At 39.0% G+C, this 56,704-nt stretch overlaps 4 protein-coding genes across 4 annotated transcripts; 2 read left to right on the forward strand and 2 right to left on the reverse strand.

Moving 5' to 3' along the window:
* Positions 1–4,609: 4,609 nt before the first annotated feature.
* On the reverse strand, positions 4,610–7,394 carry LOC146461835 (F-box only protein 38-like). Its single transcript, XM_085086252.1, has one exon. It carries the CDS (start codon positions 7,341–7,343, stop codon positions 4,959–4,961), a length of 2,385 nt encoding a protein of 794 aa, XP_084942378.1. The 5' UTR covers positions 7,344–7,394; the 3' UTR covers positions 4,610–4,958.
* A 49-nt stretch (positions 7,395–7,443) lies between these two features.
* LOC146461836 (dual specificity protein phosphatase 12-like) lies at positions 7,444–14,589 on the forward strand. Its single transcript, XM_085086240.1, has 7 exons — positions 7,444–7,763; positions 9,239–9,352; positions 10,930–11,048; positions 11,471–11,570; positions 12,475–12,664; positions 13,231–13,279; positions 13,904–14,589. The coding sequence occupies exons 1-7, from the start codon at positions 7,456–7,458 to the stop codon at positions 14,017–14,019; spliced, it is 996 nt and encodes a 331-aa protein (XP_084942366.1). The 5' UTR covers positions 7,444–7,455; the 3' UTR covers positions 14,020–14,589.
* A 2,218-nt stretch (positions 14,590–16,807) lies between these two features.
* On the reverse strand, positions 16,808–23,461 carry LOC146461837 (uncharacterized). The gene is made up of 6 exons (XM_085086239.1): positions 23,254–23,461; positions 20,736–21,365; positions 20,322–20,410; positions 19,034–19,243; positions 18,733–18,802; positions 16,808–17,661 (listed from the first exon to the last, which is right to left on the reverse strand). The coding sequence occupies exons 1-6, from the start codon at positions 23,374–23,376 to the stop codon at positions 17,479–17,481; spliced, it is 1,305 nt and encodes a 434-aa protein (XP_084942365.1). The 5' UTR covers positions 23,377–23,461; the 3' UTR covers positions 16,808–17,478.
* A 93-nt stretch (positions 23,462–23,554) lies between these two features.
* On the forward strand, positions 23,555–55,947 carry LOC146461838 (endoplasmic reticulum transmembrane helix translocase-like). The gene is made up of 29 exons (XM_085086258.1): positions 23,555–23,824; positions 25,146–25,235; positions 25,807–26,000; positions 27,282–27,453; positions 28,305–28,361; positions 28,811–28,880; positions 29,388–29,497; positions 31,343–31,472; positions 32,023–32,078; positions 32,757–32,883; positions 33,520–33,657; positions 33,747–33,867; positions 34,808–34,962; positions 35,367–35,542; positions 36,519–36,629; positions 37,248–37,373; positions 38,788–38,902; positions 39,542–39,654; positions 40,169–40,267; positions 41,788–41,884; positions 42,398–42,489; positions 43,234–43,389; positions 43,685–43,802; positions 44,934–45,069; positions 46,254–46,314; positions 46,645–46,787; positions 47,456–47,567; positions 53,687–53,830; positions 54,448–55,947. Exons 1-29 carry the CDS (start codon positions 23,567–23,569, stop codon positions 54,553–54,555), a joined length of 3,585 nt encoding a protein of 1,194 aa, XP_084942384.1. The 5' UTR covers positions 23,555–23,566; the 3' UTR covers positions 54,556–55,947.
* Positions 55,948–56,704: the final 757 nt, after the last annotated feature.

Here is a 56,704-nt window from a genome sequence, read left to right on the forward strand (position 1 = left end):
GCCGACCCTAAAGGAAAACTCTTCCAAGAGAGATATTTTTGGGCCAAAAACTCATCTGTCTATCATCTGTTTTGCAGTTATCCGAAAGAGACGTCAGAAGCGAGACAAGATTATAACCAATTTTAAGTCTTGCCTTCGAGCGGTTGGAAGAGATACGTTCGAATTCGTTAAGAGACATGGTTGCGCTAATCCAGATACAAATTGGGATTTAACATGCACAGGATTCCAGAACCGGGTCCTTTATGCATATGTTACATGTAATAATCAGGCGCCAGTCAAATTGTACTGGAACTGCAAAAATGTGCATAGAAGTTCTTGGAGTCCAATCTGTTGTGACTTCGTATGCCCTACCTGAGAGCTGCAAATGTTCGTTGCCAGCGGAACATCTATCTCCAGTTGAGATTTGTTAAGATTTTGAATGTTTCTACTCGTTTAGTTTTCCTTGCAAAATTTTATTTTGATTTGAAATCCACGTAAAAGTTAAGTACAGAGTTACCTAGAATATTTCAATTTTGCCACTTCTTGGTATTTTCTCTTTAGGACGGACTGGGAGGAGGTTTAGGGGCAATGTTTTCTGCCTTATGTTTTATTCGTAATTACAGTCAAACCTATATTAAACACAGAAATTTCAACCCTCCCGTTTTCGGCGATCTTTTCTGGCCTCCCGTTTTCGCTTAATGTTCTCCCGTTTTTTGTTAACTTACCTCTGGCATAGGGAGATAATGTTTCCCCCCTTCACTAGTCTCTTTAGCACGATCCTTTGTCGTTTTTCTATGGGATCTTGGGCTTCTTAAATTACCTTTGGGGCATCCTAGCACACAGTATACTGATTCAGATGATAAAGGTTATATTGAATGTGGAAAAATAGTTATCGGGAATCCTGTCCAAGAAATGTCGAAAATTTATAACATTTATTACACAGTTTCCACAGTTTTGCTTTCGCTAGAAATGGCTGATTTTAAATTGATTTTCAAGGCACAGTCGACTCCCGATAACTCGAACCTTCAAGGGAAATTGAAAAAGGTTCGAGTTATCGGGAGTTCGAGTTATCGAGGGTAAAATTATATAGAAAATGACCTGAAAGGAAAGGAAAATTGGTTCGAGTTAGCGGGAGGTTCGAGTTAGCGAGGGTTCGAGTTATCGGGAGTCGACTGCAGATTGAAAAATTAGTTTAGTCGACTCAAATAAAACAATGTCGTTGATAGCTCAAGTATAGAGTACATAAAACTATTGAGTCAGAGACAGTTTAGGCTATTATAAAGCAAAATTGTCACTAACTTCAAGTGTAAAGAAAATAATTGATCGTGCGTTATGTTACCAAGCTATGTAATCATTGTAATGGTGCGTATAACTGGAGTTATATCTTCATGTGTATTTTATTTAACTCTTTATGAAATAAATAACTGAAATATCCTTTGCTGGCCTTGTGTTTCTCCTTTTTAGTTTTTTTAACAACACTTAAACCTAGCTCCATAAGACCCTCTGCCCAGCTGATACCTCTTACCTCATTATTAGTAGAGATCCGTGTGCATACATTTTGATGACTGATACCACTTGTACAAATGGTGAACTGAAGTTCAATTTTAGTCCGTGGTTGTTGTTTAAACTCGAGCTATATACAACCTTACAGCAGCAGGCAACTTTGACATGATTACGGATATCAAAGAACTACCATACTGCGATTTTTGGAGCTACATGTACTATATAATGATCAACAAACGTTTTGTCATAGAGCATTTAGTTCAGTTATGGAACTTAAATATCCACCAGCAATGTTAAACAATCCTTAAAGGGGGAGTGTCACCTATTTGTAATTTCACTTTTCATGTAATAGCTGCCAAGAAACCTTTTTTGTATTAATGGCAGTGTTAGCATAATATGGTTTAGTTCTTTTACGAATTACCTGCTACTATACAAAAACTAGAATGAATTATCTGTGGCTGCGGATGGTTAAGATGGAAATAGAATGCAACGTAAAAAATTTGGCCAATTATGTAAAGTTCTTCAGGACTGTGTATTTTGGAGAAATCGCTGATAAAACTGATTATAGTTTGTTCTTCCCAGAAGAAATCACTTAATATTTTCCTAAAGCTTGAAGCTAAGAGCAATATGGTGTTACAGGAAGCGGGGTACCTTGTCAAATTATTGATCAGTTTTGACCAAAACGCTGCATGAGAAATCTTTTCAACAGTGCCTTTCGCTTTTAAACAATGTTTTATTAGTTAGTTAGTTAGTTAGTTAGTTAGTTAGTTAGTTAGTTAGTTAGTTAGTTAGTTAGTTAGTTAGTTAGTTAGTTAGTTCGTTCGTTCGTTCGTTCGTTCGTTCAGTGGCAATTTTGATATGAAACGTTGTTTAGAGTCAGCAATTGTTGAGTTTATCAATGACTTCACTCTCACTGATGTTCTATATTTGTGGCAAAAGTAAAGAAATATAGCGTTTGATTGCTCATAAGAACACTAAAGTAGTATTCAACAGAGAGTTGCATGCTTTGTTTGTTCTTGTTCCTTCGTGTTTTTAAAGCAAGCTGCTTTATAACCGAGTTCATTTGTTGAAAGTTTGTGCTATTTAAATGTATTCATCTATTTTTAGCAAATGTAATCAGTGGAAAGATATCTAGTGAAATCGTAGTCAAACATTAACTCCGATATATCACTTTCCGATGCGATATTTTTACGGTGTCAAAATTTGGGGGTGCCTAAAGCCAATTTGTGGCCAAGAACACAATTTTTACACTGTTTCAGATGTAAGTTATCTCGCACAATAAATTTAGAAAATATATATGAAGGTCACATTTGGTTGTGATGTACGACGTCCAAGCCGCACCCTATCAAAGTCATAACTTCCGTCATCATACATCTGATGGAACAGCTCTAATTTTAAATTTGTAAGCACCTCCACGTTGTCTGTTTTTCGACCATTTTAGCTTTTTGTGTCAGACAGAACGAGAGATCTGAATTCAAAAGAAAGAAATTAGGCAAAAGCAAATGAACTCATGAAAACTGAAGAAGTGACCTTTGAGTTCAAGATAATTTGAAGTGATAACGACGGTTAAACACAGTGCTCTGTTCAGTAAGTACATAAAGATGACGAGAACAGGCATCCTGCATGATACCTGGAAGGAAGAGGCACTCCAGAAATTCAAATGGCGTGGACTGTTGAGGAAGGCCACGTCAGCCGTAGAAGAGCAGCGCCAGCAAGAATATCAGCGTTTACATGACCGATCACACTCGGCAGCCACTCTAGGCATTTTTCAATGCAGTAATTGTCAGCGTTACCGCAGATCCCACGCAGGTCTGACCGCCCACATGAGAGCCTGTTTGAGACAGGCCTCAACTCAAACACAAGACAGTCATCTTCGGCAACGAAGGACAGCCATTATAATTAATAAAAGTATCAAATGCTACGGGGGTCCCCCCCCCCCCCCTCTGGGTACAGGCCCCAAACATGAGTAGTCATGAGTAGTGCTCCTCTTCTGTGAAGTAGTAAAAGACCCTATACAAAAATGGCTGACAATTAACGTCTAATATTCTTTTGTTTGCATTCAAATTAGCCCAACTAACCTCGTTCTTGAGTTTAAAAATCAAAAGAATATTTTACCATGAAGGAGGCTAGTAGGGCTAACTTAAATGCAGACTAAAGAATAATAAAATGTCAGCTATTTTTGCATAACGTCTTTAAACAGATCTAAACAAGTAAAATGGTTCCATCAAGAGCCACAAGACAACCACACTCACAATGATTCATTACTCATGAAACACTATAAAATGTCCACTTAATTTTCGATCTGTTTATTGATCTACGGTTAGAAAGCCTCCACTTTTTAACAAGTTTCAAGGTGGAGGTAGGATTGTAAGGATCACATCAGAACAACAGGTCAAGTGATAATTATTAATAATAAACAGGCACAATTATCACCAGAACTACTAAGCTACTCTTTCAATACATGTGAATGCTGATAAAGTGAAGGAAATGGCAAAATTACTTTTGAACTTATAAGGGGAGCTTTGAGTTGAGTCTTTGGCAATTTACATAACATTCCAAACTAATGTTGCATAGTTGTCAAAAGTTGACATCAGTTGCTTGTGAACAGGGAAAAAGGCATGATTGTTGACATTTTACAGAATTGGTTATGAGGTACATCTCCTTTCCTCTTTGACACTATGATTATTTAGAGAGGAAATGGAGTTTGAATTTTTCTGATGGTTGAAGTGCACCGTTTGGACCTAAAAAAAAATGGTGTTTAAGACACACGCCTCATCCAAGATTGCACTGTACAAACCTTGTCTACAAAAATTCTTGGACAAGTTCCAGTGCACGGAAGATGACAAAAGTATGAGGATGCATTAAAGGTTATAATGAATCAAAAATTCGAATAAAAGAATTGAGCCTGGGTTTCTAAGGATGATGAACTGGGTACTACTTCATACATCTACCATAATTATTTGATTAACTGCCCACCTTCAAATAAGCGGCCACCTCGAATAAGCGCCCACCCTGAAAGCCCAAAAAGTAAATAAGTGTCCACCCTGAAAGCCCAAAAAGTAAATAAGCGCCCACCCTGAAAGCCCAAAAAGTAAATAAGTGTCCACCCTCGAATAAGCGCCCACCCCCTCCCAACAAAAAACTTTTCTGAACTAGCCCAGTGTGAAGTAAAAGGAGCATCAGTAGTGTTCCAAAATTGGTTTTAGACACAGTAGTCAATGAACTTTCATATCGTTTATGTTTGATTCTGCACTTTGTTTTGTCTTGTTGAAGCGAAATACTTGTTTTTCTTTTTTTTTTTGTTCTCTAAAAATGTCCTTGATTGCTGAAAATGTTGGGGAAATAATAAGCACCTACCCTGAAATAATTTCCCGCCCTCATGGGCCCAAACTTAAATAAGCACCCAGGGTGGTTAATCAAATAAAAATGGTAAATGACTCTGCATTATGCTACAATTTTCTCTACTACATTAACACCTAGACACCCTGCTCATAAACATGTCTCACATCAACAGTGTTCAAATAAAGAACCAAAATATGTCTGTGAAGTCTTTTCTCTGCTGAAAAACTCTCAGAAATCTCTTCTTTCAAGACGTTAAGACACAGGCTCATGGGAAGATTATTCTTTAACCTTGGAAGCTGTTCCGTCTTTGAGGAACCAAAGTATTGCAGCAGACATGAACTCTCCTTGGAAGTAGAAAGCTTCTGAAACCACGGAACATCCATGATGATCTCAACAGGCCCACTGGAAAGGTCTCTATGGATGCGATAAATGTCTCTGCCCCAGGGAAAGTGATCAGACCTCTCTGATGTGAAGTCAGCTTGTTGGAATCCAAAGTTATCAATAAGTTCACTGTTGATAGCAGTGACAGTATCAACCCAGCTATAAATAGAAAGCTTGGTCACTATGCCAACAGAGTTTCTGTGATCATGCACTATGCACAGATGATAATCAAGTGTTGATGAGAATAACTGCCGCTCGAGTTCAACTGGGTCAAACGATTCTGTGGGACGCAGTGAGACAATACGACTGGCATTTGCCGGTAGATTGCAAACTTTATCCACAACACTCTTCATACTCAATGCAGGACACCATGAGAAACTCACTCGATTCAACAAGCAATTCTGAAACTCGACTTGAGACAGGTTCCTGCATGATGAACAGGAAAGGGTGCAGAGGCTTGGACAATTAACAACTGACAATTTGATGATTCCACATTTGTGCAAGGAAACACTTTTTACCATTTGTGAAGAGACAACAAGTTTCGTTTCTTTATCCACATTCTCTTCTTCAGCTTCATCGAGTTTCTTGAACATATGTTCAATATGAAGGTATTCAATGGTTGGCAGCTGGCAAATAAATTGAGAAACATGCTCCACGGACAAATTCTTACACTTGGACAGAGTCAAATCACGCAATGCCATGCAAGTTAAATTTGGAGTGCACCAGAGAGATGCATTTCTCAGGTTAGGGCAATTGCAGACTGCTAAGTAGCGTACCCGAGGGAAGACTTGTAACGCTAATTTCATTCCTCTATCAGAAAGAGCGGGTGACTGTTCTCTTTCTATTGACAAGCCATATTCAATTAGCTCCTCTTCTGTGTAGCGCCCTTTCTCAGGAAACTCATCCACATACCCCAGATGAAGGCATTCAAATCTTGGATATTCGGCATGGGCCATCAGTAATGCAGAGAACACGGCATCCTTGGTAAGTGATGGCTGAATGATCAACTCTTCCAATCTGAAGGCTGACACAAGTACTAAGTACCCCAGATCAACTTCCAGAGCATCGTAACAAGATGCAAGAGACACTCTAGTAAGATATCGGAAGCTACCCAGTCGCCAGTTGTCTTCCACTACATGACGAAATATACCCCCAGGAAATGGCACGCGGACCAGTTCAAGACGCTCCAAGTGTGCTGCTCTTCCTAATGCACTGAAAAGAGGAAAGCACGTGATTGGACTAAATGATCCCGTCTCAATATCACCCATGCAGTTCTTCATGATAAAATGCTCTAACATGGGACAGGAAAAATCTTTGAATGGATCGGAATCTGTGAATTTGACCCAGCGCAACTGAAGAAAACTCAATGTCCCTATTGTGGGTAATGATGGCACGGTTACACCGGTCAGAATTAACTGAGATAACCTGACACCTCTCGGAATCGACAAATGGTTCTTTGGTAAAATTGGAAAGTCTCCCCCTCGGTTCCGAAAACCCCCGACAATTTCCAAATTTGGATTGATTGCCAACATGGCGTCCAATATTTGAATGTTGGATGTGCCGATTGATTTTAGCTTGGCGCAGAAAGTTAACGCAGCGGTGATGCCATCCACACTTAAGGTATCTGCATGTCTTTGCTGGCGTTTAGCTATCGATCTTGGGTGTATTCCGAGCACAGTTTTAACCTCTGGGCATCGTTTGAGCAAACGTGAAAAAATTCCATCTGTTACGAGCGAAGACATTTCACCATACCACTTGCCTTCCGTAAAGTCGACAGCTTTTCTTGTTCTCAGGTGAATTGTAGCCGCATTTGATAACTTCTTGGACGTTGTCTCAAGCAACAAAATATCCCTAAGTGCCAAAGAAGACATTATCTTGACCAAGATTTCCAGAGACAAGTGCTCAAATGAGGCAGTACAAAGCATAAGGTTTTTACGGCTTTCTAACACATTGCCCGATCGCAACGACTTCTTTGAAACGCCTTTATCCAGCAAATGATCCACATTAAGCTCTCCCGTCTCTTGATCCATTTCGATATTACTCTTTTGAACTGAAAATACATCTACATGTACTTCCTCTATGCCGTTCACCCCCACGTATGAAGGACGCAGAGTGTATACTTCATGTGAGAATGCCATATATGCATCAACTTCACATGATTGGCATAACGTACGACCGACGCACAGTTTCCTTGTCGTCGTTGATCGGATTATGTTTTTTACCCCCCCGAAGATTTACGACAACCCATCGATGCACTCCGAAGGTTGCGGAGAATCATGGCGGACGTACACGGGTGATATGTCTCTCATCAAAGAAAGGCTTTACATTGGTTCGAGGGGCGATGCAATTAATTTAGCTAACTCCAAGTTGCCAGAGGACAAGTTAAGGATCCTAACTGTAGACTTTGAACCTCTTGGAAGAGAAGATGGCGGCGGAATTCTCACAAAACACGTTCAATGCTTGGACGAGCCTGAGGCAGATCTCTTGAGTTTTTTCGACGAGTGTTCTGAATTTATCACGCGTGGGTTAGAGAGCAAGGAAAATGTGTTGGTGCATTGGTAAGTCATACTGTTCACGAAAATGTTTTTGGAATCTGATCAAGAAACTCCCTCCCTCGAAGGAACCTAAATCCAGGAAAATTGAAATTCTGGAATTGTGGAGCGCCGGAATAGTGGAATTATGGAATCCGCAAAGGAAAGTGGAATGCCCGGTTGCCAAGTTGTTTAGAGCCTCTCCACTTGTTCCTTGTTCCTGGATGAACCAGAAAAATATAAATGTGCAAACAGCTTTTTCCCTTGATCCATAAGAGATAGGAACAAATTGCTTGCTGGGATAAGAAAAATAGGAAAAACCCAGATTTTTAACATGCTGGTAAAGCAAATGTGTCCTTTTAAATCATTAACTTTTTATTTCATTTCCTTTTTCTTTATTAAAATTTCTTTCTTTTTTGGTGTATATAAACGGTTGTTGTTGTCACCATGCATGTAAGCTGGACACCACTGTGTGGTAAACTGACAATATGCTTCATTTTAAACAATATACCAGCACTAGTGCTATTAGCATGATGGGAAACCATTTCTAGGTATCATTGTAGTTGTTAGTATTCTCGGTTTTCACTGTCACGCCATTGAAAAAAAAAATCAAAACCATTCCATGAATGAAGTCAAGAAATTGACATGGTATAGAGGATAAATAAATAAGGCATCTGTCCAAGTGTCAGGTCTGTGCGGCATTCCGTACTCGAGTTATTTGATAAAATGTTCCACATAAATTTATAGAGCTTAGCATGGCGGCCGGAAATATGAAAAAACATCTGGAGTTCACTTAATTGCCAGAAAAGAGGTTTGTTCGCCCTTGTGAATTTTCGAATGTTTAGATTAATATTTCTCCTCAAACGTAAATTGTTTAGAATGCTGAAAATCACCCAAAGAGTCATTTTTAAGATACGGAAAAGCTCTGTCACGGCCGTCCTCCTTATGTCACGCATGATGGAAACTCGGAAATTGAAACTGTTCTTTTTTCAAAAGGAAGCACGACATCGAGCTAACAAATTGTGAACAGACATATTTTTAGGTAATCTTTCCTTGAATGAAGGTACAAATTTTGTAGGCCTCCCAGTTTTGAATTTTAGAATTTGGTGACGTCACGTTTAAACCGAGAATAAGTACCAAATTTAAGTGCTTTGCTTGACTGAAAACTATAGGTTCCATGATCGCTGTACACTTTCCATGAGAACTTACACTGGACATTTTGTCATCATTTCCAGATTTCATGGTAACAAAGTTGGGGAATTGGTTTTCTTTACTCTGTGTAATACATTAGTTACAGCTCTCTACCAGTGCACTGTTATACATTTCTAGCTACCAGCCAACCTCATTCCCATGCTCACTACTCTTTACATCCCTGGGGTGTGAAGAGAAGAAACCCTGGCTACCCTCTCCCCTCCCTCCGTTGATACCTTCCCATTCCTATCACCTTGTTACAAAATATCTTACTGTTGTTTGTTTTTAACTTTTTTTTTTTTTATCTACAGCCTGGCAGGTGTCTCCCGAAGCTCAGCTGTCATATTAGCACACCTCATGAAGACAAACCAGATATCTCTTGATGAGTCCTTGGTTTTCTTAAAAAATGTATATCCCAAAGCAAAGTAAGGATATTTCCCTTTCCATGTCAGTCAAAGGCTATCTTTATCAGCCCGCTTACATATCGTTGGTTCAATTACACGCACTAATTTACATGTTACAATCTGTTTGCTATTTTCTTTTTCTGTTGATGTTGTGTGTGGTGAAAATCGGTTTGATTAAAAAAAATCTGTAGCACTGCCACAATTGCTCCAATTTTGACCTGCTCACTAAAGCCCCATTGACACGGCAGAAAGTTTTTGGCACGGCTTGGATGAAAAAGTACGCGTACGAAAAAAATTGGTTCGGCACAGATAGACTTGATTGTGTAAATGACTTTGCCCCATCTGTGTCGGACCAAAATTCCACCTGTGCTCGGACCATGTCAAGAGGTAGTCCAAGCACGGATAAAATTGGTACGCGATCCTGAAAATCTAGCCCAGCTTGGATAAACTGCAGTGTAAACGATAAGCCAATTGCCGAACTAACTTTTCTCTGATGAGCCCTTGTGCCTTTGGTAGAGCAAGTGCAAAAAACTAAAAATACTTTATTACATAAGATCATCATAATTTATTTACTTAACATTAAAGCAATGATATTTTTTCGTTCATTCGTTTTTGCCTGTGAGCGCTCAGTGGACTGTTTGATCATTAACTTGGTCATTCAGCTATCCGTTTGCTCGCTTGGTTGTTTGTTTGCACGGGCTTCCGCTTGGTCATTTGTTTGCGTTTCTTGTTTGTTCAGTTGTTTCAGTTGTTCCTCCATATGCCCAGTTCTTCTTGCTATTCATGGGCATAAACATGTTATAAGCAATAAATTTTAACCAATAATATTTAAAGCTGTATTAAAACATTACAAAGAAGTTTCTTCATGTTTTAATACTTTTGGCTGTCCTGCTACAGAGAAAGGCTAAGACTTCTTCTTTCTCCACTGATCTGACACACAAAGAGAAAGGTCAATTTCGAAATTTCCTGCTGAAGCATATGCGGTCTTCTTATAAGAAAAAATTCTAAGAACTTTTCATTCGCCATGTTTTGACAGAGGAAGCAGCATGTACACTAGGCAAGAATCGAGTACGCTGGCTGAGATGTTGAGCCTTTTACCCGTACCAAACCTTAATTTCCTATTATGTCAAAGCACGGTAGAAAAAAGGAGGTATAAATAATATTATGAGTAATCAGTACTAATTTTCTTTGGTAGCAAATTATCCATACCACTTTCATCCAAGCTGTGCCCCAAATTTTCTGTCGTGTAAATGGGGCTTAATTGGCCCAATCAATAGGTAAATGTGAATTAGCCATGTTTTTGATACAGTAATTTGTGACTATTGGGAACTTGTGACTGTCTCTTGTGACAGGTTTAATATCTGGTTCACAACTTTGAAACGTGCCAAGCTTATGGATGTACAGCAAACCATTTTACAATAAATTTCTACCAAAAAATTGGGTTGATTCTGGGTAAAAATGTGCCTTATACCACTCTCATTATACATTAGATTTGTCTATTTTGTCAGAAGTATGTACTGCAGTTAGAATATCTTGTGAAATATTTCTGTACATGTTATACTAACATCAATGATTAATGTCATTTCCTTTTTACTCAGACCCAATTGTGGCTTTATTGAGCAACTTCAGCTGTATGAAGCCATGGATAATACAGTTGACAAAACCAATCCTGTTTATAAACAGTACAGGCTCCAACTATTGGCCAGTCAGATACAGAGTAGGTTAATCTTCTGAGATTTTTTATAAGATATGTACATGTATTTTTATGGGACCTTGAAGAAACGTACCTCAGTCTTTGATCCCAGTATTAAGAAGCCCTCCTGAGTTAGTCCTTTTAGTGTTGTTTTTTTACAATAACCTATTGTTGCAATAACAGTAGACTATTGTTAAGAAACAATATTTTAGAATACAGTCAACTCTCGCCTTGCAGATACCTTGCTATTGTGGACACCCCGATAATACAAACAGCAGCTGAATCCCTGGCAAAAAAAAATTACAGTCGTTTGACTAAATTCCCGCTGTTATGGACTCTCACTATTAAGGACACTAACTTGTGGTCCCAAGGGTGTCCGCAATAAAGGGAGTTGACTGTATTTAAAGTATAAGTAATGGTGACATTGTATTCGTTATGTTATGCAGGCCAGCAGTATGCCACCAAAGATCAGCTTTCTTTATTGATTGAAGAACTCAAAGAGGCTAGTTGCTCAAGTCACAAGAACTATAAATGCAGAAAATGCAGGTAACAAGTTAATCCACCACGTGTTGTAAGTGTTCATCACTTAGCTATAGTTTTCCTGAGTTATGTTTGTTTGCAAGTCACAAACCTTTGGCACCTTAATACTTCCATTGCTTGGATATTCTCTTCATCTCTGCTCAGCTTTCAATTAAGAATTATTTGATTGTTGAGGTTTTTCACAAGTTTGTAGTGCAAGGGACAATACAAAACCTCAGTAGCAGTTGCCTTTGCATCCTCAGAGACCCAGGGGTAGCTAGTCGGGTGTAAGAAAATCCCCTCCACCCTACTAGCTGCCCCTGGTTGCCTTTGTAGCCATTGCAGTTCTAAATTATTTCCACCTTGGATACATAATATTTGCTAAATTATGACAACAATAAATATTGTTATATTGTCTCTCCAGTCAATATTCATTTCAGTGTACCAGTATTTGGGATAAAATGGTTTTCGAATCATCAAATTTTCTTTCTTCTGCCCCCATGCTTGCTAAATGACTTCATTTGGAAATTTACTCTATCCTTTTGTTAATTTTCTTCATTTTCAAATTAAATTTCCCCTTCCATGGCATTTATTTTAATTAATACAAGAGCTAATTTCTGACATGTACATATGTACAGCAGGGTGTTGTTGTATGAATGGAAGTGGCCAGGCAAAATGTTGAAATTCCCCCTTCCTGTTTATGTGAAAGTCTCCTAGAAATATTGAAGAGAATCTAAAAAGTGGAATTAGGCAAGTGCATTGTTAATATTATTGTAGTGTTTTTAGAAATTGGTTCTTAAAAGAAAATATTTAAAGTTTTATTTACTAAGTCTTGATGTCTGCTGAATTCATCATTACCCTTATGAATGTTTCTGTGCAAACTGAGGAAAAACAGCATCAATGGGTAATCACCAAGGTCTGACTCTCATAGATTGGCCCTGTTTAACGGAGCCTCACTCATTGCACATGAGCCTGGGAGTGGTCAGATGTCATTCAAGTGGCATAAACAGAATTCCCATACAGTAAACAACAGTGACAACGTTAACACCCAATGTACATCTTTGTTTATTGAACCTGTCAGCTGGATGCTTCCTATACTTGAAGGAACAGTTGATGGGAAGGTAATATATAAAGAGCTGAGAACATTAAACCATCTTATGTTGAAAATTAGGCTGATTTGTCATTTTGTTCAAAAATGCTTGAATTTTTTCATGCATCCTTCAATTAAGTCAGAGAACATCACTGTTTTTTTGTTTTGTTTTTGTTTTTGCTGGGTTTTTTTTAGTCTTTTTTAGAAAAGGGTGAAAAGAGCAAAAAACAAAGAGAGCAATGTTCTTTGATTAAATTAAATGCCAAAAAATAATAAAAATAAATATTATTAATTAAATTGAATGCTGAAAATTCAGGCAATAATTTAGTTACCCTGCGAGCAGAGTCTCCTTCGATCTTCCTAGATAAGTTGGGAAGAGGAAGGAGACCCTGCTCGCAGGGTATAATTTAGTTTGAACAAAACAAAAAATTGGCCTAAATTTCATTTTTACAAGACAGTTGTGCTCTCAGGTCTGCCTTTACTGTAGCAATGAAAAGAAATCTTGTAAAATGTTGAATATGTAAATTTTTCATGAAAATATTATTTTCTTTAGTGTGTTTTTTGCGCGTAGGTTTATTCTGTTTCTCTGTCTTCAAGCTTCCTTGTCCCAAGTGTAATGGAAGACTGGGCTCATTCAACTGGGCAGGTTTGAATTTTCATTCATGTTAATTATAATAAACTACAGGCTATCTTAAATTCCATGAACACTACTTAATTAAAAACAGAAATATTATATTTTCAGGACATTTGTTGCTACATGTACTGTTTTCAGCTGAGAATAGTTTGCATAGTTTGAAAAAATAGCAGCTGGTACAAGTACATGATGTAAATGACATGTATTCAAAGTGACACAGGCATACTCAGAAAAAGGAAATCCGAATGCTCCAATCAGGAGTCGAACCTAAGACCTTCCAATATAACTGCATGTAGTTCAGATGCTCTACCACTGACAGTACAGGAGACTTGTGTGAGCTAAGGTCATTAAACTAAGTTCGTGGGACAAATGTCCTGCATAATACTAGGATTTGAATGTCAATGTGTGGCATTTGGACAATGGAAATTTGCTCATTTGTGTAAATCACATTTTTGCAACATACATGTACATACCAAGTGCAAAGAGGATGTGTGTACATGTATGTTCTTATTGAGATTGAAAAATGACAGAAAAATGTAGTCAGCCACTCAGATTATAACAGAAAATAAGGTCAATTTTTGGCTAAACCCTACCACTTAATTATGTACGTCTTTTAATTATTGTTTATTTGTTCAGGAATGCAGTGCAGCTGTGGCAAATGGGTGACCCCTGCATTCCAAATTCACAAGAACAGGGTTGATGAAACATGGAATGCATCTTCACCAATCAGTTACCAGTCTGAACCAAGCTGATGCTGCAAAACAAGGAGCTATGGTGGTCAGAATTGTATGTAAGAGAATTGTCTGACAACAAAATGTGAGGAGATGAGAACAAAGACAGTGTGCTGGATTCTTGGCATCTCCAGTACATCAAAATGGATGACATTATTAAGATGGTTTCAAAATTAAGGCCTGGTGATCTCATGGTCAAATTTGACATTCGAGTCTGCATACTAGAATATTCCAGTTCACACAATCTTAGGAACTACATTACCCATGGTTGTGCTTCACATCAATTTCGCCCACTCTCTTCCATCCTTGTTCTTCTTCGTAGATAGTACCTGCCAACTTTTTCCGGGTTAAATGCATGAGATTTTTGTCTCATCATGACCTGGATTTCCAAAAAACATCCGAACCACTTCCAAAGATTTCCGACGATGTCCGAAGACTTCCGAACGTTGCCAAAAATGTCCGAAGATATTCCAATGACCTTCGAACACTTACGATTCGAACGGATTGTAGACATTTGAAAGCTTTTGCGATTTTTATAAAGAGGAGAGAAATAATACATAAGAAATCTGAAATGAAATAAAGTTTTTTTAGAACAACTCGTCCGGATTTGTGAGTCAGGCGTGAGAAATTGGCCTTGATGCATGAGATCGATGTTTTTAGTCCACAGGCGTGAGACCCACGCATAATGCGTGTGAGTTGGCAGGTATAAGATAGCCTCATCCAGTGGTTTGGTATTGAGTCAAGCTGTGTGATGCTGATGATGCCATAAGAGAATGGCTATGACCAGGTTGACTGATTGACACCAACACAGACACACTGTAGTCTGTTAAATATTTGCTTTAGACTTCACTTTTGAAGTTGAGACAAGTTGAACAATATAACATGGATTGAATTGTTTGTACACATCTTTGTGCTGGCTTGAAATACTGTCTGCGTTATGACATTTGCTACAATTGCACTGTGTGATTATAACTAGATGAAGGGTTGTCTTTACATCTTAATGTAATAGCAGACAAAAAACATTAAAATAGTTAAATTAAACTGTGCTGCAATCTCAGATCACTGCTGTGTTTTGTTCCTTGCAATCCACTGGAGAAAACATTTCTTAAAGTGCTTGAACAATATTCCCCCTGATACAATACCCTTCTTGATGGATAATATGCAAGAAGTGGTGACTACAAAGATTTCATTTTATTGACTGGGATACCTTTCACATTTTGGGGGCTGCAAGGGAGTGTGCTAATAGAGACAGGGCATAAAGCAGTGGGGCACGTATTTTACTTTGACATAGACTTGCCATAAGTCGACTTCTTTGAGCGACAAAGTCACAAAAGTGAGCAAATCCAGTGAGCAACGAACGTCACAAGAAGTTTCCAACTAGGGAACCAACATAACATAAAGAGGGAAAATAATATTGGAAAGGGCTTTAAGAAAGTCTAATTTTGACAGTAACCATCTCATAGTAAACAATAAGAAAAACTAAAACAATTAGAAAGTTATACGATTTCAAGTAGTCGTCTTCAGTCATTAGCTAAAGCCTGCCACACATTTGAGGAAAGAGCCAAGCAAACTGCCTCGCAAGGTGATTAGCTCAGCTGTTTCATCATGTGTGCAGTTGAGTTTTTGTGAGGTTTTCACCTCGCAAGGCCGCGAGGGAAATATCTGGCGTGTTCAGTATTTGAGGTTTTGCCTCGAGGTGAAATTCTCACAAAAATTCAACCGCACACTTGAGGAAACAGCTGAACTGATTGCCTGGCATGGCCTCACAAGGCAGTTTGCACAGCTCTATCCTCAAGTGTGCAGTAGGCTTAAGGGCAGTCACCATCTTGCAGGGGTACTCATCAGAAACAGAGACTTATGCAGTTGACGTACCCTTTATTATAAGGGCACTTAACTGACAAAGTGGGCATTTATTGTAAAAGGGGTGCTTATTGAAAGAAAGCTACCGGTAAATTGAATCATTAGGGTACATCATTTTATAATAACATCATTTCTTTCATATACCATGTGCATTAAAGAGTTATAGTTTTATTTGTGTCACTTTGGGTTTCAACATCATATCACCAAATACTCTGTTGTATTTGTGTTAGTTCCAGTATTAAGACCTTGGTCTCATAAGAATTGAGACAATGTTGCAACTCAACAATGACAACCTAATTTATTATAATAACATTCTTTTCCTTTAAAAATACCTTAACAAGTTAAAGCACTGAGTTGAATTTACTGTATTGATGGAAAGCTAGCCTGCGTAGCGGGCGCATGAAAAATATAGGGCACACGAAAGAGAGACGCAAAGGTTATGTCTCCCTCCCTTGCGCTCCTCACTTTTTCCACACCGTATATATTTTTCACGCGCCTGCCACGCAGTCTAATGGAAAGCTCTCAGGTTCTTTTTTATCCTACATGTACTTTCAAACTGCCAGTACCATCTTTACTGAATATGCCAAAAAAGTCGCCAGCAACATCAGCCCTTAATAATTTTTATTTGTCAACATTTTGTTTCTTTACTCTTAAAGTGCCTATGAAGTAAAAAAAAATTTTTTTTCGGTTTTTTGAAGCTTGTTGTGTCCTGATTACGAAATGACAAAAAAAATTTGACAAAATCAACCAAAACTGACATTTTTCGCCCTTCAAAGAACCTCAAAATTTACTAAATTGTGTCCCGTTGACTGGGAACGAGTTTTTGCTCAGGACAATGCTGATGACATAGCAAATGCCTCAAAGAGTTGTTTACTTCTCGCTTCTGAAGTATTTCCTAAGTCACATATGATCATTTTGGCAGCATGCAGGACAAAGATACTTAGGTGCAAAATTTAAGACTTTCGGTTCGATTTATTCCGCGTTGTGAATGTTTTACCACCTAGAACCTACATGTTAAGAATTTAGAAAATAATAAACTATCATATTAGAACAGGAAATTTTTTACTTCATAGACAATCTAGACAATCAATAACTGCAAACAATCCTGAGCTGATTATTTACTCAAATGATGTTCACTTTGTTAAATTGTGCTTAATTTCTGTACAAGTCCCCCTAAGTTTTTGCCTCTTCTACTCGACTAGGCATATTTCATTCCCTTACTCATGTAGTTTAGCACTTTATTTAAAAGTTACATCCCAATACATGACTGTATAAAATTATACACAGCACTTGCTCTGTGATGGAGAAGGATGTATGATGTCTCAAATCACCTAAGTTCACTGCTTATCAATGACTTTAAATCTAGTGAGCTTGCTCATACAGGTCTAGCACTGCCAGTGCATATTAAACAAATCCAGTTAGAACTACTGACAATTCTTTTAACAGCTCCAACTCAGCCAGGTTTAAGAAATCAAAACCAATCAAGTTGAAACTACACAACTTAATTGGCACTTTTCTGCTTCCACCAGTTCCATTTGCATGCTTTTCAGTTCAATTTTACTTCTCCACGAAAAGCTCAGGAAACTCTCTGGTTTTGTATTATCGATACTGCTATGATGGTTAGCTACTTAAGCAGGTAAGAGCATCAGACTTGGCCAGAGAGTCAACATGATCTTCATCAGTGCTCCTACCCTCAAATGCAATGAAAGATTCACAGGACTTGGGATCCAGCAGTCGAATAAATGGCAATAAAAACACCATCCACAAAGGATTCTCTTTTTCATGCGATGATGATGGCATCACCTGCAAAAATACAATAGCTTCTTTACTACCCCTGGCATGCTTCTGGCCACAATAGCAATTCCTTTTAATTTGAAATGTTCATGTGGTCAAGCATTTGTGACGAGTGTATACAATATGCGAGCCAGCGAGGCATGCGAGGCAGACCTGCGAGGTGTGCGAGGCATGAACAAAACATGCGAGGCATGAACAACCCCCAACATAAACTGCTAACCGTTAAGCTAACCGGGGAGCTATTTAAGCTAACCTGAGTGCTATTTAGGCTAACCGGAGTGCTTTTTAGGCTAACTGGAGAGTTTTTTAGGCTAATCTGAGTGCCTCACACGTCTGACTCGCATGCCTCGCTGGCTCGCAGATTGTGCATCCCCATTTGTGACACAAGTCTATCTCTGGCTCAGTAGAATGGATCACATCTCCCAGTGTTAACTTTAAACAAATTTACTTACCACTCATTATTCAGTACTTATTTTAGTGCTTACTAAATGCCAAACTTAATGCCATTCCCCAGGTTGCATCAGAACAACCCTAAGTTCCTGTAGACCTTGTGAACCCTATCTAGAACAGGCTTTTTGGTCCTTTTGGATGGGGAATTGCCCCTCTCCCTCCATAACTTCTATAACTTTGTAACTATAAAAGCTACGACAATGGGACATGGAGGAGAGATAGTACATCAAAAGATGTCTCCTTTGATGTCTGCAACTGAAAGTGATGACATCATATGACGTGGTAATAGCGCCAATATTGCTAAATGGTGGCCATCTTGGATCCGCCATCTTGGTCTAGATAGGGTCAATAAACCAATGGCCCCTATTTTATCAATGTTAACACCTCCTAAGGAAATGGTCTCTATTGCTCTATTATCAGATTGATTGTGTTAAATGACGATGTCTGGTCAATTTTATATTATGTGTCCAGCTAGCCAAAATAAAGATTTGAAGGGACATGAAGGTGAGAGAGGGGGGAGGGGGGAGGGGAGAAACAAATTAAAAGGAAACCTTTCTCTACATTTGGTACACTAACACTGTACTAACAGTACTTACCATGTATAATAACATGAAATTCACTTCTACTCACCTTATGAAGTCTGTGACAGTGGATGAGGCCATCACTACCAACTTCAAACACTGAAAAACCATCCAAATATCTACACAGAAATATTGTTTTAGTAAGATTAACTACAGCACATTTTGTGCATTTTCTTGTCTAGCAACACTACCAACAATTATGCGAACATCTTCCTTTGCCCCTAATGTGTTTGATTGCTTTTAGATTGTGTTTATGTTACTTTCTTTTTAACCTAGCCACAGCTACCACAATATATAATAAGTTGATTTAGCCAAGCAGAAAGAAATATTACAGTCAAGTGGATGTTTACCTGTAACAGTCTTCGCCTTCCCTGACCCTTCTTCCGAGGAATGGGAGAAATTTCCTTATCAGTGGAATTCCTTTAATTCTCCAGCGCACTTTGATTGATCCCTCATTCGGATGTTTTGAAATCTTAAGCACATCCACTGACAGTTCTGTCATGCAGCTCAATATCATGAGCCTAAAGCTGCTGATCTGTGCCCTGTATTGATAGATGCCACTGCCACAAAGAAAGCAAGAGATAGTTGTTTTTAGAATACAGTGAAAATCACTACAGTCCTCTTTAGTTTGGTTCAAGACAGAGACCAAACTGTGCACCTTTGTAATTATTGAAAGCTGCACACCTCACTATCAATCCCAAAAAGGAGTTGGAGTCCTGGCCCCAGTTGTTTAAAGAGCGGATAACTCTATCAAATGGATAAAACGCTATCTAGCAGATAAAATGTACTCCAGCCAATACATTTTATTTGCCGGAAAGCGATTTATCCACTGGATAAAGTTATTCACGCTTTGAACAACAGAGGCCTGGAAAATTGTATTACTGGAAACAGCTCCTTTTGTTTTAGAGTCTTGTTACTGATGCTAAAATAAATTATTTGTGGTCCTGTATATGACCATTATGCTAATAGTTGGCCGTACCTACTGTACATGTATACAGTAGTTGTTACTAAATTATCTTAATTTATTATTATTATTATTATTATTATTATTATTATTATTATTATTATTATTATTATTACTATTATTATTATTATTATTAATTAAACATTTTATTAGGATAAATATTAATTAATAAGAATTATTATCAATTACTATAAAAATTTATTTAATTGGGAAAAGGATACTTGAAGTAAATCTAGTAGGGGAATACCCAAAGGATAACCCTGAGATAGAGAAGCTGTCCATTCAGGACGGATTGGCTCAGCTGCTACAATATATACAGTTGAGCACTGATATAAAATAATTGTTTTCAAAATTGATGTTCTGTTGAGTTGGTTTCAAATTACAGCTTCAAGATTATTTTGACTAAATTAATTTTTCGTGGAGTTGGCCATTTTAATAGCTGGCTATACTCTTGACGTCTTCTTTCAACATACTTTTTCAAAAATTTTGGTTTGATTCCTCAGTACATGGACCAGCTAAACAAATAAAGCCTGTACATGTATGACAAATTTGACAGACAGAAACCTTCTCCGACAAAGTCTTGATTTCAAAGGTCACATAAAAATAATGTACTTAAATAATATAATAAGTAAAAATAACAAGTGTAGAAATGTCAGTAAATAGATAAAACTTACTTTGTTGTCGTGCCAGTGATATTGTTGACAAATCTTACATTCTGATGGTAGATAGAATAATTTGGCTTCTTCAGAAAATATTCAGGAATCTGAAAATAAAATTCGGCAAACAAATTGAATATTCCCAAACCAACATAGAGATAAAGGTGACTCTGGTAGAGGTCTTTTATGCAGAGTGTGGTTTTACAAAATATCTGTACCCCCACCCCACCTCCCTGCTCCAAGGAGGGAAACTGGAAATTACATGGCGGAGGGGTCCTTGAAAGTCCTATTTTGTAAACAAAGGTTACTTGGTGAAGCAATATAAATTGGAATTTTCTGAGGGGTAGGGAGGGGTACATGAATATCTTCTGGAAAAGCACCTTGTGCATACAGAACCCTTGTGTTGTTAAGATGACAATGAAAACTAAATACCTCGTCCCTGAGTTCTAACAACACAGAGGAGAGTTGGGTAGGATCTGGTCCAATTTTGAAACCACTTTTTTTCTTCTCTGGCTTAGCAGATTCGTTAAGATGGCCATGGTCTGCAAACAACATTGTAGCTTCTGAAATAGAGGCACTTAATGAGATATTTGTGTGAGAAGTACAAGAAACTTGTTGCAAGTTTTTAGCTGGTTCACACCACCTTGAAACTTGTGGACCTGCTTTCGAGGATCTGCGCCTGTCAGAACGTGAATATATTTGTTCAACTTTAAGTTCCTTTCCTGGAGTCTTGGGCAAAGTATCCTTATCTCCAAGCTCAGTCCTTGGCAGATTTTGTGTACAAGAGAAGGAGGGTTTTCCAGTGGCCTCGTCCTGTTCAAACACCATTAAAACCAACTGCCTATTGTCCATCAATGGGTCATGATTCCATTTTTTCAACAATGACTCATCCACAAGCTTCTCCCGGACATCAAGAGTTCCTACTCTTTTCCACATGGCATTCACAGCTTGATATGTTTGGATTTGCAGTTGCTTTGTTGCATCCTCAATGTCCTTTCTGGGGGCCCTTTTAAGGTCTGTTTTCTTTTCTTTACTGCACAAAAAAATGATTGGTCTTTCAACCTGAAAAAGAAAAGATTTTTGAGAACAAATCAAGGAAATGACACAAACTTGACAACCGTATTTAATTGATGATTTTTTCCAACAGTATTTTACATTAGAAGTGTGGGCAGTGGGCTTTCTATGGAAGCACAATAAGACCTCAATTCACATTTTCTGGCATTGAAGACTGTTGCTGTCTTCTGATGTAAATTAATTGTCAATGAGTTGATTGCAAGCGATCATTGACTTTATATAATGTACCCATCTGATTACATGCTAACAATGTGTACACCCTACACAAACCAGGAAACCAAATATGGAATTATAGCACGTAATTAATAAATGAGAAGTATCAGTAATAATATAATAATAACATTAATATTTAACGAGAGGGTCCAACTCGCCAAGGCGGTTTTCAGTGGAGCCCTCCTAACCTAACTAAATACATAACCTAACAAAAATACAAAATAAATAAAAAACAGATATGTTCCTAATGTCAAAAAAGGCAAATTATCCAGTAAAAAATAAAAACAAGGTTTAAAGTTAGGCAAAGTCTTCCAAAAAAGTTTTCAATTTTGCTTTAAAAAACAGCGGCCTCCTTTAGGTCAATCGAAAGGCTGTTCCAGTCTTTGGAAGCTTTGAAGATAAAAGGTTTGTTTACCCTAATTAGTTCGAGGAAGAGGCAAACAAAGATTGTTGGAGCGTCTTGTACCCAGGAGGGGAGGGGATGAGCTAAATGGGTATGTGCCTCTGTGAAGGGTATGGTTTACAGCAAGTTTACTCAGACTCGAATAGGGTATAGAAATCAGAGTTTTAGTCTAGAACAGGGTATCATTTTCTACGAAACTAATCAGTTGCTTGAAGAATTTAGTCTGAGAAAGTTTAATTTCCTGGTAAATGAAATTTTAAAATCAGTACGACAGGCAGTACAACAACTTTATGTAACAGTGAATGAGTTTCAGGAAATAACAAGTCTGGAAATAGGTGTAGGATAGGGTAGGGATTTTCGGTGTTCACTCTAGAATAGGGTTGCCAAATAAAGGTTAACATGGTCTAGTATAGGTTAGGGTTAATTAAGAGTCCAAGCAGCACACCCCCAGCTAACAGTTATGGGAGTATCCCCCCCCCCCCCCCCCCCACTCACCGGGGGTCTCGTGTTATAGGAATGAACAGCATGATTTCTAAACCTAAATTACAGTTGTCCTCCTGATAACTCGAACCCTCAATAACTCGAACCTCACGCAAACTCAAACCAAGTTTCCTTTCCTTTCAGGTCATCTTCTATATAATTTTACCCCCGATAACTCAGACTCCTGATAAATCAAACCTTTTCAATTTCCCTTGAAGGTTCGAGTTATCGGGAGTCGACTGTACAAGAAATCCAACAAATGTGAATTGAAATATACACAGTTTAAATGACCTGTCAAACAAGAATCAAAGTTTGAACTCAAGATCGTTGATCTGAGCAAGCTGTAGCTCAGCTAGTCACAAAGATTATCAATAAATGATAAGACTTACTGATAAAGTGAATGCAATACTTACAGCTATCAAAATTTACATGTATACAAGTCAACGCCAGTTATTGATGACGTCGAACTGGGGCCGAACTCCGACAATGAATGCGACAAATTGCTTTTATTCACAGATGCCTTAAGCTTAAATTAAGTTTACTGTCATCACTCACATTTATAAATTAATCAACAGAATATATAAGCTTAATAGCTGGCATGGAGAAAGGATATTTTTAATTAAGCTCTAATATCATCAGAATAAGTTTGAGTTAGCTTTTTGTCTGACCTTGCACAGAAATTCTAGAACAGCTACTAAGCAATATACTAGTATAAGTGGCATAGTTTCTATTGTACAAATGTTTGATAAAAGTACATAAACAAAATATCAAGCTACGTACATTGCGAGGTTGAACTGCAAGCTGTGAATGAGCGTAGCAAATGACAGCCGATGGTGGATGGATTTTCACATATTTGCACAAGAACTTTGGAGAATTCAAAAGACTTGACAAAGTCAGTGCCATACTGATTCCTCATGCAGCTTTATTCGGTGCGACATGTTGCGTAAACCTCACAGTTTTATACAAAATGGCGGCAGGCAGACCATGTGACAGACGAGACCAGAAGAACATCATGAATATGTAATGACAACAATCAGCGGTACAACAAGTATCAAGCATGCGTAATGCGCTAGTTTTTTTGTGAGATTTCAATATGGCTGCCGAATCATTGAATGAAGAAGTAGAGTATGTAAAATTGTATAGGATTAGACCAGTTTTGCTTCACTTTTATTTAGCACCTTTCCTACCAATCTATGTGATCTGGCTGTACTTTTGGACAGTCGTTTACGGAGTCACGGATTATTTTGAAGCTGGTCTCATAGCTTTAGCAGTTGTGGGACTTCTCCAAATTCTTTCATGTCTCTTCTGCCACTGGTCTGTTCACGTGAGGTGCCTCTTCACTTGTTCAACGGTAAGGACTCCCGTTGATGACTGAATCCAAAGCATATTAGATGTTCTTGTCCAAAGACTAGATATCGAAATCGTATGTGCAGTTAAAAGATCTGCCATCAAATCTTTTATTTAACGGAGCACCGTATTATATATTAGCTTTAATATTTATACGTAAGCTTACATATCATCGATATTCATTGCTTTAATTTTTTTTTTATGTTTCACATTAGTGGTGGATATTCTGTGATGACTTTAATCAATTGATGATTGATATTAAAAATTTCCCTGATCATGATGAACTAACCAAATATTAAGCCCTATGTATTTAATGCAGTGTGTTAAGAGTCTTCATTTGGCAAACTGAGAAAAAAACTAAGTCTTTCCCTGCACAGGTAGCCCAAGCTCGAAATATGAGTGCTAGTTACGCAACGGTCGAAAAATATAAGGATTTGTATGGGAGAAAAACAGTTTATTTTAGAGGCTAAAAATATGAACGAATTTTTAAATAAAAATCACCCACCTTACTTCTCTTGTGTATTTCTTGCCTCCTATGTGGTTTTTAGGGAGATTTAGCACAATTCCAGAGAGAGAGCAACGGAACTAAAACTCACTGGAATCGTGCTAAATTGCCCTAAAAACCACATAGGAGGCAAGAAATACACAAGAGAAGTAAGGTGGGTGATTTTTATTTAAAAATTCGTTCATATTTTTAGCCTCTCAAATAAACTGTTTTTCTCCCATACAAATCCTTATATTTTTCAACCGTTGCGTAACTAGTGCTCATATTTCGAGCTTGGGCTACCTGTGTTCCCTGTTGATGGTTTTCTCAGTGGCCATATTGAACATATAAAACAGCAAAATGATTTTCCTTCAAAAAATAGATTTTAGTTTTATGCCAATATTTTTTATTGTTCTGTACATCCAACATGGCTTCTGTGAAAACACTCTACATAATTATTGAGAAACTGTATGGTATGAATGGTAACTCCAAAGAAGGAAGGGGGGTACTCCATACTATTTGGGGCTGTACTGGGAGGTCTCAGTTGAAAGCGTGCGTTTTTCAACCTTGTAGTACCGTTAAGGACAACAAAGTGTTTCACGTTTCGGTGAAAGTCGGTATCTATATGGGCAGTAATTGCCACCCATAGATTAGGCTTTTGCTCTTCTTTGATGTGGAAGAAAGGGGTATATTTCTCTTTTTTTGTTTTTCAAGTCTGTGAAAAAGAACTGTTTCATGTTTCTGTGAAAATTGGTATCTGTAAGGGTAAGAGGTTCAACAACTTTATTTCAATCTTCTGAAGGTGATATTTAATAAAGATGGTTGTTGTACTTGTCCACAGGAAACATCTGCAGCTCTTGCGACGGTTATTAAAGTTGTTCCAACAGCAAATAACGGTTCACCAGAGTTGCTCAACCTTCACCATGAGCAGGTGAGTGCACAAGCAGTAAGTTGGTTTTAAATGTCGTGTTGTTGTGGTTTTGAGGGGTTAAACCACACTTTAATATTTGGCACTTCAAGATGTAAGACAGCAGATCTTCTTGGGCTTTTTTGACCAAGGAGGGCTGGAGTGAGGACAATGTTTTTCATACCAAACTAAAATCATTATTCTGCTGTACAGCAGCGGTACATACAGTTTCAAAGTAGATAGCATAGACAGCAGGAATAAAGATGTCAATCAAGTGGCATGATTCCTGATGAAACTACTACCCTGCAGATGGAAAAAATTATAAACTGAACTAGAAATTCAACTCCGGGGTTCATAATCCTGGTAATCTTAAACTATTTTTATTAACTCAAAATAAGTTTTGAGACGCAACAAATGGGCTTAAGATTTAAGCTTAAAATTTGAGGTAAGTCCCTCCCCTCCGCACCTCTCGAGTAAGTGCCCCCTTCCCTCCCCTTTCTTTTTTTTTATTATTTCTGAGGAGAGGGGGACTAGTGTAGTCCATCAAGACCAGTTTTTAACTTACTTGCCATAACTTGAATGTTTTATTTTTTAGGATAAAGAGACAAAGAAAGAGGTAATCTGGTTTAATTTTCAAAAGACAAAGTATGTCTTTGATAGTGAAGAAAAGAAGCAATTCTGCCAGGTGGCATTTCCAATTAATGAAACCATGGAACATTACAACAGTTGTAAAGGATATCAAGAAGAAGCTGATGTTGATAGAGCCAAGGGAAGATATGGATTGAACGAGTAAGATTATGTCAGCTATTGTCCTATGTCTGATTACTTTGTTTGCTTATCTCACTGACTGTCTGTTTGAGTTTCTGTCTATCTCATTCTGTCTGTCTAATTATTAGATTCCGAAGTTGATATTAAATGTGCAGTGCTCAAAATTAAAATTATTTCCAAGTTATCCCTTTCCATAATGCTGGGCAACCAAGACTCAGGTTGCTCTGATGCCTGCTAGGTCATCCGTAGCTCTTAAACAAAGATTTTTGAAGGGGGTTCTGGGTTGTGCTGATAGAGAATAGTGTTATGAGGTGTTGACAAAAGCTAGCACAAATTATTAATAATAAATTATTATGAACGATTGTTGCCTGGTGGAATGTGTCAAAATAGAAGCTTTCATACAGTCAAGTGCATTCAAGACATTATTTTTTCAATTTAAGCTAGCACTCATTCGTTTATTCTATCCTGTGCCACGATTATAATGGTGTTTCTACTGTCGAGATTACATGTTAAGTTCAGATAAAGTTCAAGAAGAGACCTTCGGGTGCGCAAAAATTTCCTGGGAGAGATGGGTTTGAAATCTCCAAAACGGTGCCCATTAGCTTGATCACTATAGCTTCATGAAACTCTGCTTCTACAAATCTTTGTTACCTCGATTTATAACATTTAAAGCTACTGCAGTTGTTGATGTTTGATCGATATACCTTGGTTGTCTGTAGTTTTCTTCTCGGATAACTAGGCCTTACATTTTACTGAAAAATTGATTGCTCCATAAAGATTTTAGTTGTCTCGGACAACCAGACAACCGCTAATTTCGAGAACTGCATATGCCTTATCTTTAGTTGGGGTGAGTGAAGTGAGATTAGACATGGACTGAGGTTGTAGCCAGAGGCTCATTCTATTATGCTGAAGTCCAATCTCACCTCTTAGGTTCTTCCACAATTCAGCTACTACATGTACATGTAGCTGTAACTGAGGAAACGTTGCAACAGCTATCACCTACCACTATGGAGTAATGTTATTTTTAATGAAATTTTTTTTATACAAACAAAACATCAACGTGTTAGCGCTGTTGCCCCATATAACATCACCTTTACTCAGAGTCTTAGACAAGTGACATCTCCCTCCACTGCACACAATGCTACTGTATAATGCTCAACAGATAAAGTTGAAACTCACTGGACTGTAGTTGAATCAGATGATAACATAATTATAATCCTGAGTGGTCACAATAGGAAATTCCTACAATAATCAACTGCATATTTCCTATAAATGCCTGTCACTTTGTTCTTAAATTTCTAGACTTCAGATGGATGTGCCTGAGTTTGGGGAATTATTTAAAGAAAGAGCCACTGCACCATTCTTTGTGTTTCAAGTGTTTTGTGTTGGATTGTGGTGTCTTGATGAATACTGGTACTACAGTGTCTTCACCCTGTTCATGTTGATTGCTTTTGAGGCCACTCTTGTACAGCAGGTATTTTTTATCTTATATGATTTAGGGGTTTCTTCAATTAGTCTAGCTCCAGACAACTGGATTTAGTCAGAATGGTGTCTGTGTACACTTTCTTGTAACCAAAATTTTAGTTTAACCAGTTATCATGTAAATGGCTTGGGTATACGGTATATTTTCCGGAACAAAATGAAAACCTTCAGAGGTATTCCTCTTTTTGCATTCCAACCAGTTGGAACCGAAATTGATGTTCCTTTTGCACAAATTGCTATGTCCATTTTGTTGTCTTGTGCTGTCATAGCACCATCACATCATAACCTTTTTTGATCTGCCAATGAGATTACAAGTTTGGAGGCTCTGATAGTGAGGTTCTTTGCTCAGATTGAAAAAAGCCTTTCCATTTGGACAGGGATAGTTTCCAAACTTTCCAACCAAAAATGTTGGCTAAAAAGAAAGTAACCCAGTGATCATGTTAATGTCTGCTCTTGGATGACCAATTTTTAATCCCTGGTTAAAAGCTCAGCTTTGGGTTTGTACATGTAAACCTTGGGTATAATTTTTTCCAAGTTACAGTCGAGTTTGGCAAACAAATTTCTTTCACTTGTGAATGAATAATATCCTGTTCAGTAGTTCATTGTCATACCCTACTGCACTAAATGATAATTACTTTTAATAGTAATATTTTTTTGTGATTGTGTGATACAAATTTACACTGTCATTTAGTTGTACATGTTCATTTGAATAACTGAATGATTTATGAATTGACATGTTTATGTCTTCTTATGATACAAGAGTAATGGTTGTAAATTACTCATAATAATGCACTATTTGAAGGAAGACAAGAAATTAATGAATTGCCTTTACCTTTCTTTCAGCAAATGAGAAACATGAAGGAAATTAGAAATATGGGCAGCAAACCTCACTTGATACAGGTGAGGGATAAAAATGATTGTCAGTAAAATGTTTTTGTTGTAATGTGGTTAGATTAAATTATTAACAAAATCAAGATGTAAACCCAAGTCACCTTCCTTGGCTTTATTTGTGAACACGGATGGTAGATGTGACCTACCAGCAGTCTATGCCCTTGTTTTGGTTTGTGATCCAAAATGTCATCTGACAACTGAGCCTGCAACAGCAACATCCACTTAACAGATGACAAATAGGTTCACTTAATGAAAAATGGATTTGTAAAAGGTTCAAGTTTTTACCTTTTGTTTTCCGAAGAAGTGCTTTTGTGACAGTCCCCTTAAAGAATGTATTTATTAAAGATCAGATTACATGTATTTCCCTGTGACAAACAATTATTGTACTGCTTCTTTTCTGTATATTCTCCTTAATTTCTGACTTAATTTACACACATCCCATTATGTTTACACAACAGGTTTACAGACACAGGAAATGGAGACCAATTTTGAGCTCTGAGCTTCTTCCAGGCGATATTTGTTCTATTGGTAAGTTAACATTTTGTTGTTGAGAGAGGTGGGGGCAGGGAAGAGGGGGGTTGGGTGGGTGCCAAAACTGTCTTTAGCTGCTCAGTGCCAGGACCTCAAATTCTGTTGTGAAGGACTTACCATTAATCCTGTATAAAGCTCTCTTTCCAATCTCTTAGTGTACGAACCCATGGTCTCTTATAATGAAGTCTCCCTCGTTTTGGAAGAAGCAATTCCTTGAGCCCCCTTGTAATTAGTTTCCTCTCTTTTTTTCTTCACTGCAGAATTTGTAAACACTGATGTTTTTAATACTAAATAAATTATCAAATAAACTAGCTGGAATTTCAGTGACACATCCATAGACTGGCTCTTCTTCCATGGTTTCCAGGTCAAAATTGGAATTTGGAAAATTAACGTTGGCTTTTGTTGCTGGCCTCATAAACCAATTTCCAGAGTCAAACCTAGCCTGAGCATTTATTTGCATGTGGGAAACAAGATCTCTTATTTGTTTCTTCATCCTTTTTTCAGGGAGATCTAAAAACTCTGATGTGCTCATTCCATGTGATATTTTATTGCTGCGAGGTTCCTGTATTGTAGATGAAGCAATGTTAACTGGAGAGTCAGTCCCACAGATGAAGGTACAGGCACATTGTAGGAAATGTTAAATTGCATTTTTAGTTAGGGCTTGAAATACAGATAGAAAAAATAGGTATTAAAAGTCTTGATTGACAGAGATCTGGCCAGGATGGGCAAGTTGACTGAGTAAGCAGATGCTAAAAAGAAATGCGTTTTTGTACCAAGTAAAAAAAAAGATTTTTTCGAAGGCCAGGGGTACTAATAAATTTGAATCACACTTGGCCAGCTGATATTGACAACAGTGTTGGAAAATTGTTCAAAGAAAGTAAGGGAGTCAGTGCATATTGGAGTTTAGGCCTTTATTTACTAACGATAGTCTTTGTGCAGTGTACAAGGGCTATTACCGAGCTTAAGATCCGACGACGGCGGGTGTCTATGACGGCGGGCGGAAGTAGAAAAAGTTGCCAAATAACTTCCGGACAGCCGTCGTGAAAAGTTTCCCGCCGTAGCGGGGTTGTTTACGACGTCAAAATGCCGAGTTTGCCGTCGCGTCTAAAACGTGAGTAAAATAATCCCATTTTAGGTCTTATTCGGCGAAATTCTTTGATACTTTCGATAGTTAAAGGTTTTTCAATCTTAGTGGATCGTTTTATTTGAGTATTTCATGAAGAGAAAAAGATTTTTGAAGGATTAATCTCCGTTTCATTTTGTCGATGTTGGCGGGCTGTCGATGACCACATGGACTATGGCTCTGTCACGAAGCCGCCAATTGCAAACCACAACCAGTAAGTTTTCTTTTTTTCTTGATGTACTGTTAGGAATATGTATTAAAGTCAATTATTAAATACCCCGTTTGAATTCTGTTGTGTTGTAGCTAAATTAGACGAGTCGTCCTTCATCGAAATAACGAGTCAACATTCAACATTAAGCTCGGCTCAGTTTGTTGACAACAAAAAATCGAGCTTGGTTTGATCCAGATCCATCCGACAGTTTTGAATTAACAAGGAAAAAGGCGAAGGAATCATCGCAGAACCAAGTTTTGGTCCATGCAACATTTAATGAAGAAGATACAATATTTCAACTATATTCCATTAAGTCATAATCATGTCGTGGCACGACGTGATTATGGCTATGGAATGGTGCGATGATTTAACGAATTGTTGTATTTACAAGTTTGTTTTAAATCTGGTTGGGAATTGTCTGTACGCATATTTACATGTTGTCTTGTTACCTGCATTGAAAATATGTAATTTTAAATTGGAGAATCTTTATGGAATGGGTAGAAGAAAAAGAAAAATCTGGATTTTTCGACTTATTTTAATCGTACAAGAGAAGAAATCGGCCCCTGAAATTTCTCCGTCGTCAAAGCTTTCAAGGAGAGGGCTACGAGCCAATCTAAACGAAGCTATAACTACATTAAAAATTATTCAACCCTTTCTTCAACTCGTAGCCGTCCTCCGGTCGGTTTCTTAAGGGTTACTTTTCACGCCTTACGACGGCGGCCTCTCCCCAGTTTTCCACGGTCATAGCTGCCGTCGCAGACACCCGCCGTCGTCGGATCTTAAGCTCCCTATTATCAGAGAGAAAGAGCCTTGGTAAGAGGGGATGGAATTAAAATCATTTTACATACTGATTCTGGACACTCCCCAGATCAAATGTTGGTTTTTGAGGGAGGGGAAAAACCAAAGTACCCATAAAAAAAAACCTGTCGGAGCAAGGACGAGAACCAACAACACACTCAACCCACATGTGACGCCGAATCTTGGAATCAAACTCAGAACACATTGGTGTGAGGCAAGTTCACTCACCAATGTGCCATCCTTGCCCCCACAAATGTACAGGTTAAGTTAAACATTGCTAAAGCTGACTCTCATTTGTGTAACTGGTGTGTATTTTTCCCATTACAGGAGCCAATTGAAGATTTGCCAGATGGTGAGGTTTTTGATTTAGATCAACATGGTAAATTACATGTGCTATCAGGGGGAACAAAAGTTGTGCAGCATTCCCCTCCACTCAAGACTTCTGCTGGGCTCAAAGGTGATTTTTTGTTGTTATAGTCTTGGTGCTTTGGTAAGCTAAATGTATCAAGAGCAGAACAGCCATAAGATCTTTCCCCCTTTCCATATTGTTTGTTTGCTTAGTGAAGGAAACAGTTTAGTTGTGTTTTGCCTTAAAGTTACTGATATCAACATTATGTAGGATACACGTCTAAAATGACCCTGGTACTGATGAGGACCTGGTATCTTGAAAGCGCCAAGAAATCTTTGGCTCCAACGGCAAGAAGTGGTGAAAAATGACAATTTTTTTGCCCATTTGACCAGTCTTGTGCAATTTCCATGGGTTCTGAACCTTAGTCAAGTCCATTTAAATGGCTGCAAACAAAGGTTGGAATTTTTGCAGGGATGTATCGCATATAATTATTATCTGTTTTAGGAAATTTAGTGTAATTTTAGCTTGTTGCATGCCACACTCATGTACTTATAGTAAACTGCAGTGGATAATGTCTACATAGACATGCAAGAATGTTAGTGCTTATTTTGTTTTTCCATGGCATTTTTTCTGAGTTTGAATGCTGCTTTTTTCTTAGCTCCTGATAATGGTGCTGTAGCGTATGTGTTGAGGACTGGATTCAACACATCTCAGGTTAGTTACTTGATTGTAGTTATCCCTTCAATACAACAACAGAAAAAATCTTTGTAAGCAGACATGCATCTAGTGCCAAACTGTTAAGAAAAAAAAGCCATCCAGCCTCTCACATGCCATCTGTTCCTTTACAATGTGGTGCACACAAAATTCAACATTCACTAAGTATTGTGACCAAGAATTTTTTCCAACTTTTAAGCCAAATAATTAGACTTTAAAGTAGTAGTATAGCTAAGACAAAATGTTTATTTACCGAGCTGAATTGGACCAGATGGTGAGGTTTTTAGCTCTTGTGGCCGAAAACTTTGCACATTCCATATACCCCAACCTTGAGCTGAAGATTTCTCAAGCAGCCTTTCAACTCATTATACTGTAGTTACCTTTGGTAAGTATTATAGCTGCACAAGGTGTTAGTGCAGGAGTGGAGCATTCAAACCTTATAAACTGGTAATTCAAATAGAAAATACCATGGTTTAAAAATCCTGGTAAGTAGGAGGCAGACCAGGTGGCTGTATTTTCAACTCTTTCAATAAGTGCACAACACAAGCCACACCTTAAGGTCAATGAATCTGTGTTCCTTTTCTTTGCATTTTGGAATAAATTAAACACTGCTTTCATAGGAATGCATAATGACAAGAAGAAGTCATTAAATTTAATGTGTATTTTGTGTTTTGACAGGGAAAGCTGCTTAGAACAATTTTGTTTGGTGTAAAGCGAGTCACGGCAAACAATCTGGAGACGTTCCTCTTCATTTTGTTTTTACTTATATTTGCTGTCAGTGCTGCTGGTTATGTTTGGATTAAAGGTGAGAGGATAAGACCTTTATCGCTATGATTTGGAGGGAGACTTTTGGAATAAAATCACATTTTTTTTTAATTGAATCATTGTTAGAAAATGTTTAATTCAAATGGTGATGCACAAACAGAAAGATAATTATCTATGTTGTGGTTCAAACGTTTTTTGGTTTAAAAATTTTCAAACCTGGTTGATTTTTATTTCCCTTTGTCTTGCATTGCAGTAATGAAAACTGCACAAAGGGAAAATAAAAATTAAACTGGTTTGAAAAATTTTTCAATTTAACGTCAGTCTGCAGGAATTCCACTGTAGGTTAGTTGATCTTGGGTTAATTTGGGGTGTGTTAAAGCTGGTCATTGATTGTATTGTAGAATTCTTGACAATTTACTTATCATCTAGGAATGAAATACAGACCAACACTAGCTAAACAGGCAAAGAGAAGTTGGAATGTGGAAACTCAGCTATTTGTTGTTGTTATTGTTGTTGTTTTTGTTGCGAATTTTAGAGTTTTCTCTCAATGTGATCACTTCTAATCTATACCAACTCCTTTGCTTTAATTGAAGGAGTTGATATAGATAAAGTTTATTTTCTCAGAAAAGTTGGCATAGTTTTGTTTTTCTGACTGCCATTTGTCTTTATTTTCCAGGCACGGAAGATCCTAAGAGGAATCGCTATAAGCTTTTCTTGGAGTGCACCCTTATACTGACATCAGTAGTGCCACCAGAGCTTCCTATTGAACTGTCTCTAGCTGTCAACTCATCTCTGATGGCTTTACAGAAACTAGGTAAGGTCACAAAAGAGTTTAGAATTCCCATTTATTTCTTGCCAAAAAATACAATTCAGAACTAACAAAATTATTATTGGTTTCTACAGGTGTGTACTGCACAGAGCCTTTCAGAATTCCTTTTGCTGGTAAAGTAGATGTGTGCTGCTTTGACAAAACAGGAACACTGACAAGTGATAACCTCATAGTGCAGGGTGTGGCTGGACTCAAGTAAGTGTTGTAGAGCCTCACTAAGTGACATCTTAATGCCAACAAAACTTGAGAGTGTCAATCTCAGCTCATATGGAGACATTGAAGGCAGTCTCATCCCTAATACATGTAAATTATTAGGCATACCCGGCTTACACGGGTATCTATTTCTTGCTCCTCGGGAAGGGAAGAAGAGAGTCATTGAGAATGATATTTGGTCTCTTTTTTAGACAATCATGGCTGACAGCACTGGGAAATTGGCCCTTGGATACACTATAAGATACCTCCCAAACCCGGGAGTTACATGCAAATTTAACACGCACACGTCCAGACTGGTTCAAACCCCATCCCAACCACCGCTTAGTGGTAACAAAAAGTTATTGTTCGTTTTCCGTAGACCCACAGATTTTCGTGCACATGTCTCTTCAACATTCAATGTTTTAATCTTTAATGAGATTCTTGTGAGCTTAGGGCCCTTAGGTTAGGCTAATCTAACACTGGAGATAAGACATTTGCCAGAAGAAACCCTTGAGTTGTGTACGTGTAGTCATCATCATCATCATCATCATCAATCTTTATTTACCCTCGGATTGAAGAGTAGCTTAATGCAGCTAATATCTCCGAGCATTTTCCCACCCAACCATGAGAATATACGCACAAAGACCAGACCACAACACCGGGAACTACGTCCCCTACTCCTTGTGAACAGTGAGTGGCTTCTTTAACGTCCCACAGAGTTATTTACAAACGAGGTTTGTGAGATGGGGCCTACCGTTTATTGTACTTATCCGAGAAGACTAGAAAGTCTTACCATTTGCAGATGTCAGAGCAAAGGCAGCACTTTCTCCTCAGTTATTTAAAGACCCTGAGTGTTGGTCCGGCCGGGGTTTGAACCCGCGACCTCCCGCACGGTAGTCCGGCACTCTATTAACTGAGCTAACCGGTCGGCATTTTCTTGCAGAGATGACGATGAAGTGTGTGCAGTGTGTGATGCTCCAGATGAAACTGCGCATGTGCTGGCTTCATGTCACTCACTGGCCTTCCTGGATGACAGCTTAGTCGGGGATCCGCTTGAGAAAGCAGTGTTACAAGCTGTTGATTGGAGGCTTACAAGAGGTGAGAACAGGAAACACGATCAACTATCGTGCGATAGAAATCGAGAGCGAATAATTTAATTGTTTTAGTAAAAATCTACTTAACTAGTCGTTCGGGTTCACGTTTTCATTTTATATTGATATAAATAGGTCACACCACGCGCGGATAAATCTGCTCACTATCTACAACAGAATAGATAGTAAGTAGCGTAGCCAATAAGAGAACAACACTTGTGATAGAACCGTAATAGATTTATACTGAAAAAGAAGGGTTTGCAGCTTTTACGTCTGTGGGTAACGGCCATTAATTGCGGATAGATAGACGAAAGATAGTCTTGCCTACACGTACCACCTACCCGTGGTGTCGTTTGTTCTTATTATTTTTCAGCCTGAAATGAGATGTTGAATATTTGGTTTGTATTGCAGGCGATATCGTGATGCCCAACAAAGGAAGGCGTGTCTCGATGCGTATCGCTCATCGTCATCATTTCTCCAGCGCTCTCAAGCGAATGTCAGCCATTGTTTCTTTACAGAATCCTGGTTCATCTTCCAGTGAGTACATCGTAACAGTGAAAGGAGCACCTGAAACTCTCAGATCAATGGTAAGTGAAAGAAGGACAGTGATCGAATCGATTTTCAGCAGATAAATTCCATTTGTGCTTGGCCTGTACAACCTGAGTCAATAGGGAGCTTAAGCAACGACGACGGCAACGTCAACGACAACGCCGCAAAACAATAGCTGTAATGAACAAAAACAATCGCTCTGCACGTGCGTTTTACATTTTGGTAAATTTCTTCGCCGTCCTCTGCAAAACAACAACGTGACATTACCAAATTTGAGGTTTTGTGAAGAACGTCAACGGACGACGGTGAATTTTTCATTTTCTTTCTTAACTTGTACGCCACTCCTACCAATTTGGTTCCTGGATAGTTCGCCATTTTTGTGAAAGTTGAGCGAGTTAAAATTATCGCGAAGTAGCACAAATGAAATAAAGTTATATTTCCAGGTGACGTTTTCGTTGCCGTTGCCGTCGTCGTTTCTTAAGCTCCCTATTCACTTTCGACAAATGTAGGTGAAAACCTAACCACCAGAATATGATCGTTTGAAGTGTTTCTCTAAGATGGAAGTTACATTTACCTGTATCTGCGTTTTGTGAGTTCTCCTATTCTAGGGCGTTTTTGTTTTGGTGTACAGTACTTCCCATGAGCAAGTCAAGTTGGAAAGGGGGTTGTTCAAATTTCCGCCTCTTGGAGACCAAAAGGCAAAATGGAGGAGGCGCGTTTCTTCCAGTCTCTCGTCCCAATATCCGCGTATTCAAACAGCGAAAAGTGCACAAAACCCCACTAAAACGCCCTCTACACAGGCTATGGTGAAGAGAGTAGACTATTCAGAGATATAAAAAGGGCTCGGATTATGCCTCAACTCATCTTCCAATCGGGGATCAAAACTGAGACACAAGCGAGAGGAGGGTGTGAGCAAAAACATTGGTTAGCAGATGGACATTTGCCTGAATTCCAGGCAATATGAAGCAGTGCATGCGTGCTGACAGAATTTTTCCTTTCCTACTTTTATTTCAGTACAAGACTGTTCCCAGAAATTATGACACCATTTATCACAGAATGACGTGTCAAGGTGCCAGAGTATTGGCACTTGGATACAAGAAGATAGGAGACATACCAGCTAAAGAGGTATGGCAGTTTTGATATCGTTATTTATTTTCACTGGCAGTTTTTCTTCGCGATATCCAAGTGTCGTTCCTCTTGAAAACCTGGCCAACGTTTCTTAACTCCAATTGCATCTGGAACGCGAAGGGTATAGGTTTGTCAGACTTGAGAGTTATTTGTGTGTTGGGGAAAGCCGAAGTGGAACAAAGTTTCTTGTCTGTGATACCAGGCCTTGAACTCTGCACCAACTTTTAGAAAAAGAAAGAAACAAAAGTCTGATGCATGAAGGTCCGTTTACACGATTCATTGTGCAACGAAAATAACAAGTGTAAACAAGTGGCGATTTCAGTTTGATTTGGGCACAATTTGTCGCCGCAATATCGCAGAGGTTTCGAACATGTTCGAAACTTCATACAGCTTGGAGGTGATTTGGGAGAAATTGCCGCAAATTTTATCACTGAATTCGCGCCAAAATTGCTTTGAAATCGCCGCTAGTTTACACATAAGATTTTAATCGCAGGATCGAGCGCGACAATAGTGCGACAAAAATCGCATGAAACCTTAATTTTCTATTTGACTGCCAACTCGAGTAACATGATGCAGTGTTTGGGGTTTGATCTGTGTTGTTATTCTCCGTAACAGGTCCGTGACTTGAAGCGTGAGGAGTGTGAATGTGATCTGCAGTTTGCGGGATTTGTTGTAATCGCATGTCCACTAAAGAACGATTCAAAAGCAGCCATTAAACAGATCCAGGAGTCGTCACATCACGTAAGGACCACTATACAAACGTTCAGTACTATTAAAAACTTGATTATTGTGTAATGCAATTCCAGGAATTTGATTGGCCTATTGGCCATGGTATATGAGCCACTATACCATGCCCGAGAAATAGCAACCAAATGTCTTCTGGTTGTTCTTGCAAAGCGAAATCAGCCTGATCTAGTAATATCTCTTGATTGTTTTTACTAAAACAATTTTTCCACTCGCGCTTCGGTTGGATATGAGATGATTATAGCCAGCTCGGCGCAAGGCGCCCCTTTGGGTATCTACCATATCATATCCAACGCGCACTTGTGGAATAATTGTTAAATATGAATACGAAAACCAAACCTTTCTAGTCCCGTAATTTTATTCGAATTTTTGTAGTCTGCATTTTAAGCGTTTTCTTGGGGTTTTCTGCGTCTTTCGCTCTGTTGAAGCAGGAAAGTTGAAAAGCGCAGAAATCGCCACAAGGACGCTTCTACATCGTAGGCCATTGTTAACAGATACTAGCTTTCTACGCAGACGTTCGTTCCTTGGCTTGTCACGTCAGGCACGTGACGTGACGTGACAAGCCAAGAACGTCTACGTTGGAGGCTAAACAGATAGAAGTACAGAACAAAAGTTCCTAAGAAGCTGACTTCTAGAATAAAGTGTACAACGCAAATGATATGATTTTTTAAGGGAATATGATTGATAATCATGGTAGGTGGGGAGAACAGAACTGGATTCTTACGCAGACAATTTGATATTTTGTAATCGCTTCCTTATATTAGCACCGAATTGTTTTTAGCGTGTTTTGGCTTAGTCACGGTTTTTACAATTTTTGGCCTATTTATTTAAGTAAATTGAAGAGGATAAAGGGCCATGGTCCAGAGAAACTGTGGTGCTGCGTCGGTGAGGGAGTGGAAACGAATGTTTGTTTTCCACTTCACTCAGACGCTCGAGACGTGAGTACTCGAACCTCTTTCGAGTGGCAAAAGAGTAGTTTTCTAATCGTGAATTAAATCTGTTTTTAAACAGATAATTGGCCGGACTTTTTTCCTGTTATAGTTAACAATTAGATTATGAGCTCGAGATTTCTATCGCGTGATAGTTGATGAGGGCGGAGCCCGAATCAGCTATCACGCTTAGAAATCGAGAGCGAATAATTTAATTGTTTTAGTATAAATCTACTAGTCGGTCAAAACTAAACTAGTAAATTATCTATATCCTCATCGCAGACACTTCGAAAACGCGACGAAGCGGCCGCCATTTTGTTGAAAACCGCTACTCACTATCTATCACAGAATAGATAGCGAGTAGCGTAGCCAATCAAAGAACGGCATTCGTGATAGAACACTGGTAGATTTATACTAAACGTGGATAGAAGTTTGCGAAGAGCTAATTTATGTGTTTTTCTTTCTTTCTTCTTTTTATGTAGCTGACTATGATCACTGGGGATAACCCGCTGACCGCCTGTCATGTGGCTCGCGAGCTTCGGTTGACAAAGCGTGAAATTGTGGTTCTGTCGCCGCCTGAAAACACAAATGATCATGGTAACCTAACATTTGTATCTGTTTCTAGTAAAATAAAACCACAGAAAACTTGAATTGCCTTTGACGTTCAACTCAAGAGCGATCTCTAGCAAAGGATATGCAAATCAAACACTCCACCGGATACGAATAGTTGGTATTACTGGGTCATTGTATATTGCAATTCCAGGGATTTGATTTGCTTAGCGGCCATGGTATGTGAGCCATTATACCATGTTTAAGAAATAGCGATCATTAAATTGTCTTCTGGTTGTTCTTGCCAAGCGAAATCAGCAAGATCTAGGAATATTTCGGGATTGTTTTTAACAAAACAACTATACCACTCGCGCTTGTTGGATATGTGGTGATAGATAGCCAGCTCGACGCTAGGCGCCTCGTTGGCTATGTATGATCTTATATCCAACGCGTGCTCGTGGAATAATTGTTTGTTATCAACTGAGTTGATAAGGTATAAATTTTGCCACCGTAACGAGATTCGAGCGTTAGCCCTTCGTCAGAGCGAATCTCGAGACAATTTGTTTTTACTTCCACATCAATGTGATTTTACGTTTCACATCCTTTACAAAAGTATTGAAGATCAGTAACATGTGGAAGTCTTCAGATTTGTTTTGTATGTGTTAATGTCCATTCCCCTCTCTGCAGTAGAAAGCGAGTGGCACTGGCAGCCAGTGGACCGCTCCTTCAGTCTTCCCATCATTCCCTCTGGTGGTACCAAGGAACTGACTTCAAAATTCGACTTGTGTGTAACAGGAGAGGTAACTTACACTTTGTAACCTAAATGTATCATAGTATCTTAAGTTTCTAAACTGACTACGCTTGTAACGATAACAAAGGATGCTAAATTCGAAAGTTGCTTTCGAGAGGTGGTAACTTTCTAGCCTTTGCGCAGGCGACTTCACAAAGAAAACAGGACACGTCTGCGAAGCTCGCGTTCGTTTTAGATGCGAATAAACGCTTACCTGGATAAATTTTTCGGCTGGGAAAGCTTGTTTTGTCTGTTTCTTTTTTTTTTTCTGCGTATTTTCATTGTTGAAACGTGATGGATCAGAGAATTAAGTGAACCATGGAGGTGGTGGGGGGGGGGGAGGGGGGGCGTTGGGGAGATTGCATTCAAAGTTAATGCTTACATCAAGCAAAACATCCCGCGTGAACGCCTTCACGCGTCTTGTGTTCCGTTAATTTTACTGACTGTAGTGAATAGTTTTATGCCATTCGTTATTAAGTAGAAATCATGGCAGCAGCTGATTGTTTTTTTCTCTTTTTCTTCAGGCATTTTCTTACTTACAGTCTACTCAGAAATTATCCAAGTTTTTCCACTCCATCATTCAAAACGTCCAAGTGTTCGCCCGAGTGGCTCCTAAACAAAAGGTACAACAGTTTACCTCACATAATAAGGATGCGTTTGATTGACCCTATTCTGGAATAACATACAATGATGGCGAGAAATTCCTCGCAAGAGTCCTTGGACTACAAAATGGCTCTTAAATTATCTTGCGTCAACGAAAGTTTGCAGAATTTACCTAGAAAGAGAAATCTAACAAAGATAAATAAATAGATCAACTTTGTTTAACGAGAGTGACACTTGACAGTCTTTACGACTGACAAACCTGTGGACCGGCTCAGATTCCAGATCGAATTGAAATTTGGAAATGTTGGTTTTTGAGGAGAGGGGAAAACCGGAGAAAAACTTCTCGGAGCAAGAACGAGAACCAAGAAGAAACTCAACCCACATATGACGTCGAGTCCGGGATTTGAACCCGGGCCACATTGGCCTGCTCCTCCTGGTATCCGCTTATTCGTATTCTGAAATACGGTCAATCGAACCGAACCTTAAAATGCTTGTCCGATTAAGACACTTTTACTGCCGATCCCCAAACACTGATAATTATAAAGCAGTGCCCATGTTTTGTTCTCTTACCCAAACCCCTTTTGAGTGGATTTGAATGAAGGAATATTGAGAAATTTTAATTAATTAACAGTTTCATGAAGTAAGTTTCCTTGAGGTTTCCAATGCCATGACCAGAATACTGTTTCCGTCTATGAAGATGGAAACACGGAGTTGGTTCGTTCCCAACTTTAGTCTTAAATTCATTTCCTGCCGATGCAGACACCATTCTCAAGGTTTCAGGTTCCCTTTTGGACAGCGCTTCTCCGATTTCTCGACTGGAAATTCGCAAATTTCACCAGTTGAATTCAATCAGAATAGTCCCAGTATCAACTTAGGTCCATTTTTTCAGTCGAAACAATTTCATAGCGTGTCTTTACAGTTACGCCCAACACTTGGACAGTTGCAAACCAACATGACAAAAAAGTCCCTTACCCGGTCATTCTCCTGCCCCACCCCTTGAGCATTAAAAATAAAGCCCCATCACTTATTTTTATCCCTCTAATGATTCACACACCGAAAAGTGGAAAGAATGGACTTGAAGTAATGGTTAAAAAACGAGTAGGAGTGTTTTATCGGGCTTAAAACCACGAGGCGCGGCCGAGGGGTTTTAGACCCGATAAAACACGTGCTGCGATTTTTTTGAACGGCTTCAAAAACATTCCTGGAAATGGGTGTGTGTCAATAGAGTTCATAACAATGATGTTTTTGTGAACGTTGGAATTAGCATATGTGAAAAACACCGCATACTAATAAGGAGGAGGTTTATCGATATAAAGTCTCTTCACGTGATGTATTATCGACAATTTGATAGGTCAATGGCTTATGAATTATTAATGAGTTTTTGAAACCCTTCTAATGATTCACGCACCAAAAAATGGAAAGAACAGACTTGAAAAATCAACAAACAATCCTCAGAGGAAGCTGTCTGTTATATAGTCATATTTAGAGTCTTATACTTGTACCGTGACGTTGAATACATTCTCGTCGTTTGTTTTCTCAGGAACTCGTGATCACCAAACTGAAGAGTAAAGGTTTTGTCACGTTAATGTGCGGTGACGGCACTAATGACGTAGGGGCACTTAAGCATGCGCACTGTGGTAAGATTTCATGTAGTTGGATTGAGGTGGTTCTTGGTAAATGTCATGAAAAAGGTTTTAATCAAAGAAAGAAAAAAGAGAGAGGGGAGGAGACAATATACATACGCACACAAAGTGCTCCGCAAGAGAGCGCCTTGGGCATAGTACTGTCTTCTGTTTCCAGGGTGTCCGACTATTATTTCTTAACAAGTTTTAATTTGTTGTCGCGTATTTTTCCTTATCCGTAAAAATCCTGTACGATTTCTGGCAGTATTTACTTGACACCCATGATGGCATTCTTGGTTTGAGTGAAGCGTGGAAGAGAAAGGGTGTGACGTAGCAAAAGCGGCGTTCACTCATGTTAGATTTTGTCACAAGTGGTTCAGTTCGAGACTATTTTGCTTCAAGTGCAAATTTGGTAACAGCAACTGGTAGGTTATGTCAGCTCCGTATTTTATCTGTGCTGAAAACTCGTATCTGTAGTCTAGCACTTATAACATTTTGTTACTTTATAACTGTTCCCGTTGTACCTAGGTGTGGCCCTGCTTGCTGGTGCACCAGAGAAACTCCCCGAAATAAGCAGGAAAGGAGGTGTAAAGTCTAAAGACGATAAACCCTCTACATCGGTAAGGACAAACTTATATTTTAATACCGTCTCGTCCGTGTTAAAGGCGTTAGGTACGCCGTTTCTGCGATTCCGATTTCAGTAAAGCTTGAATTTTTTGTCGTAAGAAGAAAATGTTCGGCAGGCGTGGAATGGAAGTACTTGAGTAGTGGATGATCTAAAATTGACAAACGTTATGGACAGATCGTTGTCTGAATTTATAATTTTTTCTTCTGGAGAATTCAACCCTTCTTGTGGTTTCGGTTTGGCTCGGACCAGGTTAATATGTACAGGTTTCTCACAGATTTAGTATCACACAGTGCTTGCAAAACGGAAAGTTCAAAAATTTGGATAAATGAGGCAATGGGTCATTTCCGAGTTGCTTTGAACCTGTTATGAAAGCGAGGCTAAGTGCAAAGCTTTTCATGTGAAAATTAGTTTTGTTTGCATATGAATGAAAACTAATTTTCATACGAAAAGCTTTGTACTTAACCTCGCTTTCATAATGAGGTTCAAAGCAACTCGGAAATAATGTGTCACCAAAGTAACTGCACTCTCGGCCTTGAACCCAGCACGTTTTGGCAAACTCAGAGATAAGAGTGTGCTGTGAGCTCATGTTCTCGTGATTTAATAAATCCCGGTATGTTTGCCTGTAACTTCAGAGGTCAAAGATTCTCAACAAAAACAATATTCGCCATTTTTATTTTTCCTTTTCACGTTCAAGAATTAAAGCGGTTGACGTGATTTGGTTTTCTTTTTTTTGTAGCAACAGCAAGACGATAAAAGTAAGAATGATTCGATCAAGATAGTGTCCAGAGCAAGTATCCCCCCTGCATCTGCCAAAGGCTCCTCACGAGCTGCTAAGATGCGTGCTATGGCCAGGGGGGAGGACACTGCCTCCACCTTAAAACAAGAACAACAGGTAAGGGAGACTGGTGTTTGTTGTTGATGTTGGTGGTGGTATTGCTTTTGCTGTTGTTGATGATGATGGATGGTCATGGTGGTGATGATTGATGATGATGATGATGATGATGATGATGATATTTTTGTTGTGCTTGGTATTACTATATTCAAAAATAAAAACTACCAACCTCAATTGTCACACATCAAAATGCTATAGTTTCATTTTCTTCCGTTATTTACCCTCTTATGTTCACGGACTTGCTAAAGAATGAAGTGAAGTTACTAAACGCAGTGTATTATACTTTTATTTATAGAAAAAAATCCAAGAGATGTTGAAACAGATGGATGAAATGGATCAGCCTCAAGTTGTACGGTTGGGAGATGCATCCATCGCGTCACCCTTCACCTCTAAACTCTCCTCTGTTATGGCCGGTAAGTGAAAAAAGAAATTAATTCCTCTCTTTTAAAATGCGGAACAAAACGTGTGGCCCTTGGGTTCTTAGTGATCTGTGGCGAGTATATCGGCGACTGTGAAATGATTGTAAGAAGTGACGTTAGATGAGACCACTCACCTTTTAACACTCGGCCAACTTATAAGTTCTCGAGCCAAAGAAACCTGCCTAGCCTGTGGACGGACGACAAAAAGATATTTGGATCAGAGTAGCCAAGAATGCAAGTGCCATCACAAAGGAAAGGAAAGACTTGGATTCCAATTTTCCAAAGTTTCGCTGTCGTAACTCAAAGATGCGGGAAACACCTGTACTGCACAATACTGTGTCTCCTGCTACTATTTATCCCCATAGTTTCTAATACCTCCCCTCTCCTCCTAGCCTGCGAGAACCTCTCGGGCTCCTTCTCTCCTCCCCGCCCCCACTCTCCCCCGAGAGCTTGCTCGCAAGCTACTCTCCCCCCTCCCCCCCGCCCATCGTCCAATCTCTCGGATATATTGATAAGTCCCTTCCCTCTACAGAATCCTCCATCCTTCATCCTTCATTTTTAATCCACTAAACAAATGTATTGGAGTTTCTGTAACTTTGAACCCATTTGGGTATTACTTTGGCGGCCTTGAATCCAAACGAGAAGCTTTTAGATTATTCGTTTTCTCATTAAAATTTTATTTATATTTCTCTTTCCTATCATTCAGAGAATTTCAGTCAAAACATGCATTTCAAATAAACGCTGACCCTGGAAATTGAAAACTTTATAACTCTTTCAGTCGGTAAGCTCACGTTACCCCCTCCTCCCCCCCCCCCCCCCCAATACCACTTCCCCACAATAAGTAGCATGCGTCGCAAGAGTTTTCGTGGGGTCTGTGCGTTTTTCTTCGTTTGAACGTACGGAAATTGGGACGAGAGAGAGAAAAAAACGGAGGGAGGGGAGGGGAGAGAGAGGAGTTTTCTCTCCCCTCCCCTTCTCCTCCGTTTTTTTCGCTCTCGTCCCAATTTCCGCGCGATCAATGCATGGCTGCTCTACAAGCAGACCAAAAATGTTCTTCTTCTGGACCCTCCAGTCTTGATGCATTCTTAGCATGCGATCATCTCTTCTGATTGTTGTATTTTTCAGTATGTCACATCATAAAGCAGGGTCGCTGCACGCTTGTCACCACTCTACAGATGTTCAAGATTCTGGCGTTAAACGCCCTCGTTCTCGCTTACAGTCAAAGCGTGCTCTACTTAGATGGGATCAAATTTAGTGACGGGTAAGTTACAGTCCACAAATTCCCGCTAGTGTGTTGGTTACCAGTACTGTTAGAGGGTCGTTTGGTGAGATTGTTTAGGATTATTAGGGTTTAAATGGATAGAAAACCTGTCGTTTTGGGCGACAGGCAGACAGGTTTTGCAGGATTGCCTAAAAATCCAAACCTGTTCACAACGGTGGAAATTGGGGTGAGGGTGGGGAGGGTAGAATCTCTGCAGGCTTTTAGCCTCTCTTGCTCTTGGTCTATATTACTTTTTCCCCCACAGGAGCAAATCGTAAATCAATCCCCTTTAAACGGACAAGAAAGGCTCGGTCAGGGCTACAAAAATATCCATATATTAGTCTTTATTTTTCTTTTTTTTTTTTTTTTTTTGTTCTTTATTTATTTTCGAGGACTCTTTTGTAAATCACTTATTAGTGACATTGATTTCCTCAATAAAGATTATTATTATTATTATTAAGCCCGTTCACAACGGTGGGGAGCTGGGTGCGTGAGGGTGGGGAGAGGGTATCTCTTTGCAGTCTTGTGGCCCCACGTGATCTTCTCCCAGACGAAGGATGATAAATCACACCATTTTCGAGCAGTATTCAATTGAGTGTGGTAAAACCAAAAGCAAAGTAATTACACTGACCAATTACAACAGACATCCATAGCGTAACGTAGTGAACCAATCAGAATTGGACACAAATACGTGTAACCGGCGCTAATCGCGGGAAAATACGTGCGACCAAGGCATTGGCTTCCTATTGGTTGCGAAAATGGCGCGAATTTACTAACCAATCATAGTTCGCAGTAAAGCAAAACTAACGTGACCGCGAAATTACTTTGAAGGCTGAATTAAAAAGCGCTTTAACCGGTTTACTAGCCTGTGAGCACGATCATGTGGTTGGGTAGACCCGTGAGTATCTTTTGCGATTTACGGGCCGGCAGTAGAATGTGGCCAGAAAAAGTGGACTCAAATTAATTTTTCTCGGTGGCTCACTTCGTTCACCGGCTGGTAAATTGCAGTCCTACCGCCAAGGAACTCGCGCGTAAACTTAACCTTGGTAACCTTTTCACAGGCAAGCAAATAAAGAATCTTCCCCCTTACTCTTAATTGCTTGGTACTGCCATGTTCAAGTGGCAGTTACTTTCGAGGTTATGTAAAAGTTTCTAACTTTAAACTTTGTTTGCTTCTCTTGCAGACAAGCAACATTACAAGGAGTCCTATTAGCCGGCTGCTTCTTGTTTATATCACGATCCAAGGTAACTCAGACTGCATGATAGGAATTACTGATTTGAATGTGAGTTGTCAAGGGTGTGAAAACATCAAAGACAAAAGCGTCTGAACATTTCGTGATTTTTCAAATTTGTCTAAATTCCCAAGAGAAGATAAAAGTGAAATATGAGAAATAGCGTTCTGTGAAATACGGATAAATGATTTAATAGATGAAAGACCATCTCTGTTAGTACCCAACCTAACCTGGAAGCAGTTGCTGAGTTGGCTTGATAGCTCAGTTGGTAGAGCACTGCACCGGTATCGCAGAGGTCATGGGTTACACGTTTCACGTTAAATGTTTTCCTTTTGTCTTTCAGCCTCTCTCCACTCTGTCTAATCGACGTCCTTTACAGAACATCTTTAACATTTACACCATATTAACAGTCCTTTGTCAATTTGCCGTTCACTTCTGGGCACTTGTGTTCATGGTACATCAAGCGAAACGACTCACCCCTGGAATGTGAGTACAAACTAAACAGTATTCATGTTGATTATGGGTTATTTTCTAACGAAACTGCGGTGCTGCGTCGGTGGGGAGTAGAAACGAATGTTTAGTTTATCCGAACGGAGTTGATAAAGAAAGGTAAATTGGCCACCGTAAAGAGATTCGAGTGCTAACGTTTCGAGCGTTAGCTGTTTATCAGGGCTAATGTTGGTTCGGGACCAACTCTGTTTTAGAAATGAACAGAATTGTATTTCGTTTATTCTGCCTCGATAGCAGAATAAACAGAAAACAGTTTACTAAGAATGAGGGGAATTGTTTTCTTTTGGAAAGGTTCCAGGTTTGTGGGAATAGAGAAATTGCGTTCTCTAGGGAGCTGATATTCTGTTATTCCTAATCCGGAATAGCAATAGACAGAATTGTTCCAAAACATGCGCAATTTATAAACTGTAATTCTTGTTAAACCCGTGTCAAGAGGTAAACAATTCAACATACGATAACATGTGATGCAAGTTTTCTTGACTTATACTCATGTAATTTATTCTGCAATTAATCTTGCAAAAGTGTTGCGCTTCAACTTACAAAAATAATTGTGCAGTGCTATAGATAGGAAAGTAAACTATTTCTGGTGATATTTTAGAAGGAGCTGTTTCCTCACAATTATACGTTCTGTGTGTGCATTGCAGGGGAGACCAGCATGTAGACTTGGAAGCCAAGTTCCAGCCTACTATTGTTAATAGTACTGTTTACATCGTGTCCATAGCTATGCAACTAGCAACCTTCGCTATCAACTACAAGGTACTGTCCTTACAAACTTCTTTTTAGCGTGGCCGAGTAAGCTTTTTTGAGCAGGATTCAAAACTAAAACCATTTCTAACGTTGGTTGTGCGAATCTCCCGTGCTTCGCGCTGTTTATAACTTGTCCATGCCTGGTATCGGTTGCAAGTTGCTACTTGCAGGGTTCGCACGGGTCATGGAAAACCTGGAAAGTCGTGGAATTTTGTAATTTCGTTTTCCAGGCCTGGAAAGTCATGGATTTTAATTGTGGGTCATGGAAAGTCATTGTTTATTGTTCATTGTCATTGTTTTTCAATTATGTTTATGGAGAAAAATCACTAAGAAAGCATTCTTTTAGGGACCACTCAGTAGAAATAAACACTGGCATTTTGTCACTGTAAAATTCGAATCTCTTTTCATGGAAAACTTGAAAAGGTCATGGGAAGTCATGGATTTTAAGAGCCGTCCTCTGTAAATATCGACTATCGTCGTTTGGACGAGAAAAAAAGAAATCCCTCAAACTTTCTCAGAAGAATGGTCTATATAAGTGATTCACATAAATATAACTTTCAGCTCAGTTCGATTCGTATTTTAGCTGTAGTGCGACCATCTTGGTTTTACCGCTCTGAGAGGGCTTTCAGCGGCCATTTTAGGCCACACTTTTAAGAATTTGCCTTACAAAGAAAGCGTTACAAATCCGAACAAAATCTCATTATTCGAGACAAGCAAATGTTTGTTGTTGTGTTGAGAAGCTTTTTTGGGAATTTGATCGAAATCTGATTTTTTTACAAAATTTTTAATTTCTTCCCTATTGAACTACTCTTCAAGTGCCAAAAAAATGGCCAAGTTTAAAGGAAAATATCGCTAAAGATACATTAGTTGGCATCCTAAAACAGCATTCCGATTAAAGAGCAATGTCTTGTCTGTAAGAATATGCAATAAAATTTTTGGGCAGTTAAAAAGAGAAAATTATAGAAGAAGAAGTTTTAACTGTACTTTTGTCAACAAACACCGCCTTCGTAATTAGCATAACAACATGAAAATAACGATTTACTAAGAAAATAATGATAAATTCCACTTACCTCGTGAAATATCGAGAACTGAATATTTCAAAATATATCAATTTATAGTTTCAGTCGGATACAGCCGCATTTTCGATGATTTGTTGTGCGAAATCTCCGTAATACACCGCAGCCGTTAAACTGAGTTGAATTCTTCAAAGTCCGTCAGGACAACCATCGGCCGAAAAATTGCCTTCAGCCCCATGAGCTGCCGTGTGCAAGGTGCCAAATATTTCTATGTTATCCTTAATGACCAAAACTTCTTTCAGCAACCATTTAAATCCTGCTTTTAACTGGAGATTCTCGTCAAGAAATCGTTTATGTTCCGTTGACCTTCCGCCGTGATTAAACAAAGAGATTGCGTTACAGAAACACGCGCACATCCAGACGGGCTCGGGTGGGGGTGGGGAGGAAACAAAAATGGAACAGCTCCTAAATTAAAAAAAAGGGGGGGCTTTCATGATTACTGTCAAAGCTATTTTATGCATTTCGGGTACTAAATAGGGAACTGCTGTCCCAGAATAATGTGGAATATGATATGTGCTCTATTTCTTTGGTTGGGGCGTGGGAGGGTGGGGGGGCTGGCAAGTAAAACACTAATTTACAGCATCAGTTGATCGTTGCTCTTCTGTTTCGGGTTCATACATGTTCACAACTATCCCAAGCTCACTGACAGCTATATATTTGTAATATTAGGTAACAATGAAAAAGTTATATTCACCGGCACGTAAAATTAATATGAGGGTTTGTATGGATTACATATATCCCCTATTATAATCAGGGATACATGAAGTACATACCATTGAAGTACATACCCCATTTATACTACCGTCCCACCAACTCCGTACTTCTTCTTATATGAATTTTTTTCGGATACAATGTAATTTCATTTTATATAAATATACACACTTTTTTTTTTCATTTTTCCTTTATTTTTATTAATTTTTTTTTCGTGTTCCGGGATGTTCCGGAATGTTCCGGAATGTTTCATGTTCCGGTTTTATCGACGGCCCTTAATGCACACGTGTACGTCCCCAGCTTCAATATCCATTTAATACACTATCACTTTAATAAAAAAAATGAAATGAATGCATTAGTACAAATTGTATACACTGTATGGGCGGGCCGTCGATAAAACCCGGAACATGGAACATTCCGGAACATCCCGGAACATCCCGGAACATCCCGGAACACGAAAAAAAAATTAATATAAAAAATAATAATAATAATAAATTAAACAAAAATAAAGGAAAATATGAAAAAAAAGTGAGTATATTTACATAAAATGAAATTACATTGTATCCGAAAAAAATTCATATAAGAAGAAGTACGGAGTAGATGGGAGGGTAGTATAAATGCAGTATGTACTTCAATGGTATGTACTTCATATATCCCCTATTCCCTTATTATAATAGGGGATATATGAAGTACCTACGATAAATGGGGTGTTGTAACTGACCACACTGAATGAAGGCGCAAGTACTTTCCCGCCATTTGCAGCACGTGCTTATCGCCCGCTACGCCAGAATTGGATCAGTTCCGGCTCGGCTGACCAAAGAATCAATTTCCTGATGTTCGGAGTGGAGCTAAAAGTCGTTCGCGCAGTCTTTTTACCAAAACCCTCCCGGGCTCCCCGCCGTCTTCGCCTAGGGCCTCACGTTCCGTATTTGTACTCCTTTGTTGGTCGTTCCGGAGCTTGGACCCGTTTCTCGAACGAAAGCCACGAAAACTTCTCTTCCCTTCCAATGAGACCAAACCGAGAATCAACAGAATGCGGCAACCTCTATCAGGTCGCTGTCGTGTTAGGTTTTCTAAGCAGTCCGATCAGCCTTGCAGAAATTTGAGTCATTTATATTTTTGGCTGATTAGATCTTTCACAGATCCTGCGTATACTTGCAGCATTTTCGTTGTGCGGTTCCTTGTAGATTGTTTGCTTTTACAAAGCTGTTCTCTATGCTTATAACTATTTTTCATATGAACAAAATTTCCTGTTAGGCCTGTTTGTTTTTAAGATAAAATCCACTGAAAATAGCCGGAACTGATCAGTTTCTGGCGTAGCGGACGATAAGCACGTGCTGCAAATGGCGGGAAGGTTCTTGCGCCTTCATCCAGTGTGGTCAGTTCAACACCCCATTTATACTACCGTCCCACCTCTCCACCTACTCCGTAATTCTTCTTATATGAATTTTTTTTCGGATACAATGTAATTTCATTTTATATAAATATACACACTTTTTTTCATTTTTTTCTTTATTTTTGTTTAATTTATTATTTTTTTTTTTTTTGTATCTTAATTTTTTTTTCTTGTTCCGGGATGTTCCGGAATGTTCCGGGATGTTCCGGAATGTTCCGGAATATTCCATGTACCGGGTTTTATCGACGGCCGTATGGGCGTCAATGAAATTAGCACTTTCCCACGGTCTCCTGGCACGTGATTAATAAATGCCGCAGACCAAATTTCATAAGGAAGAAAATTTGATAAGGAAGAAGTTATGAGATTCAAATACGTGTTTTTCAAAAGCATTAGTTTAGAGAGTACGATCTAATGGGACAGTTTGCTTCTTACTTAGTTACACGCTTTTCACTCCGCAAATGCTTCTATTTTTAGCGTCTTCGCGTGAAAAAGTGTAATGAAGTGTAATTGCAGGTGATAACTTGTGATCCGAAATGGCATGGAAACCAGGTTGTGAATTTCGTGGGGGAGTTCAAAATAAATGTATTCGCTTCAAGGAATGAATACTTATGATTTGTACTTTGGTGTTTCTTAAGAGAAAACTAGTAAAATAAATACCAAAATACCCATACTATACCTGCCCTTGCTAGAAGCAATTGTGCCTCGGTTTTTAAAGAGGCGTCCCAAACGTGCAGTGCTTTTAAATGGACGCTCACGTCCCCTCGGCAGTCACTCAGTAGGACACACTGCACATTTTTATCGTTTTGGGTACTGGATCCGCAGGTACCTCCAACATACGACGAGTAGCCACAGGTGGCCATGACCAGGAATTCTCCACGTACCAATTAAAAGTGCGGCTACTAAGCCATTCGCTTTACGCGTGTCACGAAAAGAATGTACATATTAAAACTGGAAACAATACGTTTTGATTGACACATTATATTTCTATGGTTCTCTTTTGCGACCCAAACGACTTAAAATATTAAACCCGAAATAAAATGAAAATTAGCCACACCTATGAAATTTAATTTGATGTAGTCATTAATATATAAACTACTTAACGATCGGCTTCGCGTTTCCGCAGGGCAATTTGATCACAGTGAGAGAGGGAAAAAAACATGAAACTAATTGTCGACGAAAGTTCCAGAAGTCCATTTTTGCCCCTAGATCTACCACAAAATATTTGAACTCGCTGGAAAAGGTACCCATCTAAATAAGAGACCATGACTTTACAGAGGGTACATTGTACTTCCTACTACGCCAGAAACCAGAAAAAATATATAACCTACACAAATTTCTCAGCGTTCCCCAAAGTCACTAGTCATGTTCCATTATTCCGAGAAAGGTGTTTAATTTATAGCCCCGAATAGGCGAATAATAGCTAACGCTTTCGCAGCATCTTACAAGCTAAGGTCTGTGACATCTTTATTTCCTCCCCACCTCTACCCCACCCCCACCCCAGCCCGTCTGGATGTGCGCGTGTTTCTGTAACGCAATCTCTTTGTTTAATCACGGCGGAAGGTCAACGGAACATAAACGATTTCTTGACGAGAATCTCCAGTTAAAAGCAGGATTTAAATGGTTGCTGAAAGAAGTTTTGGTCATTAAGGATAACATAGAAATATTTGGCACCTTGCACACGGCAGCTCATGGGGCGGAAGGCAATTTTTCGGCCGATGGTTGTCCTGACGGACTTTGAAGAATTCAACTCAGTTTAACGGCTGCGGTGTATTACGGAGATTTCGCACAACAAATCATCGAAAATGCGGCTGTATCCGACTGAAACTATAAATTGATATATTTTGAAATATTCAGTTCTCGATATTTCACGAGGTAAGTGGAATTTATCATTATTTTCTTAGTAAATCGTTATTTTCATGTTGTTATGCTAATTACGAAGGCGGTGTTTGTTGACAAAAGTACAGTTAAAACTTCTTCTTTTATAATTTTCTCTTTTTAACTGCCCAAAAATTTTATTGCATATTCTTACAGACAAGACATTGTTCTTTAACCGGGATGCTGTTTTAGGATGCCAACTAATGTATCTTTAGCGATATTTTCCTTTAAACTTGGCCATTTTTTTGGCACTTGAAGAGTAGTTCAATAGGGAAGAAATTAAAAATTTTGTAAAAAAATCAGATTTCGATCAAATTCCCAAAAAAGCTTCTCAACACAACAACAAACATTTGCTTGTCTCGAATAATGAGATTTTGTTCGGATTTGTAACGCTTTCTTTGTAAGGCAAATTCTTAAAAGTGTGGCCTAAAATGGCCGCTGAAAGCCCTCTCAGAGCGGTAAAACCAAGATGGTCGCACTACAGCTAAAATACGAATCGAACTGAGCTGAAAGTTATATTTATGTGAATCACTTATATAGACCATTCTTCTGAGAAAGTTTGAGGGATTTCTTTTTTTCTCGTCCAAACGACGATAGTCGATATTTACAGAGGACGGCTCTTAAAAGCCCAAAAGAGTACGAACCCTGTACTTGGTGTTTACCCAATCACAGTAAGCAGAATAAGGCGATGAACCAATCAGAACCCTGTACCAAGCGCGGGAAAAGTTGTAACCGGTTCCAAGCGCAGGGCAGCATTTGACTGGTGCCAGGCGCGAGAAAATATGAAATTGGTACCAAGCGCGGGGAAACATGTGACTGGTGCCAGACGCGGGAAAAAGACCCGGGAAAACGTGTAACCGGTGCCAAGCGCAGGAAAACTTATAACCGGTTCTCAGGCTGGGATAAAGTACCTAATCGGTCGCTCTTCGTCGTGATTGGTTAAATCTCATGAAACTTTTTTTAACCAGTGCTTGAGTGAAATTATTGCAAGCGTGCGCTTACAATGTAAACTTAAATTCTCAGAATTTATGTTTTAAGAATGCACAAACTGTTGTCTGTCTCTCGCTCAGGGTCATCCGTTTATGGAGAGCCTCTTGGATAACAAGGCGTTACTGTACAGCTTGTTGGCCTCTGGTGGATTCGTTGTTTGTATGATAACAGGTTCAGTTCCAGAAATCAATCAACAGTTTGAAATCGTCACGTTCCCACCTAAGGTAATTTAAAACTATGCAAACAACACTTTAAAGATACACTCTTTAAATAAGCCACGTTTCACTAGCGACGTCCAGCTTGGGGACATGCATTACACAGCTGTTATTTTAGAATAGAGTTGTCATTTCCTTTCGGTAGTTTTGACAGATATTTTCCTTTAGCATAATTATTTCCCGTCCATCTGAACTTTCTCACTCAAATCTGTAACTGGTTCTAACTCAATAGGTAAGTACATGAGGATGTAGTCTATAGTACTCTTACAGACCATAAAATGGCGTCATAAAATGTTCAAAACTCAAGTGGGACCACGAGCCGCAGGCGAGTGGTTTTACTGCCAAGTTTTGAACATTTTACGGCGTCATTTTATGGTCTATAAGAGTATAGACCATAGAAAACTGCCGTCGTTTTGTTTTTACAATAACATGGAAATAGTACGAGCAAAATTGGCTTCATTTTCCATTGAGAAAGGACGCGCGTTACATCTGACGTCATTTTTATTGTCTGTACTCTTCTATGCAATAGCAACAAGCCAATCAGAGCGCGGGAATTTTGACAGTTATTGTAAAAACTGTGATGGCGCCAACTTTCCGAACCTCACTTTTGTTTCATCTCGTTTTAGTTCCGCGAAATTTTCATGCAAGTTCTTCTTGCGGATTTTGCCACAGTCTTTGTCATGGACAGAATACTGGATTTCCTGCTTGGCAGCGCAAAGCTACGACAACATTAACGCGGTAGAACAGCGACGATTTACGCTTCTTAATGCAAATCTCTTCAGCCGGACAACTTTCAATTTTACGACGCATTGGTAAGAGGTAGGGTAGCAACGACGAACAGTTACGAATCTTGTCCGAAGATGACGTCCCGAGACGAGGCGAAGATTGTCCGACGAATTAAAATCCTCTAGTTTGTTTGAGAGCCGGGGGGCTTATCAAAGTATAAATTATAATTTTAACACGCAGGTGGTCACTTGCCTTCATCCAAACGGTGGAAAAGAAAGATGACTGATCAAACATAGTTCCTCTTTTCACTCAGAAAATGTCCAGTGAGAAGGTGGAATCGCGTTGGAAAGGGACCTTAGGCACGCTACTGACGACAACGAGAACGTCACAAAACATAGGGTTTAATGGGTACAACACTGGCACTGTACTTGCGTTACAAATGTGGTACATTTATTTGCCTCTCTCTACAAAACTATAACGTGAAATGACGAAAATGGTTTTTGCAGTGTGTCAGAGAACGTGCCCACACCACGGTAAACTTTCTCCCTCTTGCTGAATAAATTTGCCACATTTGGTTGTACAAGTTTATGTCATGATTTTTTAAAAAATGTTTTCGTTGGTGTTGCTTTCAGTTATTTGTCAAAGGTCTCTGTTGGGTTTCTCGCGCGCGTGCGCGAGTTTATCTTACCGCTCGACAAGGAGGTGATCTTTGTCCAGGAAAAGAGAATAAAAGAAGAAAAAATTGTCATATTGTCATTTGTGAAAAATAGATGTCTAATCGCTCGCTTTCCATTTGTAAAACAAATTATGATAAGTTACATATTTTCTCCACTCTTCAAACCTCATGAAATGTAGGATTTTCTATCCAAGGGAAAGGCAAATGCTTTTAGAATGTTCTAATTTAGGGTGCATTCTTTTGGGGCTATTCTAGCTATTCTTATTCCGGTTTAGGAATAACAGAATACACGGAATTTCAATTTTGAAAAGAACGCTCCTAAAATCTGGAAACGGAATACCTATGGCGGAGGTGACCTGAGAATTACTATGTCTGCGTGCGCGAGCGGCAGCGTAGGATTTCCCGCCGAAAATTTCCCAAAAGAACGCGTATTTCTGTCTATTCCAATCAAACCGTATTCCTTTCATTCTGTTCATTCTGCTATCGGGAGCAGAATGAACACAATGATATTCCGTTCCGAAAACGGAATAGCTCCCAAAAGCACACAAATATCGTCATATTCCGAGTATTCCTATTCCGGAATAGTCCCAAAAGAACGCGCCCTCACTGTCACTTCCGCGTCGATTATGTCCTCACAGTCAAGTCAATGGGCATATTGTCTTAACAGTATTTATTTCTGAGCATGGAAAAAAGAGTTGAGTTTAATTAAAATATACCAAATGAATCTAATTGCTTGCTTGTACTTCTTTGTCTTTTTCTCCTGCATTTTTGTCCAGTAGACCTACCCTTTTCAAAAGCTCTATTTTCACCGGACCCGGATAACCTGTAGCTGCATTGTCTTTTAGGGCTCGACCAACCATTTAAGACGTTGCAAACCGTGTAGGTCGCCCCCTTTTGTCCGCCGTGATCCGGGACACTTGACTGTTCATTGCGCGATATCTCGCAGTAACTGTTTTTGATGAATTTCTTGCGGAATTTGGCTTGATTCTGACAACTACATCAACAAAGCGAGTCAAGCAACCCAACACTTCTACATTCCCCACACCTCAGAAAACTGGCTTACGATGTAATTTCCGCCTCCAACCCCACCCCCACCTCTACCCCTTTCCGCCCCCCGCCTCCAATCTAGAGTATACGTATTTTGATCCATTGTTTTCCTATCTCAAAAACTTACAGGAGGAATTGGAAGTTTTGTTTTATCTGGACTACGAAGGTGCAAAAATATCTTCTCATACACGAAATTTAAACTGGCTAAGATATGAAAGAAACCGTTCGACGTACCATGTTGTTTAAGGTTGCTGGTTGCTATCTCACAAAACCAAAGACAGTCAAAATTGCAGTCAATCATGATCGATAACACTTATGTTATACACAATGGATTACATAAGAAAAGCAGCTTAAGAGCTGATGTCACTATGATCTGTCCGTGTATACAAATTCAAAAAACTATTTACATCATAAAACTCCCTTCAGAGATTAAC

Source organism: Pavona decussata, unplaced genomic scaffold (genome assembly GCF_977016875.1).
Source record: "Pavona decussata unplaced genomic scaffold, jaPavDecu1.1 SCAFFOLD_193, whole genome shotgun sequence".
Lineage (NCBI taxonomy): Eukaryota > Metazoa > Cnidaria > Anthozoa > Scleractinia > Agariciidae > Pavona > Pavona decussata.

Excerpts from the sequence above, each read along its gene's own strand:
- LOC146461838 (XM_085086258.1), top strand. The coding sequence starts at position 23,567 with ATGGCTGCCGAATCATTGAATGAAGAAGTAGAGTATGTAAAATTGTAT. Across the intron at positions 32,884-33,519 it reads TGGTTATGTTTGGATTAAAG|GCACGGAAGATCCTAAGAGG; the intron begins GTGAGAGGATAA and ends TTTATTTTCCAG. Across the intron at positions 38,903-39,541 it reads TGAAAACACAAATGATCATG|TAGAAAGCGAGTGGCACTGG; the intron begins GTAACCTAACAT and ends CCCTCTCTGCAG.
- LOC146461835 (XM_085086252.1), bottom strand. The coding sequence starts at position 7,343 with ATGGCATTCTCACATGAAGTATACACTCTGCGTCCTTCATACGTGGGG.
- LOC146461836 (XM_085086240.1), top strand. The coding sequence starts at position 7,456 with ATGCACTCCGAAGGTTGCGGAGAATCATGGCGGACGTACACGGGTGAT. Across the intron at positions 11,049-11,470 it reads ATTGGCCAGTCAGATACAGA|GCCAGCAGTATGCCACCAAA; the intron begins GTAGGTTAATCT and ends TATGTTATGCAG. Across the intron at positions 11,571-12,474 it reads TATAAATGCAGAAAATGCAG|ATTGGCCCTGTTTAACGGAG; the intron begins GTAACAAGTTAA and ends TGACTCTCATAG.
- LOC146461837 (XM_085086239.1), bottom strand. The coding sequence starts at position 23,376 with ATGGCACTGACTTTGTCAAGTCTTTTGAATTCTCCAAAGTTCTTGTGC. Across the intron at positions 20,411-20,735 it reads TGTTAGAACTCAGGGACGAG|ATTCCTGAATATTTTCTGAA; the intron begins GTATTTAGTTTT and ends TTTTATTTTCAG. Across the intron at positions 17,662-18,732 it reads ACTGTCACAGACTTCATAAG|GTGATGCCATCATCATCGCA; the intron begins GTGAGTAGAAGT and ends GTATTTTTGCAG.